At 39.0% G+C, this 72,089-nt stretch overlaps 1 protein-coding gene across 1 annotated transcript; it reads right to left on the bottom strand.

Annotated features, from left to right (window-relative positions):
* Positions 1 to 2,284: 2,284 nt before the first annotated feature.
* RAB11FIP2 (RAB11 family interacting protein 2) lies at positions 2,285 to 38,639 on the bottom strand. The gene is made up of 5 exons (XM_054581584.1): positions 38,040 to 38,639; positions 32,183 to 32,625; positions 31,022 to 31,490; positions 10,227 to 10,272; positions 2,285 to 4,177 (listed from the first exon to the last, which is right to left on the bottom strand). Exons 1-5 carry the CDS (start codon positions 38,390 to 38,392, stop codon positions 3,950 to 3,952), a joined length of 1,539 nt encoding a protein of 512 aa, XP_054437559.1. The 5' UTR covers positions 38,393 to 38,639; the 3' UTR covers positions 2,285 to 3,949.
* Positions 38,640 to 72,089: the final 33,450 nt, after the last annotated feature.

The following is a 72,089-nucleotide window of genomic DNA, read 5'->3' on the forward strand; positions in this document are numbered from 1 at the left end:
TGTACCTGTAAAAATGTATACAAGTTACTAGAGCATTTTACTTAATAAGTGTAATACTCTTCAGTTATAAATAATGCTTATATCTTTCAAATACCTGCTAAATATATACATTTCTAGATCTGCAGCATTTTTTTGGACCTCAAAATACAAACCATCTGGAAGCTTCGAAGATTAATAGACCCAATGTATCATTTGTTACAGACTTCGATTCCGTGGTAAGAGTGGATTTTTTGGCATAGAAATAAAATAAAACACCAACTCTAGCTTAATGCTTGAAGAGCTTCTACATTACTTGTTAAACACATCAGAAAACCCTTCAGATGCAGATTAATTAGTTAAGGTGCTACCTATTGCATATTAAATACTTCCAATAATTGCATCTGGATTATGAAAGTTATAAATCTGTGAAAATGGGGGCTTTCAAACGTGTGCTGACAGACCCTTACATCTACCATCAGGAACCGGCAGCGCTGCGATCCCTTACCCCTTCCTTCAAAGAGACCGAGTGCGCGAGCATGCTTCATACTTCACTTACACACGCCCAAGTGACACCTAGCACATCTACGAGACATATGAGTACATGGACATCAAAGTTTCAGCTTGACTTACAAATCCAAGGTAGGCAGCTTTTCCTAAAAAGCTACAGAGGCAAATACGAGCTCTAGTGTAACAAGTCCTAGATAAAGACAGTTCTTTTCTTTTTACATTCTCCTTGCTAAATAAGCACCCTGAGGGGGCGGTGGACCAGGGGAGAGGGTGAAGGCAGGGGCGCTGGTGGAGGCAGGAGTGAGGAAAGCGAGGCTGTCACTAATGAGCTGCGTTTTACGGAGGTTTCCAGTCACGAACCCCTTTTAAATACAAGGCAACATTTTCACAGCTGGAAAATTACAACTAAATCTTCATTTACTGCCAAAAGCAATAGACGTAGTTCTGTATAAGCTATGGATAATACGACATTCATGGGAGAATGGCAAAACTAGGCTCAATGCAGAACACAGCAGCCAAAAGCAATACTTCAACGCTTCTCATGAATGGCAACGCGTCATTTTATATACAATGCTAAGACAGGCCCCTGGTATTCAATGAATGAAATGGAAGCATAAGTGGAAGAACAGTATGTTCAGTATTTTCAAAACTGGGTTTTAAAGCTAGGAGGGGGACTGGTTGTAAAATAATACTATTTTTAAAATAGAAATATTTTAATTCTATAACGTAAGTCTATTAAGCTGGGTTTGAGATAAGTATCAATTCTGTGGGGTTTTTTTTTTTTTTAATCCTTATTGGTGGAAATATTTTTGAGCATGCATTTTTTTAAGCATAAATAAAATCCGCTTATAAGCATATAATGCTGTGCATTATTTAATGAGTACCTATATTTTATTTCCATTTCTAAGTTACTAACAAAACACACCATTAATACTTAGCTACTTCTGGAGAAACAAACTAAGGTAACCTCTCTGCCCTGTCTCCTATGGCCTGGGAAGTAAAACACTCTGTTTGCACTTCTGCCCAAATGCAGGAAACACTCATGGGTTTACTGGGGAGTGATTTTTACTTTTTGTTTTTTTCGTTTATTATATTGACAGGTTATGAAAATACATATAATAACGTTGTGTTCTAGACCATGAGTAAAACTTCATGAATATCCCAATAGAACATTTTTAGGCAGTGATAAATGCAGATTGAGTTTTCAATAGAATTCTTCTCTCAGATTTAAAGATAAAAATATTGAGTCACTTATAACCAAATCGCTCACATATGGATAAGTCTAATTCTTAACAGTTTTTATACAAGCAAAGAATGTCTCCTTAAAAATGAATTTCCTCATAAAAAGAATAGCAGTTACTTGAACCATACTTTTTAATGAGCTCTATTCACATAAAACATATCCCCAATACAAAACCAACATCTTGGTTCATTCTATAAAGAGCAAATTTGGCCAAAGCATATTAAAATATCTGCAAATAATCTGTCATACTACTAAAACCACATGGATTTTGGTATTTTAGAAAAAGTGTAAGAAAAGCTTCAATCATACTAACAACAGAAAAAACAAATGCTAAGAAGTTTTTAATATTTAATAGATGTTAATTAAAAATGGCACCATGTTAGAAAATAATTATTAAGACTTCAAATGGGAAAATAAAATTTCTATACCAAATTCTGAGGTTTATGAAAGAAGTAAAAAAGAAGGAAAAGTTGGTAAAGCTATTTTTCCTTCTCCATTTCAAAAAATTATTTTTGTATTTGGGGAAAATTTTCAAAATTTCAAAAGATATGGTCTTACAGGAAAACTAAAGAAACTAAGAAAATATAAATAACATGGGATTTTAGCTTATAAATTGAATATAAGCTTGGCCAAGTGTTATATGATTCAAAACAATGAGCAAAACTATTATATCTGCTTTGTACTTAACTTTCAATGAAGTCTTAGTAGAAATACATATTAGACAAAAATGCACTTCATTAAAAGATTGAGAAATACATGTCTCAACATACCAGTGTGTTTTTCATTTTAAATTCAGAGAGACAGATTCAATGTTTCACAGTGAGTATTTTAGGTTAAGATAAAAAATAAGCAATAGATAATTAGTAATATTTTTATAACCATTGTTTTTCCCTTTAAATTTCAGACTAATTTCATACAAATATATAAAGATAATTCATGGAAGTAATTAACATTTTGGTGGGGGTCAGACTTATTTAGAAAGGCCAACATATAATTTTGTGATAAATCAATTCTTAAAGGGTAAATGAAGAATAATGTGTACCGTCATGCTAGTAAAGATCTGTTCTAGAAACTCACTCCTCCTTTAGTAACTGTTATTTTGGTTCAAGACCCAAATGCAACCATCTGTTCTATTATTTACGTAACTTGAAACCAAGCCTAATGCTTTATTCCTAGAGTTTGCCCACTGCTTTGGATTATCAGGCATCAGATGATCACCTACTCCCCCCTCAAATTATCTTCAGCTTTAACTTCTTAATATTTTCTTTGCTAGTGATTTATAGGCATTCAGAATCTCAACAAAACATATTACATTAGCTTATCTTCTGCTTATAGCTTAAACAAAACTCAAATGTTAGGATAAAAAATGAATTCAAGGAATCCATGCTGTCGCGGAGTTAATAAAGTTAAAAAAGGACTTTGGAGCATTACGTTTGGATAAAGAGCAAAAGTCTGATGCAGGAGGAGTGGATAGTAGCAGCTCATTTTGAAACCAAGGTTCACATAGTCAAGAGTGATTTGAAGCAACTTCTCTGTAACAAACCGTAACACTGTAGTAGCGATGGCGATTGGTTGTGCGTCAATAGAGCACAGACGCGTTTTCAAATTAAGAATTGGCATCCTAATTTTAGAGGCAACCAGTTGTTTTTAAATGTCCCAAAAACACACGTATACGTGAGGTATATGCATGTATTTTATACACAAAGGTACGTGAACTTATATTCACGTGCATATATATGTATATAAAATATGAACTGTTTTTTTAAAGTAGTGTTTATAGTGAGCAGTATTCCTGCGGCTAAACTGTCTATAAATTGAATGCTGAGAACCCAACCACAGTATCAATTCTCACAATACCAGTGGATGAGAAATCTATTCCTGAGGAATAAGTCATGTACCTCTGAAGACATTCCTAGGCCCATGGGGGTTGGTCGGCTGGCTCCAGCACCTAATGAGTCCTAAGGAACTGCTTACTGATCGAGAAGCTGGCCATTTTCACTTTAAAAGTTTAAATTACTTAGCTCACTTCAAAGGTCACTCTTGACAGTCCCTGCTAGTATTTGCGGGTAAAACAACTTTTCACAATGGAGGAGGGCATGTAATAAAACCTGGAAGTGTAGTCTCTTTCGGTAACAGTCTTTTTTTTTTTTTTTTTTTTTGTCCTTTCTTTCTTCCTTCCTTTCTTTCCCCTCCAATTATAAGCATGGTACGACTGGCTTCTTAACTGTTGGAGAATTTGCCAGCCTTCCTGGACGGTTCATAGGGCACTCTGAGAATGCTGGGCGTTTCCTCCATCACCCTTACGAGGAGATTGTCGATGTAGTCTTCGAGTTCCCGGATGTGGGTGTCTTTCCTCCTCAGGAGCTCCTTGTGTTTCACGAGCTCCTGGAGTACCTCCTCATAGGTCAGGCTACGATACCCTGCAGTGGCATCGAAAGGGTTGCTGTCCTAGAACAGAATAAAGAGTGTCACTTGAGTAGATACAGTATCAGGAACAAATCAGAATTATTTTGAACTTCAACTTTTGGTTTTTCAAGCCCTGATCAAGTTTCTTGTCTACCCTTAGCTGGAGCCAGAGTGACAGGTCACAGAACGGCCAGTCAGTTCTGAGGCGGGCACTAGGTCAGGCGCGCCCCAGCCTGTAGCGTAATTCTGAATTCTTCTACAATCCTTTTCTACAATGTGGACAAGGTCCTAATACAAGAAACTGACATATAACTTAAGATTAAGATACAATGTTCTAAAATAAATATAACTAAAAAAAAAACTAACGATCTCAGAGAATTAACTTGGAGGAACTATAGAAAGCTATTGAAAACTACACATTTGAACATCAGTTCTCATGAAGTCACTTCCATTGAACTGTAGTCTAATGTTATGCCTTTGGCTTTTTATTGGAGACGGTTACAAGAAGCGGCAATATCAAATCTGCTTCTTGCTGTGAAATGTTGAAGGCATTCAGAATTAAATCAATTAGCTTCCTTATAAGAAGCTCTGATGGAAATAACTTGTTTTAATTTAGAGGCAAACAGCTTTTTCTCCCTTGAGTAACTAGTTCATTTCCTCCACACAGGAAATAAACTTTTTCTTATTTACTATAAACTTTATCTTATTTCCCTTTTTCCCGTGGATATCAGGAAACTCAGAATTCAACTATGATAATATTTAGGATTAGTATATCTACATTCTCTTCCACTTCACTATTGACTTATTTTGTAAAACTTACTCTGTTAATGAAAATTTTTAAAACTATTTCCATTTATATTATGTAAACATAAGCATAAATATAAATAAAAGAGCAAAAAAAGCATTGATTTATGTTCATTAAAAACACTTTAATATTAAAAGAAAAATGTCTCAGGAATGTAATAAAAAAATGTCATCTATTTATAGTGTATTGTAATTAGGTTTTTCATTATGTAAAATATAATGGCCAAATATAAAGTAGCATTTTTAATGCCTTTTTATATTATGAAACTCAACAACTTAAAATGGTTTTTCATCACTTTCTTTCAAAACGTTTCCATTTAGCTTTAAGGAAAATAAACTAAAATGCTGAGGAAATCGGTCTTACTCTTTCAGGCTAATAGTATCTACTCTATTCAGTGGGGGATGGAGAATGGGAACCAATGAATGCAGAAAGGCCATTTTTCTTTCTTTTTTTAAAAATAAGAATTAAATTTGTCTTTACTCATTTTCAGGATCTACTTTAATTTGCTCTGTGTCCAGGAGCTTTCGTGAGTAATGCCAACATGTAATTTTTTATCCTTTCCTCTCCAAGCACCAAGATTTGCCTACACCAAAGATCAAGCTAGAATACAGAAGATAATTTGTTGCTTGGGTTATCAAACCACACTTTCTTCTCCAAAACAATGAAAAAAATTCAGGATAGACAGACTCTTCCGACCCCATAGAATCTCTCATGTTTAGAGAAGACAGAGCTTGCACTACGCAGAAATGCTTCATGGGCATCTCACGCAATGTCCTCAGCTTGTTCAAAGGAAGAAACAAGGTTTGAGGCATAGTGGTCAAACAGGTAATCGGTGGAGTGTGACTGGAAAATAAGGCTCAGGTAAGGAGCAAGGCTGAAATGGTAGGTTCCAAGCAGACCATCAAGGATGTTCAATGCTATTATTAAGGACTTACAGGCCCTGGCTGGTGTAGCTCAGTGGATTGAGCACCAGCCTGTGAACCAAAGGGTTGCCAGTTCGACTCCCAGTCAGGGCACATGCACAGGGCACATATAGGGCACATGTACAGGTCCCCAGTGGGGGGTGCGTGAGATGCAACCACACACTAATATTTCTTTCTTTCTCTCTCTGCCCCTCTCTCTAAAAATAAATAAATAATATCTTAAAAAAAAAAAAAAAAGACTTGTAGACTTATCGCTGTGGGAAACAGGAAGCCATCGAAGGTTTCCAAAGACAAGAAGGATATGATTAAAGCTAAGTTCAAGGAAAATTAAAATGGCAGCAGTGGGTAAAATTATTTGGAGGGGCTGAGATTAGTTGTAAAACTACTGAAATATTACAGACAAGATTTAATAAAAGCCTTCACCAGATTAACAGAATGAATAGAAAGAACGCTAAAGGAAGTAAGTTTATATTCTATAATATGTTTTTAAAAACTTACTTTAGCATTAGAAACTGGGAACAGATACACCTTATGCGTTGTATTACCTTTGTCCCTAAAAACATTTCAGAATGTTGCTCTGCAACAATTGAAGGGCAATTCTGGAGACAAGTGTAAATTTACTTTTTATTCTCTTCTCTTTCAGATCAATTAATCTTTCTTTAAGATTAATTCTCAATACACATACTCTTGCATGTATTTAATAGTTTATTTAATTGGTCATGAGTAGTTTAGACATATAAACATTATTATAATTTCTTAACCACATTCTTATAAATAACTATTATATTTGGCAGGTTTCTATAGAAAAAAATAAGACATACAGGTAAGTATATTTTTAAAATTTCTTAAAAATAAGCTAAAGTTTCTCACTTCATACTGAATAATTCTGCACAAATTTGAGACAGAAACCAACCTAGGCCTCACTTTATTTGGTACCTGAGAAAATCTCCAAGGTCCCTTTTAACTCTAAAATTTCCTGGTCTACATACTGATCTTTCTGAACTGCATTTTAAAAGAGTGCACCATCCAACTAATGTGATTGCATTTTTCTAACATAACATTTAATGAAAAATAGGGATTCTTGTGAGAATTGCAGAGATTAACGAAATTAAGCTAAATGGGATTCATTACTGATTGGTTGACTTTCATGTTTTTCTCTTAATTTAACATAAGAATAGCATGTTCGAGTCTCTTTAATCTTAATCAAATTATACATATATGACTGACTTCTCCAAACTAATTAAGTGACAAACATAGGAAACAGCTTACACTGTTATATTTAGCACTATACCAGTACTACTAGATAATATAGCTAAAAAAATTTTAACATTTATCTAAAGACAATGAGGAAAAGATGTCAAAAAAAAAAACCTTATTTTGACATAAAGGCTAAACTTAATACCATGATCCAAATCAATTTAAAAATTTAATCTCAAAACAATAAATTATTATCCTGGAATATTGTTTGACAGTTAAGAGTCATAATCTAAAATGTACAGATCCATTATTTGGCTTATTTTCCCCCCTACAACCATCTAATACTTATGTATAGACAGATTTCCTGAAAATACATTTCTGACCTTTTCAATAAATTTTCCATTTGTCCTTTTATGTGAAAATTTTACCCCAAATTTCTGCATCAAGTTTCTAGGCAGAAAAACATCTTAAAAACATATGTACTATAAACTATATTCTGAAAAAGAATATAATATAATTAAAAACAGTTTTATGCTTAGTTCCAGATTTTATCCCATATTTGAAAATCATGTAAACCTTTTAATATTAGGCATAAGATTCTTAAGTTGATATCCAATAAACATCTATCCTTGTTTACTGATATAATTCTAAATAAAATAATAAAGATTAATATCAATTAATATATACAACAGAAAATTAAAATGTTTTCTGGTCCCAAAAAGTTATTTTGCTTAAAGAGAGAAATCCTCAGGCAAATATAAAAATTGATTATTTTTTTCAAAAGCTACTTTTAATGCTACTATTGGAAAAACTAAAATTGGGAAATCTCTAAAGTGGTAAAGACTCAAATAACCTACACAGGGATTCCTAAGAACTCAATATTTTTTCCTCCAGCACTTTAGATAGCACATATGTTTTTAAGATGTCTTCTTATATTGAAATGTAATGTAAATTTTTCTTTCCCCTTCCCCTTTCACAACCAATCCTTTTTCATTCGTACTGAACCTCTGTTAAAAATTTCCATACGCAGATATAAGAAATTAGGGATTCCTTGAGAGAATACCGGAATTATTACATGAAGTTTTCTAATCACAATTTTAAACAACATAGTTGTGCAAAAGACTTTTGAGTGTTACTAGTGATCTAATTTTACTTTACACATAGGCCTAGCCTTTTAAATTAGGAAATGTATACGTTTTTTACAATATTTAAATTTGAACAAAAGCAAATTATCGGGACTCAAAATAACTGAAGATTTAAAGAAAGGTTGTCCTGGTAACCAAATATTGGTGGGGTACTAACTGACATCCACGGGCAACTAGAGGGGGGAGAGAGAGAGATAAGATGAAGGCTTGGCATTCTCTGATCATCTCATTATTGTTCTAATGAGGAACTTTGCTCTGGGAATATCATCTCAGCTACTTTCACATCTTTTGTCCTCCTCCCTTCATCTCCCTTTCAGTTCTTAATTAGGCCTTAAAGAGCTCACACTGCCCTTTCAACTGGCTACTGCTCCTGTTTAAACACTGCGCTTTCACCGACAGGTGTTGGCACTAGCATGTAAGACATACAAACTTAATTACAAAATACTATGTCCAGAAGGGGGGAAAAAATAACTCGGTGGATGGCTATTATGGGAGAACTTAATGTAAATTACTTCAAACATCTTAGAATCTTCAACATGAAAATCGTTCAAATACTTTTCCTCAAACACGATCAGTATGAGGATGAGCTTTCTCCTCTTAATTGTATCTTGCAGTAAATTAACAACACCTAGTAATCCTTTAACTGTCATTTAGAATAGTTAGTATTCCGGAGAAAAATAATCACACATCAAGGATTCTTTTATCACCTTTAAATCCTTTAACTAAAACAATTTTCACATTTTATTTCTTTAAAGAATTCTAAGGATGCTTTTACAAAAATAAATTACGAGATTTGGAAAAGTACATTTACAAGCACATAGAAATTGTAATTAAGGTTACTTAATAAACAATCGCTGCACATTAAATCGATTTTTTGATGTTGCATTTTGTTTGAGATTAAGTAATCGCCTGATAGAATTCATTTTACTATCTGATCAAAGGCTGACTTCATATATTCTGACATTTCTCGCCAGACTGCCATATTATAAAGACTTGAGTATTTATGAAACATAAAAACTTACACATCATTTACATAAAACAGCAAAAACACAATACAAAGTCCTCCGCTTCTATGTTTTCTACAATTTTAAAGAAAGAACTACATTTAGAATGGTTTATACACTACCATGATTTCTTCTGGGCACAGCTCGTTATAGAAAATTGTGATATGTTATTGCTTCAAAAAATTCTTATTGTACATCTGGATCACACACATTAAGGACAGATGGTTCAAACAGCAACCACCAGCATCTTGGAATAAAGGCCCTATTTCTGTTATTCAGTGAGACTTTAGTTTTCTACCAAGAACATGTGCCCATGTTTTTGTAAAGTAACCTCTTCCTTAGGCTTAATAGATTTCGAATTGCCTGCGGATGCAATGGAACTCTAAACAGATATAAAACTGGATTTCAAGTAACAATAAAATAAAGTTGAGATATCTGAATAGCCCTTCCCAAAGAAGTGAGTTAGCTGAGCTGGTGGCTAGCAAGCCTGTTAATATATTTGGTTTTTTTCTGACTAGGAAGGTGAGTATGCTACAGGTTCAAATACTTTCCTGGGTGACTGGATCTCTTGTCAGGATGCTTTTCCTATTGTTGAATATTAACAGTTTTATCCTTTCTTCAATCTTTGTCCCAATAACAAAAAAAAAAAAAAAAAAAAAAAAAGTTTGTTTTCTCCACATGCTCTTATTTCGTAACTATAATTTTAAACTTGACATACAACTTTCATAATAATTTTAAAAGTCTGCAAACAAAATGTGTAAACTTTAAGTAGTCTTCAGTTATAATTATGTTTACCTGAACTTCCATAAATTGTACAGAAGTCATACCCTATCACACGTTAAAAGTAAAGATTCAATTTTGCTTTTCTCCTTTTTCCTCAAACTATCACACTAAGCTATACTCTGCAGGTAGCTGAAGGGTTCATGGAGATGGAAGACTCTGGAGAAATGGGCGCCAGGCAGAAGGCTGGCTGGTGGTTTGTTTTTTGGTTATTCTCTAAACCCCTCCGCAACTTACCGGAATTTTCCTGAGGTCTTCACTGCTTGTCGGGTTCGTATGAAAACTGAGCAGTAAAAGACAAACATAAATGTTAAAAATGTATCATAGTCCACGTGGGAGGAAACATAAAAACGGAACATTTTTAACCAACATTTCAGTAATAATTTCTAACATCCTAAATCACTCAGATGAGTGAAATTTCATCCAGGATGTGGAAGAAAACCAGTATTTACTCACCATTCTAAAGCTGCTACAGTTTTAAACTTTGAAGAAAAACCCCTCAGCTGTTATTGGAACTAAAGAATTGTACCTCAAAATATGCAGTTTCTAAATACCTTTAAACATAAGCATTTTACCCAATGAGCTATTTTATAAAACTAAACGTTTTAATGTTATTATTCATTTTACATGCACACACTCACCTTAGGTCTCCTAATATAAAATGATGGAGAATTAAATAAACTTAGGTTGGAAAGACTGTAGCATAAAAGAGTTAAAGCAAACTTTTCAAAAAAGTCTACAGGTATTAGAAAAACTATCTTTTAAACATCAGCCTATCAATGAGAATACATTCACAGTGGTAGGAACCATCTCTGCAATTAATATGATTTCTAAGTAGCTGGTCTTCAAAACTCAAACCCCCAAATGGACCGGGGGGAAAAAAGAAAGGATTTCCTCTACACAGAGTAAGAAAACATCACAGCTGAGTGCTATAATCGTTTTCTTCTCCGAAACATGTCCATTAGGAAGGGGACTGCAACCAAAAAGAAGCTAAACTTCAAAGCCATCTGATGAGTAAATATTTCATCGTTGCTATTCAGGTTTGATTTTTACCCTGCACTTAAGAGTATTAGCCATTATAACCTCTACAAAGCATTACTGTCCTGGGAACCTTTTTATACCCCCTCCAAAAACACTTAACAGTAAAATATATATATATGTTACATTACCTCTGCTTTATCGGCTAAACAATTGGAATCCTTTGAAGAAATTCACTTTTAAAACGTTTGACTGTGACACACAGAAGGTCTGGAAGTTAGATATAACGTCTGGAAAATAATCTATTATCGCAGGTATATGTCCCAAGCTGTAAATCTACAGAGCATATATGCCACGTACAACCACCTCAAAAGAACCGCCCTTACGTCCAAGGCCTCAACGTGTTATGACTAAGATTTGTAGTGCGAGCTTCCTGAACCAGTGGCTGACCCCGCCGAGCTCGGGCTCCTGTGCAGACAGTGCCTCAGGGCAGCTGGGTGATGCGGTAGAAGAGAATGAAGCATGTTTTAGGGACCTACAATGCATTTTACAGGCAGAGACAGCTGGCACCCTCTCTCCTTCCCCACGCCCCACTGCTTTTACTGTGTTCTGTATGGTCCCAGGCTAGATCACTGTACCGGCCAAGTCACAAGAGCCTGACAAAAAAGAGTGGCTTAAAAGAAAACAACAAAACAAAATCCAAAAAAAACGTCGTCACAGAGTACACCTCGGCCTGGGGCACTATGGGAGCAGCTGCTAACACATGTGGTTCGGTTCCCATCCTCTCGGGTTTTCAATCCAAGGCGCTCAGCATCAGGGTCCGGCGGGACCAACCTCTCCCTTCACCAGTCTCTCGCAGCTCGCTGCCTTCCAACGGTCCAGGAACACATTCTGCTGCACTCCCTCCATCTGACTGTGCTCACCTCTAGGCAAAATGACTGACATTCGGGTGCCACAGTACACACGATGGTTGTAAGCAGAGAAGCGGCTGCGGGCCCTGCTACCAGGAGGTGTGAATTCAAATCCTGATTCTGCCCTAGACTTGCTGCGTGACCTTGGGCAAGCTGTGTAACTTTGTCTGGGCCCCTTCATCTGTAACATGGGGATGGCAACAGTATCTACCATGTAATACGACTATGAAGACTGAATTAGTTAACAACATGTGGAACACGTAGCAGTGACTGGCAGATAGCACGTGTTCAGTAATGTATTTAATAAACACGTACATAGCACTTAGCCTGTGTCAGATACTGTTCTAAGCATTTTCCCCAAATTAAACCATTTGATCTTCATAACCCTTGAAGCAGGTATGATCTTCATTTTCAAAATGAGGAAACGAGAGCCACAAAGAGCTGCGGTAACTTGCGTGTGGCCACAGAGTTGGGGGTGGTGGAGACGTCCCGCTCTGGCATCTGCCCCCCGCCCTGGGACGGGGCCCTGGCCCTGGTCCCTGCACAGTGAGCACGGGCAGCCCCGCGAAGCCATGAGCATAAGGGACGGGGGGACGGATCAGAAAGTGCACCCCCCTCACGGGGGCAAGCACACGGTCCAGCCGCACTCGGGGGCGGTCGGGGACACCACTCTTCAGGGTGGAATGTTCCGGCCACTTGGAGGGACGAAGTGCTCCACCACAGCAACTGGTCAGGGACGAAGTAGGATTTTCAATGACATGAAGGATCAGGTGGCAGGCCAGAAAAAGAGGACCCTGAAGACACAGGGCATGGCCCGGGGCAGCCTGACAGAGGGGTCACCGCTGGACACCAGAGCCTGGAACACAAGGCAGCAGTAGGGAAGGGGACCTGGAAGGGTTTTGATGCCAGGATGAGGCTCGTAGGCCTCATCTGCAGAGCGACAGGCAACCTTGCCGCACCTCCTGCCTCCTTTCCTAAATGCTGTTTCAACGTTTCGTGTGCAGTAGCATAATCCATCCCATCACATCCTTGAAGAATATGACCGTATACATTTCATTATGTCTCAGGAAGAAATTTTGAACTGAGAAATAGAAATACTAGTATTATATTTATGTTGATAAGCATTTTTCAGAAACAGGCATTTAGGACAAAGGTTTTATCAAAGTCATAAAAGTAACGATATCCAATTGCTTTAGCCTCTGGAGCTGAAGTGGAACTCGGTGACAACCTGAAACACGCCTGAATTCCTGAGAAAGATGAACTGGAGAGGTGACCGCAGTAAGGGTTTAAAAGCCTGCAGCACAGGGTGCGGCAGAGCCCAGCTGGTTCCCGCCCTACCTGAGGGTAACCGGAGCCCTGACACTCTCAGCTGTCCCCAGCGCATATCTGAGGACAGGGCCATTGTATGGGGCATTGTCTAAAATCTAAAGGCAGAACCCTCCCTCGTGGGTCGTCTTTGTAGTCATACACTGACGTGTCAAACACATGACAGACTCACTCATTCATGGCTGCTTTTTTGATCTGTCCTTAAGTGGGAAGAAAGAGTTAACTGAACTGGATTGAATTAGCTTGGTGAAAAAGAAAATGTCTCTATTTATCGAAGTGTGGCACCAATTTGTGATATCTTTTCCTCTGGATGGTTCCTCACGTCACGCGAGATACTGAATAATACAGTCTGACTGCTCAGCTGAGTTGTTGACAGGTTAAGGAACGTGGTGTTTTTAATCAGGTAGAAAATGAACTCAGACATGTCCACGTTGAAAAAAGTAAATTTAAACTTCAGAATTTATAAACAATTTCTAAAAAAATTGTTTTAGAAATCAGAACTGAGTTTGGTGGAAGCAGGGGATTTTAAAGTAACTCTTAAGCTGATACAAATATTTTAAATTCATATTTTAAATTTTTTTAAACTAATAAAATGCATTATTTTAACATTCTACAGTTTTTAGGTAAAAGCTTATTTTCTACTGTGATATTCCAAATTTAAATAATTTTTCTAAGTAAACTCTAATTTTAAATTTTCAGATGACTAGTACTCAAATATTCCTTAAGAAATCATTAGTATTTTTCCTATAACATCACTTAATTTATTAGTATTTTTCCTATAACATCACTTAATTTTATTTCTTTTGAGTAAAGAAATAAGTAAACTGGTGAGAGCTTGAAAGTGCCGTTTAATTTCTTCTATGGACTAGCCTCCTATAGACATGTCCCCAAAGCAAACCAACCCTACAAAGCAGTGAAAGTGACCACTGCAGAAACCTCGAGCACGTCTAGCAATCATCAGGTTTTTTTCACTGTCGTTCTTTGTCTCTTCTGAAAACATACGTAGATTCTTTTGGAGCAAGAATACCTAAGGCTGGGAAGGGACTAATGAGAGTAAAAAAATGTATGAAGTGCTTGTCAAGATAAAAATAAAAACCCATAGAAGAACAAAGATCTATTAAAACTGCTGAACTGTCTTAGTATTAAAAGACAATGCAAACTGTGCAAGTTCTTGGCTCTAAGATTTTAAGTCTTTCAATGAGAAAGACATTGGAAACTCTTTTGAAGGCATTTAAAAAGTAGTATTCCATCTTCCATAAGCGCTCTCTCTAGGCCCCATGAGTGCTAAAATTATGAAGGCAAGTCCATTTGGGCCTACAACTTGATCCATTTTGTATTTAATAAGTGAATTCTAGGTCTTTGAAAACTCCCACCTGGCGGGGGGTGGGGCACAAGGGGAAGGAGCGGGTGGCAGAGGAGTAAGGCTCTTGAACGCCATTCATTCCTTATTGTGTATGGGGAATATGTACAACTTTAAACTATCACAGAAGAACTTCTGACATTAATTATGTTCAAAGGGGAGTAGCCCATTGATCTTCTTGTTTCACTGAGAGAGTGGGCTCTAGAGACCTGGGGCTTCACTTTGGTGACAAATGTAGCTGAGAGGAGGGGTATAAACAGAACTGTAACATAACATAACAAAACCTTTAATGAGTCTGAAAAGGGGGGGGGAATGCTCCATTTACAGTAAAGCAAGGGAAAAAAGAAAGAATGGAAGGAAGGAAGGAAGGAGGGAAGGAAAAGGCAGGCACGCACGCATGCACTAGGCCTAATAACAACTGATACTTATTGGACTTTAACTGAGGTCCCTACCAGGTGCCCTCCTGAGCACTTTAACTCACTGGATCCTTGTAACAATCCTAGGAGGTGAGAGTTGTTTTTATTTCCAAGAGGTATCAGGCACAGAGGAATTAAGAATCTTACTCTAGGTAACTCAGTTGTTAAGTGCGTCAGAGTCAAAGAAAGGCAACCCAACTCCATGCTCCAAGCTCCTAGCCACAAGCTGTCCTTCCTCCCCTTCGGTGTTCTAGACTGTGCAGGCCACCCCTGCTGCGAGCTGGTCTCAAGGAGTCTGATACAATTTCCTAGGAATTCTTCCCATCAGAAATGACTATGAAAAGCCCAAGACTTAGATCATCTTATAGAGATAGAATAAAGGCTGAAAAGCAATAGGTTTTGAAACAACAGTGCCCATTATTTTATTTGCCCCTCCTGCTCCCTCCCTGCACCCCAAGGATGGTGCATCACCTGGGACCCCTTCCCACTGGCTTCCGTTTATGCTCAGAAGGAAGGGGAGACAGAGCATTTATCCCCCGCCCCATGCCCATCCTCCTCTCCTCCGTCCCTCCCTGCTGGGGCGCAGACTGGGCAGTAGCTTCTCTACAAACAGCCAGAGCTGCAGCTATAACTGCCTTCACACCGAAGCATGGTGGTCCCATCCAGACACTGCTGGTTCCCAGACTATGCTCCCCCTCCTCGGCATCTGTCACCCTCGCCACCACTCTGGAAACTCTCTTCACTGCACTTTCTTCGGTTATCCATTCTGAGTGTATCACGTGTCTCCTGCTGGGACTCTGATACAAGCATATACAATAAATGCTGGAAACTATTCACTTAATAATTCAAAATAGTTTAGGACAAAGGTTTATACTTATCTAATAAAAACCAAAGAAAACCAATATATCACAATTATTCACATGAATTATCTACCCTTTCCTTTTCCCTTCAACGTCTGGCTTACGCCCCATAACTTGTCTTTTTAACACTATATCTTTGTTTCCAAAATATACATAGTCTCCTACTTTGCAAATGATAATTCACTGCTAGCCACAAAAAAGTTCCTAGCCTCCATTTAACACCACATTGCACATTCAGAGCTAAAACAGCTTACATTCAAAATTATTTTCAATTTAGAAGTGCATCATTAAAAGTTGCTACTGCAGCTTTAAAAGGGCGTAAATGCTTAAGGTGACAAGTATTTGAATGAATACCTCATATTTACATACTGTCTTACAATTTATAACACGGTTTCACAAACACAATTTCTCTAAACATGTTTTCAAAGGAACAGTAATCCATGAGGTTTTATAATATTATCAAGGTGGATTGGTCAAAACTCATGGAATATACAAGAACGCTAATGTAAACTATGGACTTTGTATAATTATGATGTGTCAATATAGGTCCATCTATTGTAACAAATGTGCCACTTTAGTGGAGGATGTTAGTAATGGGGGAGGCTATGCATGTGTGGGAATAAAAATACATGGGAAATCTCTGTACCTTCTGCTCAATTTTGCTGCGACCTAAAACTGCTCAAAAAATTTCTTTTTCTTGAAGTTTGCCTTTTGTGTATCTTCATCCTTCAATTCCCCGCCCCTTTCTTCTGTAAACTACTTGAAGGAAGTAGTTTAATCTTTTCAGTCTTTTTAGCCTGTGACAGTACTTGGGCATTACGGCAGAAGCGGAACAAATGTATGCTGATGGGATGAGTAGGCAGTGCTTAGGAAAACGCAGTAAAAACTGAGCTGACAGCTGACTAATAAATCAATGGTAGGCTGATACAAGTTTCAACATCAAGACATAAAGTCCTCCGAGAGGAGAGGAAATCATTTTTTTCTAAATAATAAAGATTACTTGTATATAGGCCTGATAGTACATTAATGGGATTTTTTTTCAGTTCTTTTTAAGACAGAAATATTCTGATACAAATGCCAACAGGAACTAAGTTTCAAATTGGTGACTTCAACTCAATTAGCCAGTTTATCCGTTTCACCAACCAGGTGTACCAGTTTAGATATCTGACCACAATACAGATAAACTTGAGATTTTTCTGGAAAATGTGAAAAACATGTACTCTGTAGAAGTTCAATAGAATTTAAAGTAAAGTGAAAGGAGTTTAAAGAAATGTTCTTTAATGATCTTCTTTACAAAAACCCAGATAAATGAAGTGTCCAAAGAGAATTTTCACTGGTAAATACAACCTTTAGCCTGTTTCAATTAGGTTTATTACACATGCAGATGGGGCTTACGAGGCAAGGTGCGACTCCATATTGTTTTTTTTGCCCTTTCACTTTTTTGGCGGGGTCAGGGCAAGGAGCCAGCACCAAATCAAATAAATGATATTATAGATCAAAGTACTACATTCTCTCTCTTGGGACTGGGCAAGCACACCAAGTGCATGAATAGCAAAACAGAACCTAGTACAATATGTCTACGGGGATTAACAGTGATTTCCTTATTAACATTCTCACAGGATAACTCTCGTGAGGTCTCGCAGGCAAGACAATTAAAAACTGTGGTCGGTGACACCGAAGAGCATGGGCAACAAATTCAGACCAAGCTGCTTCTCTATCATAAACAGTAATAAATATATTCTTGAAAAAGTTCTAAAATAGAACAATTCAAAGATATTTATGAAATTAAGGCATGTTTCACCAAGAATGTTATATTTAATCAAGTGTTACTATTCTCCTCTGGAGAATAAAAGAAATAATTATTTTCAATATAATTATTCAGGAATCATTAGGCATTCCGGTCAAGGTGGCAGCACAGGCAGATATGGCTCGCCTTTTCCCACAACCGCATCAAAATTACAACTAAAATACAGAACAATCATCACTCAGAACCATCAGAGATTGAGTTGAATGGAAGTCTGACAACTACGGAGTCAAAGAAACCCCATCCATCCAGACTGGTAGGAGGGGCGCACACGCAGAACGGGCTGGTCCCTCACCCACGTGTGATGGATAAAAATTCGGGAGGGCCATCTCAGGAGCGAGGAGTCCCAGCCCCACACCAGGCTCCCCTCACCACCCGTCCCAGCCCAGGGTGCCAGTGCCAGGAAGATAAGCCTGCGTAACTTCTGGCTGCAAAAGCCAGCAGGGATTGAGTTGTTGGAAGACACTTCTGGAGAAAAGCAGTTCCTCTTAAAGCACCCACACATGGACTCACCTACTCAAACTCACTCCTGAGCTCCTGTACCTTGAAAGGGGTGGCAGCCTGAAGGGCATCAGTGGCATATAGGGAGCGACTGAAGTGTCTGGCATCGGGGTGAGCAGAGACCATTGACCTTTTGCTGAGCCCTTCCTTCACAAAGCCTGTAGGCTGGTGCCACATCTGAGACTCCATCAACCTGGAAAACGCTGTTTGATCCACCTTAGAGATCCCCAGAGACTCTGCCCCACCCAACTTACCGGCCCACCCAAACTGCTCTTCCATTTGAATAGCTGGTCTTGGCTCAAGCTTCACAACTTCCTAAATCTTCTCAAACAAGCAGCAGCTGGCCTCAGTGAGACCCAGGCCTGGCACTGGCAGCAGCCAACCTAGATTCACAGCTTGGCTTCACCTAGGAATCTCTAAGCCCAGCACAAGTAGCAGCCATCTCATATTGTTTTATAGCTCAGGCAGGATAGCCATGGGCAAAACACAGGTGGGGACTGACCTTGGCCTGCACTACCTGCGAAACCCCAGGGCCAGTGCACCCAGTGGACGGCTACAGACCACGCTGGAGCACCATCCCCTTGCCCTGGCACAGGTGATCCTCCATGGAGGGCGGAGGTTGGTGGTTAAGTGGTCACAGCCAACCCTTGCTGCTGACTGGACAGGGTAAATCCCTCCCATTGATCTGCCAACAGCAACCAAGGCTCAACTACAAGAGGGTGTGCTCAGCACACATGAAGGATGCACCTCGAGTACCCAGCTTGGGTGACAGGGGAGGTTGTGCCACTGGACCCTTCAGGACACATCTACATTAGGCTACACTACCAAGACATGGAATCAGAGCGGCTCTACCTAATACATAGAAACACACAGGGAGGCTGCCAAAATGAGGAGTCAAAGGCACATGGCCCAAATGAAAGAACAGATCGAAACTCCAGAAAAAGAAATAAATGAAATGGAGATAAGCAATCTATCAGATGCAAAGTTGAAAACACTAGTTATAAGGATGCTCAGGGAACTCAGTGAAGACCTCAACAGCACAAAAAAAGATCCAATCAGAAACGAAGGGTACACTAATTGAAATAAAGAACAACTTACAGGGAAACAATAGTAGAATGGATAAAGCTTAGAATCAAATCAATGATTTCAAATATAAGGAACCAAAAAACAACCAATCTGAACAATACAAAGAAAAAAGAATCCGAAAAAAACGAGGATAGTATAAACAGCCTCTGGGACAACTTCAAGAGGTCTAACATTCACCTCATGGGGTATCAGGCAGAGAAGAGAAAGCAAGAAACTGGAAATCTGTCTGAAAAAATAATGAAAGAAAATTTCCCTAATTTGGTGAAGGAAATAGACATGCAAGTCCAGGAAGAACAGAGAGTCCCAAACAAGATGGATGCAGAGGCCCACTACAAGACACACCGTAACTAAAATGCCGAAGTTTTTTAAAGATAAAAAGAGAATCTTAAACGCAGCAAGAGAAGTTAGTTACCTACAGGGGAGGTCCCATAAGACTGTCAGATGATATCCCCAAAAGAAACTTTGCAGGCCAGAGGGGACCAGCAAGGAATATTCAAAGTCATGAGAAACAAGGACCTACATCCAAGATTGCTCTACACAGCAAAGCTACCATTTAGAACCAAAGGGCAGGTAAAGAGCTTCCCAGAGAAGAAAAACTAAAGGAGTTCATCACTAAACCATTATTATATGAGATGTTCAAGGGACTTATTTAAGAAAAAGAAGGTCAAAACTATGAATAATAAAATGGCAAAGCATACCAATCTATCAATGATTGAATCTAAAAAACAAACTAAGCAAAAAAGAACAGAGACAGAATCGTGGATACAGAGACCGTTTTGATGGTTGCCAGATGGGAGGGGTCGTGTGGGAGTGAATGAAGAGGTAGGGGATTAAGAAGTACAAATAGGCAGTTACAGAATAGCCCTGGGGATGTAAAGTACAGTATAGGAAAGGCCGTAGCCAAAGAACTTACATGCAGGACCCATGGACGTGTATAATGGTGGGGGGACTGCCTGAGGGAGTGGGGGGTGCTGGATGGAGGGGGGCAAAGAGGGAAAAATCAGGACAACTATAATAGCATAATCAATAAAAAATAATTAAAAATAAAATAGATAAAATAATTCTTTGTGTTCAATTAAAAAAACACGTAGTCAAACAATTCACAAATTGTCCAACATAAGCCCTATGAATCCCAACAGTTCTCCGTTTTTTAAAACTGAGCTTCTCACACACCTCAAGTAAACAAAGTACGGGATTAGCCCAAACACCCCCCTTCCCATGCCAGCTCCGCCACAGGGAGGTCCGGGCGGAGCGGCTGCAGGGCCCTGTCCTACTGGCCCCTCGGTAGCCTGGGCAGCAGGCCCCCTTCCTGGGGAGCGCAGACAGGAGAGGACTGCGCCACGCCGCCAGCTAGAAAAGGAAGGGTAAAATTAGTCAGGGTTAGTGAAGGGCTAAAGATGCAAGGTCACAGTCACTATTTAGAAAATTTCCCTACAAAATGCATCTCACAATGTTAATGTTCTGCTATTGACTAAAACAACTGTCTCTTGTGGTCACTCCCCAACTCATATAATGTTCAATGATCAAGAACAAGCTCAAATGCCTCTTCCTTAAAGAAGCATTTCCCAAATCCCAGCCAGCTGCTCCCCACCTTCCCACAGCAAGCATGGTGTTCAACACAGTCCGCTCTGCCTGGTGTTACGGGCCGCTGCTCACGCCTCCCTCTGCCCAGCTTGTGTGGCCACCACACTGTGCCCTTGTGAATCACTTCTTCAACCCACCCCCTCCCCCCAACCCTGGTAGAGCTTTCCATGCACGTTTGCTAAAACAACTTTAAAAACTGGCAATGTGAATTAAGTTTTATTCTAGGCCTAGCTGATTCGTGTGATTGCTATTTAAGCAGCATTAGCACTTTTGTCAGAAAGAGTTCTAGGCTTAAAAAAATATATAAAATACGTTAAAAACATTTTGATGTATAATATTTAATAGTAATACATGCTTATATATTTTAATATTTCTACAACTATATAATGTTGTAATTACTATATAATACTAAATGACATTTAACACATCATATCAGAGAGCAATAATATACCCTTAAATTTTAAGTTCAAGGAGACAAATGTCAAATGTCTGGATCCTAACATTCTTAGAAACTAGACAAATGCATAAAAGAAAAATCATTTCATAGTCAAATTAACTGCTTTGATTTCTATCACCAGCAGCTATCTAAAACACCCTGACCACAGGTAATTCTACCACCATATATTAAATATATAGAAACAGCACCTGGTTTTCAAAAGTTGAAGCTTCACTGTTATGAAAAAAAGTAATCAGAGGCAACGTGGCCGTCATGGCCCAAAAGGAAATGTTCTACACAGAGAAGCAGGAGGTCTGGGAACACTGTGTCCACAGGAGAAACTGAAGTCATTCTCTTAGTGAGAAACTACCAAAGGGGGTCCAATAGGGAATTTGGTAAAGCCAAAACTGGAGAGAAATATATGGAGTAATTACAATGCTGGGGTGAACAAACTCTACATGCATTAATTCCTTAAGCAATTAGTGAAATTTGCATTCTTGTGTTCAAAGAAGCCCACGTGTGTTTCAAGTATTTAAAAGCAAACTCTCAAGAGCTATTTTACCATGTTGATACTAACTTGCTTGTCTTGATCAACTCAAAACACATAATTCCTCTTCTCTGAAACAAAACTCTATAAACGAGATTGCATCTCATCAAAAACAAAAACAAAAAATTCATACACCTCCATCAAGACTAAAACACCAAGCTTGATTCAAAGACTAGAGACCTGACATCGCTATAATAGTCTTCACGATGCTGTGTTCCATCACATTTAGGGGAGAGGTTGAATACACATCACTGGAATAATCCTCATTGTTTCTCTATTGATTGCACCCTGCCCCGCCGCCGCCCCCTCACATACACACACAAAAGAACAGTTAAGTCCTGTCTATTTTAGCCCAGAAAAATATGTCAGAGATGTTCTCTTCCATCCTCGCTGCCAAGTAACCTCTGTCAGCTTTCAGCTCAACAATCACACCGACTTCCTAACTAGTTTTCCTGCCCCAAGTCCTTCCCCTCTCCCTTTCCACTCCTGTCCCCAGCAGATCCCCCACGCTACGGGGCTACCTGTGTAAGATAGTACTTTGATCATATTACAATCCAATTTAAAAACCTTTTACGGTTCCCCAATGCCTGTTGAATATCCAGTCCTTAGCACAGAATTCAGACCTAATATTTATATGCCTGCTTCTATACGCTCTAAGAGGAGGATTTATATCTTCATAACCTCTGATTTCCATGCATACAGTAAATTTTCAAAAGTAATGAAAATGAAAATATCATTTGATCACCAGATCTGAGGTTCAGAAAAAAATCATATTGCTGGACTGAAGGGGCCACACTGAGGAAGTAAGGGAATGAAGCAGGAGACCTGCAAGGGCCTTCTTTATATTCTTAATCCTTAATCCTTACAGAGTATAACATGTTTATAATAAACGTTTGCTGACTGTAGGAGTTTTCGGGACGAAAACTCAATTCGCACCCCAACAATTTCAAATTTACACAGGCGATAAACTAGACCAAATACTTGAAATTGGGACTATCAAGTCTCAGCCTTGGAGGCACCCTGGAAGCATGGCCGGAGGAGCGTGTGCAGACTGAGTGAGGACCAGAGTGGTGAAGGGCAGTCTCCTCTCTGGCCTGGATCCTGACAGTTTTCAAGTGGATACGAAAATAAGGTTGACGTGGGATAGGCAATGTTAGCCAACAGACAAGAGATGGAAAAATAAACAAGACAATAAGTGCCCAAGACAATTTATGAATCATACAATTTACGTCTTTCCAATGTACTGTTGAAAATACACATGTTCACCAATGACAATTAACGACTATAAATCTGTATCAAACAAGCTTTCCTGTTTGTTGAATTTCACAAAGAAACAATCCTCTCAAATTCTATATTAAAAGTTAAACCAAAAATATTACATATTGATTTACAAAAGTTAGTGCAGTGGGGTCCTTGGAATATAATTTTAATACTTTCCTATCAGAAACCTCAAGAGGACTTACATACCGTATCTTGTATTTGATCATATCATAACATCCTGTCCTCTTTAACGACTGGACTCACTATGTGTTATCCTGTGTCCAGTGCCTAAGAGCTCGTTAATTACCTAAACTATATCTCCATAGGTCTTGTTAATTACCCGTCTCCTGTCTCAGAGGACCTTGTTAATAACTTGTACAGTCTCTCTAAAGAGGTCCTAACAACACATTAAAATTAAAGATGCTTTTCTTTTAGCACCTGTCAAGTGCTGTAAATTGAGAAATTTTCACATCAGTTTATTAGCCTACAGTAGTTTTTGTGGATTTTTTTTTTTTTTGGCTTATTTTCTACTCTCACAGTCTTTCTGTATCTCAATCTCTCAGCTCAAAATAATAATAACTTAGCCAAGTTTGTCTTTTTGTTACAGAGCTTTTTTTTTGTTTTCAATTTTGAAGTCTATAAATATCAATTTGCATTAGTGAGTTAGCAAAAGGATGGCATGGTTGGTATCTGCAAATTAACCCATTGGGAAATGTACCAATTAATGAGAGCTATTATAATGAGTATTAGGATGACAAAGGGTAAAAAAGTTTCAAGCAGTCTCTGGGGAGTTAAGCATAAAGTTCTAGTTAGTGGGAACTAATCACATTGCATATTTCATGTTCCCAGTCACTGCATCATTGGATACATTCTGAAATCCCTGGGCACTAATGGATTAATGGAGCTAAAAATCATCTCAAAAGTTTTTGTTTTCTACCTCATAAATGAGGGTACAAATTTTCAGCTGTGTAAAAGATTTACGGCCTACCACAGATACCAGGCAAATTATCTTTAATATTAGACAAATATGAAAAAGTATTGCTATTAAAATAAACCTTATGAGTGTTAAGGTTTATTATGCCAAAGACAGACCTTTAAACTTATACAAGGAAAAAAAATCTCCATAAGGAGCACTATATAAATGGAGGTTTTAAAACTAAGAATAGGATCTTTTCTTCAGGGTCATTTACTGTAACTTTTAAAATTAAACAGTCTATCATTTTTTATGCACATGTTATAATAACTTCATAATAATGGTTACATGCTTTTAAGCCTATGGTGATTTTTTTGATTTGTGAAAACTAGAAACACATTTAAATATACAGTCCAGGTAACCACCTTTTGTCCCTTCAAAGAAAGGTACGATCCGACCATTGACAGGAACTGACTAGTGAAGGAAAGAAAGAAGGGAGGGAGGAAAGAAGGGAGAGAGGGAGGTACAGCAACCTGATCCCAAAGGTCAAAGGCATATTAGTCATGCAAAATTATAAAATACTAGTGATAAATAATATTTGATCTTAGACACCATTTCTGTACTGCTTTAAGAAATAAATGGCTTAAGTTCATCAGCTAAATAGAAGACATGTTCTTTCACAGCAAACACTGCAAATGGAAATGTATGCATATATGCTCTTAATAAAATCAGTAATACTAAGAATATTATTATAAAACATACAATTAAGTTATCATAGAGTGACTAAGAGTTTGCTACATGATACTCACAACTACAATGAGGCAAAAACGAATGAAGGGAAAGTACGTTCTTTGCGCAAGTCACAAATCGAAGGACAACCCACCCCACCTCCAAATTCTCTGGTAAAAATACTTCCCGTAAGTTCTAGCCTCCGATAAGCTGCCCCTCTGACATCAAACATTAGCTCACCACACAGAGTATGCTTAGATTATTGGCTACATTATTTAAATTTCAGAGTAAGATGTACACAACCAATTTTCTCCTTATGTTAATGAATTCCCTTAACTAGGTAGAGTTCTTCAGTCCTCCCTGAATCCTGAGAAATAATTCATCCGTAGATGCCATCAGTATTTAATAGTCGGACATTTCTGTCTAGTCTCCAATGCCTACTATTCAGCGGTGTCCAGCCTGCAGCCCACGGGCCTCATGCGGCCCAGGATGGCTATGAATGCTGCCCAACACAAAACTGTAAATTTACTTAAAACATTATGAGGTTTTTTTTGGCAATTACATGTTGCAATGTATTTCATGTGTGGCCCAAGACAATTCTTGCTCTTCCAGTGTGGCCCAAAGATGCCAAAAGGTTGGACACCCCTGATAGATTTAGCTATTTGGCCAAATCTCATACTCCTCTCCCCAGCTGTTCTTGTCAACCTGGTCTTTTTACCACGCCCTCTACCTGAGTTAGGACCCCATAAGCAAAGCTAATGTGACCAAGTTGTCTATTCAACCATGAGTACACAAACACAACTCCTGCTTCCTCCTCAGTGAACTCTTTGATAAGTATTCAGTGAACTCTTATGAAATAAATTATTTAATTTAGCTCAGCAATGTTCAAACTGTCTGAGAATCAGTGGGAAGTTTTAAAAATGTTGATTTTTATTTCAGGCCCATTCACTAAAAATTCTAACTCAGTCTGAGGGAGGTCCCAACAAATCATAACTTTTTAAAACCCCCTAAGAGTCCCCGATGCCTTGCGCTGAGGACAGCTCTGACCCAGGTTCCCTGGGGCCCCGGAGAAGACCCAGCCCCACCAAGGGGCTCATGAGCCCTCGCGAGGGAGACTAAGACCGAGATACAATCAACCTGGCACGGCAATTAGGTCCTCCTGTATCAGCAGAAAGCCAAAGAAGGGAAACAGCACATTATTAATCAAGAGAGAATTAAAGGGTCTTTAGCAGGGAGGGCAGACAGGCTTGGGGCACGCAGGCGGGTTGAGAGCACACTCTGCCACGGAGCCAAAGAGCGGAGACAGGAAGTCTCACCACGGCCCCGGGAGCAGAGACTATTAACAACGATGAGAACAGAGAGAGAGGGAATAGTAACAGGACAGCTGTACGGTTAAGAAAAGCCTAAAATATAATAAGCCTTGAAAAACTGAAAGAAGGGTTTGGATTTGGTATTGCAAATGGGTGTTTCTTAGCTTTTTTTTGAACTAGGCTTTCTTAAACAGAACCAAAGGGCCCTGACCTGTGTGGCTCAATGGGCTGGACAAAGCCCGCAAAGCAAAAGGTCACCGTCCTCATTCCCCAGGGTCAGGGCACATGCTTGGGTTGCAGGCTTGGTCCCCGGTCAGGGCACATGCAAGAGGCAACCAATCGATGAGTTTTCTCTCCCTTTCTTTCTCCCTCCCTTCCCCTCTTCCTAAAAATAAATAAATAAAATCTAAAACAACAACAACACAACAAAAGGTACTATGACCCTTGTACCCTAAGTGCTAAACAATAATCATGCTAAGTGCTAAGATAAATAAATAAAAATTTCAGTATTTTAATACTCTCAGAATTCATCATTCAGACAAGGCTCAAGGTTCAACTGGTACCCTTGGTTAGGTGGTCTTACATACGTTCAGCAACCCAGCTTTCGCCTATCTTATGAATCTGCCCTTCTCAAAGATCTCCACCCAGTTAGGACAGCATTCAGCAAACTATTTTTGTTAAAAAACAAACAAACAATAACAATAAATATTTTGGCTTTGCAGGCCACACAGTCTGCACCACTCCGCTAGCACAAAAACAGCCACAAACAGATAGGTGGGCCGTGCTCAAACAAAACAGTATTTACAGAAAGAGGCAGCAAGCCAGGCTGGGACCCCGAGTCTTGCCTGCCAGCCCAGCCCTGCCCCCCTCTTCAGGGTATGGAGAGAGACAGAGGTATTGAAGATGGCATAACATGCGGGTGTACTTGTTTGAGAACTATATACTGCTGATGCAAAAAAGCATGACTTTACAAATTGTGAGTTAACCAACCAACCAATTAGTTGATTCTGGTGGTGCTACACTGTGATTTATAATTAAAAACCAAGAGTAGAAGCAATTTTAAACCACAAACAACTCAAACCAGTAAGGAAATGATCATGTCGACCACACTTCCACGCACCTGTGTGCAGCAGCAGTTCTGCAGCGCACCAAGGGCTGGCATCCAGGCTCCGGAGAGCTAGCATCTGCAGCGGACACCGAACTGTGTACTCACCACGCCCAATTCCGCGTCCTCAGAATCGCAGCTGAACTTCAGTTTAGCGGGCTGCACTGAAGCGGGATGTGACTGAGCCCTGGCCAATGGGACATGCGGGAAGCGACACACCGCTGCCAGGCCTGGCTTACACAGCGATGTCCCACGTGTGACCTGCCACTCTCTAGCCCCACTGCATGGCCCTGGAGGCCCTATATTGAATGGGGGCATCACAAGAAGGAAGGAACCTGGCTCCTGAATTACCATGTGGTGCAAAGTGCCTACTTCCCTCAGCCCCATCTCAGCAAATGAGGTCATGACAACAATGAACAATAACCGTCCCCTGTAATAAGCCACTGACATCTGGGGCTGTTTATTACAGTTGATAACCTGTTCTAACTAATACAGAGTTCTTAATAAACTCCAGCAATGTGCGATTTAGGGTATGAATATTAAATTTTAACAGTCCTTTAAAGCTCACTTGGATTTTTAATACTGTTTCGCTGTACATAAAAATGCACGCATTTGCCTTTATGGATCCGTTCTTAGTCTATCAGAAAGATGTCCACAGCCCACACTGAGCTGGAAGCAGGCTATGGAAGTGGAAGTAGCCTTCTAGGAAATCAGTCTTCTGTGGGCATTGGTTAACACGTTTTCCTAACACCTACTACCTACCAAGCAGCATGCTGGGGATTAAGGGCAGAAAGATGAGTGAAAAGCAGGCGCCACCCCGAGTTGAAGGCAGTGGGAGGGAAGAGAGTGGTGGGGCTCGTGGTGAACAATGGGATGCCCTGGAAAGCGAGCCGGGTAAGGAAATGCGGCAGCACAGGACCAGCCACCACGGCGGAGCGAAGTGCGGGGGCTTCAGAGAGGGGCCTGGAAGAGGACAGAGACTGGGAATCAGCAGCCACGGGGAAGAGCCCTTCAGAGAGCCCTGCTCTCTGCTGCAGTCACCCGACAAAAAGCCTCACTCACTTCCGTCATCAGTTCTGCGCAGGACGTGGGCTCCATTCCAGGAACAGAAGCAAAAGGCACTGTTTTTGTGATTTACAAGGTCATTTCTCCAGGTGGATTTTACTGACGCTAAGACATAAAAACTCTTAACGTCTAAGCGAGTGCTCCTCAGCACTTCACGTTTGTTTGGCACAGAGAAACTTCTCCGGTTGTAATCGCACACACCCACCCACACTCAGAGGGCAGGCACGGTTCTCGCGCACCGGCAACCACAGGTCCCCCGCTTCACAGCCCACCCGTAACTCCGCTCCGCATTCTCGCCGACTTCAGTCCCGGGAGGCCGGGGACTCTGTGAACAGGTCTATTTAGCACTACCAGAAAAAACATTTCACAGCGTGTGTCCCAGGGATGGGAGTCTACAGCTTCAAAAGAGAGGCCGATTTAGACGTTCCTGGGAATGAGCTAAAATGTCCCATTCTAACTGAGGGATGATACTGGGAGGGTAAACTGGGATTTGCTGTTCCCTAAGGATGAAGCTACCTGCCCTACACCTTCCCAAATTCCACTCGAGATAAAGCTGCTTTCCAAAAATTTCAAAGGCACTCTCTTCCTAGATCTATTGATAGTCGATCTTATCAATTAGAGCTACTTTATTGCAAATGCTTTAAATTTACCACAAAGATGGTTTAGGACACAAAAAGTGTAACCTCCAAGAATCTACATGTGTTTCTGCCCATGTCATTTCTGGCATCTCACAGAACAGGAAGGTGGAAGAATACTAAAAAAGAGAGTATTAAGATTTTAAAATCTATTGTTTTTTACATGCTTGCTACCATTTTATACATATAACATGAAACGGCTCTATTTTTGACAGAACATGCATTAATGTTGAAGTAACCCAAAACAAAGCCTGAATATGACAAAATGTCATACTCACTCTTAAAATCGGTGGCAGTCCATGTAAATAGCCCAAGTATAGGACAATGAAAGATTTGAGGATACCTATTTTTCCATACGCTGTCATAACTTAAAACCATTATTTCCCTACCATTTCCCATTTTCTTTGAATCTAAAATAATATAAATTATCCAACCTCTAAGTTATCTTAGTTGTTTTCAACAATCTTCTTCAAAAAAAGTTCAATAAAGGAGGGAAAAAAGCAAATGGATTTCTACTTGCTACGCCTATAATCTAGGAATTAATGCAATATGTAAAGTACACTATGTAAAATTCCAAAATGAAATATTTCACAGTAGCATATCAAAACTATGGACTCCTTAATAAAATATTAATGCCATAAGATAAAAATGTATCTCTTTGGAGTACAGTCTATAAAGAAAAAGGATCGATACTTTCTAAAGCCACAAGAAATACCCATTTATTGCTAAAAGAAAACTAGAGAAACACATCCTCCGAAAGGTTTAGGCACAAGTTTTCATGTGCCCTGAGGGTACAGCAGAGGTGGGAGGGCGCAGCCTACAGGGTGGCTGTTAATACTGTATTCTACGTTCACAGTGGGACAAACAACGTGCTGTTTTTAAGTAAAATATGACAAGACAGCATGTCAAACATAACTGCAGCCACCGTTTTGGGGGGCTCCCTCCTGGGGGCCTGGCTTTGTACCTTGTACTTAATTTATCATTTATCGTCACCCAACCCTACCTGTTAGGAATCATTTTCCTTGTTTCAAAGGTGGAGATGCTGACTGACAGAGGTCACAGAGCGACTACGCCAGGGCTCCCACCCAGGTCTGCATCCATTGTTGCCTGGAGAGAAACTCCTGTGTTACCCGGCAAACATTCTACCGTGCACTTCTATGACAGCTGCTTTAGACTGCAATGAACTCCTCTTACCCTGTTTGAGGTTTCCTTCAGTGGCTACTCCATCGTTCACTTCTGCAAAATCCGTAACTTTAAAGGCATATAGTTCCAACCTGTACTAACAATTATTACAAGTACTATTATACACACAACTGAAAACTAAGATTTTGAAAACCATTATCATAATAGTGATTATATCCACGACTATAAATCATTACAAAGATATGCTTTGATGTATATATAGTACTAAATATATCAGTCCCTGATATAGTACTAAATATATTCAGTCCCTGAATACTAATAAACATTCACAAATAAAATTACTTTTACGTAGCCATTTGATAAGGAGAGTTAACATCTATTATGAAAACCATTAATATTTAAGCCAGTATTTCTTAAAGAAATGCTCACAGGCCGCTGCTGGTCCATCAGTCCTGTCCAGATAGCCCACACACTAATTCCTGGAAAATAACACTTAGAAACATGACACATTGCCCCACTTCCGGCCTGACTGAACACCCACTGGCGATCCTCTCACCGCGTCTCATCAACAGCCACGCCCTTCTCTCCACTAGTTTCAGTGAGTTCCTGGTTCACCTAAGTACAAACACAGGGTCCGGCACAGACAGCATACAATTTTTATTACATGAAAATCTTTTATCACAAAATCATAAGCACGTAATTCTGCAACACAGCAATGTCACACTCAAGCACACCGTATGACATTTTAGGTGAAGTGGTCAAATGAAAACTATAAATTATTACACCCACATTATTATTCTATCAACCACACTGAAGCAGGCGTCACTTCTGCCGGACCCTGTAGACTAGGGTAAGGATTAAAAATCTTTCATCCTTCTAAGGTAAAAAGTTCAGATCCAAAGATGTATGCAACACTGTCTGACTCCATGATTAATTATAGAAATAAGAATTTTATTCAAGTAAAATAATGAATTAGAATATTCAAGTATTTTAAAAAGGGGTATTTGGTAGTGTCAAGTACAATAGTTTGCAAAATAGCACAACTTCCCCCCGTTAAACTTACCTTGAAGATGGCATTATATTCGAGGCCCTGAATTTCGCTGTAAACGGATTAGTTGACTCATAATCAAAATAGTCCTGACGATTTTCACTAAATGCATTAGGTGATTTCAAGTCGCAGGGGCTACTGGCTGCCCCATTGTTGAGTTTATCAGATCTTCTGCTCTCTTTTTTTCCAGTCACTCTTTCAAACAGGCTGACTTTCTCCCTTTTCTCTCTTTTATTTTCTTTTCTTACTTCAATGGATTTTGAAAATAAAGTCACGCTGTTGTCCCAGGACTCACTGCTTTCTTCAAATGGATTCTTCTTCCTTGGCAGTGTTGCAAATTTTTGGGGTAATGAAGCAGTCACATTTGTAAATGGGTCATTCTGTCTTCCGAAAGGCGATTCGCCTTCATCTACGCCGCTGTCAGGTTGGTTCATTTTAGAAGTATCAAAGCTTAATGTTCTTCTGTGAGGAGACTTGAGACTTCCTACAAACAATTTTGTAGCCAGTACATAATCAGTGGCACATTACATCACACTATTTGACACATTTTGTGTGCATACTGCTGCTTGCAGAATGAGAGCAATTAGCTATTTAAAGATTTAACCTTTAAAATAATCCAAGAAAACAATCCTAAAATGCTATGGGATAGCACTCTGAAGTATGTAGGCTAATAATAATTAGAAAACTGTTAGAAAAAACCACATAAACAAAGTATAATATCAAAACCAGAGGTCCTGCTTGGCATGACAGCGCTCTAAATTCTGAAAGACTTTTTTCCACATTAGCATTACATTTACTTTCTTACCATACTTCTGAACATGGGTTTTTTCCCAGGAACTGTCTGATTAAATAGAATATTCATCTATGCTTCAGGCTTTCCAGGCGGGAGTGACAGCAGTAAAAAAATGAAGCCAGGCTGTGAGGAGGGACTGGGATTCATTTGTATTATCATCTAATAATATAAATACTATACTGAATACAGAGAGACTCTGCCTTTAAATACTCTTAACAATTTTGAGGATAGCAGGTACTCAGTAAATATTGGATCACTACATTTAGAAAATACTATTAAGAAACTGTAATTTTTATTTTCTAATTTTAGAAGTTGAACTTTAAAACTTATAAAGGGTATTTCGGGCCACTGAGGAGACAAGTAGAAAACAATGTGTCACTCACCACTTTCTGGAACCACTCCAAAGGACTCTATGTGGCGTCCGAGGAGATGGGTCTGACCAACAGGGCCAGACTTCAGTTTCTCAGAAGACACGTGGGTCCCAGTTAAATCAGACATTGAATGTGCTGAAGAGAGTCGCTGAGGACCCAAAAGGAAAGGCTTTTTTGGTTTGGATTTCATCTGTATTTCACCGCTTGAAAATTCAGAATTGGCATCAGTCATGTGAGAACTTGGAATGATTGCAGAAGATGTATCAGAAAATGTCCCATCGTTTTTTCTACCTTTCATCTTATCTTTTAATTTTGCAAAAGGAGATCTTGTCTTGTCCTTCATTGATAAGTCAAACATACTTGCTGTCATATTGTTCCTCATGAATTGAATATTGACCTTTATCTCACCCCTGTTTTTGGCTCTTTTTCCTTGTTTGGATTCTAATCTAAACCACCTTAAAGAGAAGGAAAAACTGGGCTGTAACATGGAAAGAAGAAAGGATATCAAGCTTTGCTATACACAAGTGGCTTCCTAGGGCAAGCTCTTGTACCCGGAGGCAATCTGTGCAAGGGATGAGCTTGTGTCGGGGAGCACTTCTGGTTTCGCCCATTGCTCGGTTTTTAAAAACTTACCGCTGTCTCTGGGATGCGACATACACTAAAGAGATAGGCCTAGAGTAAGTTTGAAAAGGTTTGCAGACCACCTTTTCTTTCATGATTTGGAAATCATTCACATCACAAATCCTTACCAACAGAGATCTACATATTATGTTTCCATCTGGGATAAGTGTTGTTAATTGCCTAAAAACATTTTTTTTAAAGGTAAAAGACACTGAGGTACAGATGCTGAAAGAATTCGACAATACAAACTTATGGGGCACTACAAAATTATAAGTAGCCATATTTTTAATAAAGTAATAAATATTTAGCTCCATCCAAAAATTTCTTCCATAAAAACTATTACAAGAGTTTTGTTAATACTGGAGACCACTACATATAGTTTACAAATTATAAAATCGAGAAAATTGCATATGATGTAATTTAGGTTAATATAAGATGGGTCAAAGCCTTTTCCTGAACAAAAAATGCAAAATGAATAAAGTGCAGGAAGTGACAAATAGTAATAAATCTTATAAAGAGTTTTCAAAGAAAAAAAGTATAAATGCTTCCTGTTACAATCTTTGTTTCATCTACTATTGCTACTGTGACAACACTGAATAAAAATTATTTTAACAGGAGCCAAATCTCATGATTTTAGTCATTTTGCTGTATGACATTGCCCATTGTTAAATGATGTATAAGAAACAAAGTTTATTTTGCTTTTGTTCACAGTATTTTTATCCATGAGAAAGTCTCCGGTTGTCAGTGTCACAAGTGGTCAGTCTATAGGGCCAACAGCCAAAAAAAAAACCCCCAAAGAACAAAAAACAAAAACCACCCTGCAAAAATCAAGCCTAGAAGACAGTTTCTACAATGTTTTCACATTTAACAATGAAGTATAATATCCATTCTGCAGACAGGTTATTATTTAAATAGAGCTCTAATCAAGTGTCACAAATTTTCTTAGCTACAAAGGAACTCAGATCTAATTTTGTATTAGTTCTTCCCCTCATTATTACCGACACGATGTGCCAGTACATTTACTACACATCACAAGGAAGACTGGTTCACAGGTCCTTCCAAACAGGAGGAAAAAACAGGCACATAACATATAAATCATCTACATCTCAGCAAGTAACACTCAAGAGAAGTATTTTCTTGGTTAATTTGGAGCAATTCAATCAAGTAAGATCTAGCTGCATCAAAACAAGCAACTTTTTAAAAAAACATATTTTAAAATAGAAAGCATTAATCTGACTTATTCTAAACTGAGAAAATCCTTCATCTGAGGCAAATGGTAAAATCTGAAGACACAGAGACTAGACAGGACAGCAACAGACTCTGTGGACTGGAGAACCTTGAAGACAAACTTGAGCATTTGAAAAGTCTGGAAACAAAACAAGGTTATATGCCCAGTTACTAACTTAGTTTCGGAAAATAGACCCATTTTCAATGGGCAAGGAATACTTCTGATGAATGGTACTAGGCAGACATTCTATGACATCTCAGGCTTTACAGAAAATAGGTGAATACACTTTGTATCAAAAGCAAAACAAAACAAACAAAATCCAAGCCTGTAGGATTTCCATGTGTAAAACAATTCAAAGCAAATGAGGAAAAGAAAGAAACCAATAACCCAATAAATGGAAGGCGGTCAAAGTAATCAAAATTCATAGAATTTTACAGATAAGACCAAGTAAGTCATCCATTTAACATTCTTGTTTCAGAGATGAGGAAAATGAGGCACAGATAACAGATGTAACGTCCAATGTCCGGTTAAAGTCAGTAAGGAAAGTATCCAAAGTCGATGGGTAACATCTGCGTGGAAACAGTAGTTCTTTCTCATGTGATGAACTAAATATGTTAATAAAATTAAACATGTAGCCGGTCATCTATTACAGGACACGATTTAATCAGGACACGTGACAGCCAAAGGAGGAGGCAATGCAGGTTTTCTGCTGTTAGAGTGTAAGGTCCATGAAGGTAGTTCACCTTGTGCTACATAAAGGTGGCTTGAATTATTTCTAGAATGGTATCCTTAAAACAACCAAGCTATGCTACACTGTGTGTGTATGTGTATGTGTTTTGTGTTGTTTTGCTTTTGGTAGGGAACACGAAAGACTTAGATGAACTTTAAAGAATAAAGCGAGTCAGTGCTTGAATACAAACTGTAAATACAGTATTTCCCATCTTCCTCCCATCGCCCCCTAAAAAAAAATCTGCAAAGAACTTTGAATATACTAACTTAAAATATAGGCATGACAAATAACTTGGCTGCCTTGTTTTGAAAGTGATATGACAGGGAAGCCTTAATGAGACCTTCAAAAACCACCCTGGAGATAAAACTTGTTTTCCCAGGCTTCGAAAAGATCAAATGAAGACACAGCATTCGGGGCTTAGTGGGTTAATGCTGATTTTTTTTTTCACCTCTTGAGTGCTGGATTTAAACTATATATGGCCTCTGTTCAATTTTTAGTGGGCACAGGTCCATGTTCAAAAACCACCACACATGTGGGAACTATTCCCAAGCAATTGGTGCTGTGTGGTCAGAAATGGGACAAGATTGGCAGCAAGGGTGCCAGAGGCCAGGACGCAGGTGCAGGGCAGAGAGGCACACAAAAGTCCTAAAACCGGCATGTGTTTGAGTCATACCTAACTCCAGGGACTTTGATTGTTATTACTTTTCATGAGCATTAAAAAAAAAAAAAAAAAAAAAAAAAAAAAAATCAACATCACCCACTTCTGCTGTAAAAAAAAAAAAAAATCAATAGACATTACATAACAGCATGAACGCTTTTACCATTCTATTATTAAACATTGTACTATTTCCTTAAATCTCGTGCCAGAACCAACCCAGACACCTATTAAAGTGGAAGATACAGAAGTTCTCTTTCTAAGCTCCACTCAGGGGGTGCAGGTTCAGGCCCCCTTCCCCACTTCTCCTTGAAAGAAAAAAAAAAAAGGTATTTAATTTAAACGTATAAAAATAAGTTAAATAATAGCTTTAGCTGTCACATTTCTTGGCCTATCATGACACAAGTGGAAGACAAGCTGTAAATACCTGTCTTCAGTGTCAAGAGTAAAAAGTGTCACACCGGCAGTTTCATGGGACTTCTAACTCAGCTGGTAACCTTCAGCATTCATACGGGTTTTCTCAAAAGCACTTGGGAATATGCTGACAAGGTTCAGCAATGTGCAGAATATTAAATATCTTTCTTGCAATACACCAGTGGCTCAAGTCTGTCTCTCACTGTGCCACATGCACAGCTGTGCTGCAAAAGGAAACTATTAAATATATTAAAAAACTAGAAATATTACCAATAAAGATACCTCATCAAATACGTGGTCCCCATTTATCCACAAAGAAAGAAAATGTTAGGTATTTAATAACATGAAAATCGTTTTGAAAGCAATAACATCGCAAGGGCTGTTGATAACATTGTAAAGCATTTCCCCCAAAAAAGTTCTAACCAATTTTATATAGTAGCCAACAGAGAATTTCTAGAAGGAGTCCACAGTATTACTGTTTACAGCCAAATGTATAATTGTGATGTTGACAACAATAAGGAATAAAACAAGAAACTTGAAAAGCTTACTTCGTCCTCAGAACCTCTGGGATCACAACTGGGCCTACTTTCACATGGAGAATTTACATTTCAGAGAAGGCCTGCGATACATCATTCATTGCCATTAAAAGTACTGTCAGTGCAGTATGAAGGCTCAAGTGACAACAGACTTGAAAGTTTACATTCAAAACACTTTGAATATTATATATTAAGTGGCATGCGACACTGGTAATGTGAAACAAATTATTTGCTAATTATCCATTTTCGATTTAAATCTGATGAACTCCTCAGAGGAAACTGAATACCACTTTGCAGGTATCAAGCAGTTTCATTAAAATCATTGATATACGTTCAACCTTCCACTTCTTAAAACCCTTTTCGCTCCTTCTTCCCACAGTATTTTCATCTTCTTAACTAGTCTAAATATCACTGTTTGTCTTGCATTCCTAATGTTCCTAATCTGTCTACCCTTTTACCCTACACATTAAATCTTAGGTAAAGACCTGATGGAAAACTCTTTTTCTTTAAATAAAAATTAAAACTCCAGCCAGGAGAAGCTCGCAGAAAGATATACATAAGAAAAAACAAGAGGTGGTTGTCTTAAAATAGAAGAAATTAACAGAGATGTCAAAAAGTTATCATTATAAAAAAGTTTCCAAAAAGGGTTAAAAAAACTTCAGTTATGACTCAAATAAACAACAAAGCTATTTCAGAAATTTCAATTCTTCTTATAAAGTCAACATATATTTTTTCTCATTAGTTCCATCAATTATAATGTACTCTCAAACCAGAAAAATTATGTTTAAGGAAGAGGTGAGTACACCTATTTCTGAAAACATACTATTTTTCAATATAACATCCTAGTGTTATATCATGGTTTTCAAAATTAGAACATATCGATCCTAAGCTGTAAAGTCATTTAAAAAGCTATGTTTTCACTGAAGATGTCATTGCATCATATCATCGCAAGAATTTAATCACTGTCTCCAATCTGACAACGTTTAATATGGTCTAAACACACTGGCTTTGCAAAGCTAATTTCCAAGCAACGCATCAGCTTCAATATACGGTAAATGCAAAGGAGAACGTTAGTGTGTTCAAGGTTGATGCTGTCTGTACACACTTACAAAACTTTTTTTTCTTTACACAGCTTTAGACTCCATCAAGATGCCCTTACCCTGAGAAATGGCTGCACTCTAAGAAAGGCCACTGTGTTTGGAATGTTGAAATGACATTAATGAGTTATAAATCTGGTCATTTATCTTTTAACAGCTTCAGAGTTCAGCATACATAGAACACTATATTGGCAGATTTAGTTTTCTGCTATTCTATTTCCTCGAAAATTGTTATGTTTAAAGACAACCATTTACATGCACGTTGTTTCAGTTGGTCAACACTATGATCCAGTCTTGTTAGAAGTAACAGAACAATGTTAATGTACTTAAAACCCAGTTCAAAATATTCTTTAGGATGAACAGCTCAAAGCAATGAGAGTAAGGGACCAGTAGAGACTCCATTTTAAAAATGTTTCTTCACAAGGGCTATTTTTACTTCAAAGTCATGCAAATGTGGTACTTAAAACTGGGTCAAATTTCATCCCAAACACCAATGCCCCTGGTATACAAATAATTTCCAAGAACAGAAAATCCATAAATAAGATATAGTTAAGCTCCCCCAAATTAAAAATAAATTACATAACTTACTCTGTTTTCCTTCTTTGTTTGTCCTCAAAGATGTCATTGAGATTGATTGCCACCTGCCCTAAAAACTTATCCAGGCCCACCAGGGACCTGTGCATAACTATGAGGAAAAGAATGTACTTCTCCGGATTGCCCTGCATTAGCAAGCCAGGGAGCTCAAAGGAGGCCTCTTCCTTCCAGACTGGCTCAAGGGTTTTCTCAGCTACAGAAGTGGAGTACTTTTCCTTGCCCAGCTGAATTATAGTGTACGTGTCATTGGTGCCACTTTTGCCTTTTGGCTTAAGACCTTTGGCTTGGAGCACTGTGACCTGCACGTGGGTTGGAAACCACTTTTGGGCTTGCTCGGACAGCATCATCCTGTCCTTTTTCTCAGCGCCGAGTTCCCCAGCTCAGGCAGTGCCCCTCCCAGGGGGAGAGCCTGGTCCTTAATCACTGCATCCTAAGGGCACTTAACGGAGACGGGCAAACTCACAGCTGCCCAACTTCCCCAGGGCTGATGTCCAAGGGCCTCACGGGGGCAGCCCGGGGGCACGGCTGCTCCGGGGGTCCCCTTTCTTCAAAAGCACGGGCGCCCACCATCACCTGGCCGCGCCGTCCCGGTCCCACGCCCGCACATTCACGCTCCGCCGGCCCCAGGGACAAGCCCTCGGCGGCGGCGGGTGGCGCCGGGCCTGCGGGCAGGTGAGGCCCGGCCGCCCCGGCCCGGGAAGAGGGCTGCGGCGGTGGGAGGGCGCCCCCCGCCCTGCGGACTAGTGCTCGTCCGCCTAATTCGCAGCCTCCTGCCCCCCGCCCGCCTCCGGGTATCCGGGCCGCCCTCGCCTGCTCCGCACCTCCCGCCCGCCCTGCGCTAGCCGCCGGCCCGGCCCGGCTCCTCCTCCCGACCCCGGTAATACGAACCGCCGGCGGCTCGCGCGGCCTCGCTCCCACTCGCAAACCTCTCCCTCCTCCTCCCCCTCGCCTCGGCTCCTCCTCCCGGGCGTGGGCGGGGACGGGTCGCCTGGGGGTGGAGTAGGACCTGAGACTGAGGATGCGGCCGCCCCGGCGCCGACAGGCCGCGGGCTGCAGGGCAACGGGCGCGCGGCTCGGCCTGGCTGGGCCCTCGGCTCCTAGCACCGGGCGGGCTGTGGCGGCGGCGGCACTTCCGGGTTGTCTATCTCCATGTTGATTTCGGGAACGCGAAGGGGCGGGGATGGGCGGGGCCGCAGGGTCAGGGGTCAGCACCTCCCTGGTTGCCTTGGCGACCGAGGGCGCGCGACGGGAGCTCCCTTCTGAGGCTAGGTGCTCCTCGGGTGGGTGCGCGCCAGCTGCTCCGGCCTGGCACGGCACTGGGCTCTGGGAACATGGAGGCCTAGAACGGCTGGCGGGGGACCGCTCCTGAGGGGGGACAGTCAAGCCCCGGGACTGCCCGTTGTAGAGAGAGACCCGATTTCAGTCTTTGAAAGCTGTCTTTGCTACGTGCTAGATGCCCTGTGCCTGGCACAGAGCGGACATTCGATAGTGATGGAATGGATCCCTCCCCTCATTCTCCGAAAACATAGCTTTCTCATCCCCTTATCCCCTGTTCCCCTTTTGAAAAAAGGGAAGGCTGTTAATTGACTGAAATGGTACCCTTCCCCCCTACCCCAAGAAATGGAAGAAAGGGAAACAGGTAAGATTCCAAAACACAGGTATTAAAAAGGTCGCCAAAGGCACTGGACTGGAGTCATAAGACCTGTTTCCGACCCCTGAGCCTCAGTTTCTTCATGGGTAGGAAACCTATATCTAAGACTCCATCGTGACTCTATGGACTCAACGTCAAAAGGACCCCTTGGGGCACTTGCAGTCCAGTAAACTATCCGACTTCAGAAGCCAAGCCCGGAGACCTTTCTGGTCATATACCATCAGCTAAGAAAAGCAAACAGCCTCCTTCACCAAAGGCACAGACAATTACCTTAGCTGGTCCTGAGGGCAAGACGTGATGGACCCTGGTGCTGTTGGAACGAAAGGGGCTTTGCGAAGAGAAGAAAATGGGGATATGTTAACACTGCGCTTTTTCCGCAATGGCCTGATCTAGTGGGAAAAATACGGTAATGGCTGATAAGTCAGGAGCCTTGCTTGATATTGAATATCTTGGCTCTGCCAGAAACTCAGTAGGTGACTCGTGATGGGCACTTAGTTTCCTGAGGCAAGGAATTTAGAATCTGGGAGATTCCATTCCCTGGTCCATAAATTGTAGATAAAATAGCTATTTCAAAGTTGGGAGTAGTATCTGAGATAATGTACATTTCTTAGCATAGTATGGCACATAATTCAAAATCTCCCTTTGCCCCATCTATTTCTCAATTACAAGAGACTTTTTAATGCTCCCTTTGTTTTTATTTGCATCCATGTCCTATTTTCCCAAGGAAAGTCTATGTTCTTTGAACTGCCTTATCATGCATCGTCGCTTCACAGTGCCCAGCATGCAGCAGAAACCCAATTTATTGAGTCACTTAATGCTTTTTCTTCCTTTTTACGATGAATTTTGAGAGTAAAACAATACGATAGATGTGCATACACTTTTCAGCTATTTAAAATAGCCATAGAAGTGTAAGGTGTTGTGTTTATTATTTTCAGGCACGATTGAAAACCTTTCCATTTGAGGAAGACATGTTTTCCGTGGTTTTTTAGGGTCCTCATGTTTACAGGTTACTAGCCACAGCACGTAAAACTCTAAAACCCAAGGGTCTTTTCACAAAATGTACTCATATATTTCATGGAGGTATGTGAGGGCCCTGCATACATAGGACAGGGCAAAACTAGGTTTATAGTTGTTCACAAGGAAAATAATACAATAATTCATAAATAATAATAATAATACAAGAATAAAATGTGTGTTTCATGTACTCACAACTGTAAACCTCCTTATGCCCCACCCTATATTTATGACAGAAGAGCAACCATAGAGTTTAGAAACCTTGGGGAGGGGGATAACATTACACATTATTTAAATCTTATGGAAGGAAGAGATTTTTCTTGACTTTAAAGACAACACCATAGACTTCAAAGACCACCCAGATCCCAGCACATTCTCTCAAGGACCCACTGATACTTGCTAGTACCTATAGATTTCCTTTCATTTATTGGAAGCTCTAATTTTTTCAGCACTGCTTACACACAGTGGGTGGTGTGAGTTCTACATGAAATAGGCACTCCAAAAATAGACAATGGATTAATTTACCACCAAGATCTTCAGGAAATCAAACTGCAGATGAAATCTTGAGTAACAGCTAGACACAATCCAGAACGAAAAGACCTGGTTTTAGGCCATTCTAATGAAAGTTTACTAAAATATATGAAAGAGAGCAGAATTTTTCATCTCCAAGAGAAAGTGTATATAAAGGCTATGTATGGAAAACAAAATCACTGTGCTGTGAATATAGCATCTGGATCCGAGAGTGGGCAGTTGTCAACTTTAATGAAAAAATATTCTGTAGGAATTTTTAATTTTTAGAGAGTGCATTGGAATAGTCAACGGTGGAATTTCAACCAAAATCCCCAGAGGGAAATGATTTGATACCTGAAAGTCACAGAAACAAAATTCAGCTGAGAATTTTTATAAATTGCATTTTACAACTGTTCATGTCTCAATTAAAGATTGTAATTAAATAAACAGGAGACAATTAGTTATAATAGTGGATGTGAGTTTCTAAAGACCTCAAATTGTTTGGGAAGCTTTATTAATGATTATAAACTTGTTTACAAGTACCATTTCACTCATCTCTGAAATACAGCCATCTCTAGGGTGTAAGTTGGCAGGGGAAGCAAACAGCAATACAACAATGTACTCCAGCACAATTTAGGGAATACTCTAAAGGCAAGAGCTGAACAACTGGAATTACCAACATCTCTCTCTGTAACACCTAAATTTCTTTTGAGGTTCCTTAAGACTTGGGTAGAGCCAAAATTCTTTAGTTTTACTGTCTGGCAACATCAGGAGTTATAACTTAATGTTTGTAAGCCAGAAAAAGAAAATAGTATATTTTTGCCTTGAAGAAGCAAAAATACAAAGAAAAATGAACTAAATAGAAATCAGGATTGTATTGTAAAAGTGAAGTGATATCTTGTAAGAAAGTATTTTTTCTTTTTTGATTATTTGTATTAAGAGAGTTAAGAACAAGTCAGTTGAGTCAAATATATGATTATCTAATAATGAAAAATAATGGCAATTACGTAAGATCTGGGATCAAAGTGGATCTGCAAAAATGTTTATTGTCAAACAGTTTTAAAACATCTTCTTACTAATTTTAAGATATATATGGATGGTCCTTTTAAAAAAGAAGAAGGACTGCATACATAAGGACAACATAACCAGAATTGAAGACAGTGACTTTTTATTATTATGCTATGACTAATGAGGTGCCACAATGTTTGGTATATTTCTAAATTCAAGGGCTTGAGGAAATAATACATCTCAAAGGAGGAAAAAGGTAAAATTTCTAATTTTAAACAGTTACAGTGCATGATGCAGTGAATAGGAACAATTTGAACAGAAGGTAAAAATAATCAATATTCTCCAATAGTGAAGAGTTTTACAGATGAAAATATTTACATAGTGCTTGCACCTTCCAGTAAAGTCTCATAAAGAGACTTACTTATTCTAAGAGCTGTGTAAGAATTTTTCCCTCTAGACTTCAGCATCTCTGAATTTGTTACTTGGAAACCTATTGTAGGACAATTATGAAGCTCTAAGTGTTTAAATAATCTACTGGGTCAAAAGCGCTAACACTCCCATGTACAGTATTGATTATCTTCCAGTTTGAGGTTCAAAGACATAAAGGCAAAAAGAAGTTGTCCCAAAGTATCTTTGCAATCTTCAAACTTCAGATACACACACACGCACTTCAAATATATATACAGCTCAAATATATATAAAATTTGTGTACACATAAACATATGGAAAAACTCTCGAGTTATGCTGGAGATACGTATATAGACAGATTAATGTCCACATAACCATTAAAAAGTTCAAAGAAAGTATTTGGCAAATTGATTTGAAATTAGAATTGCAATAAACTAGAATTTATAAACTAGATGCTCATTAATAAACTAGAAATTAGAATCGGGGGTGGGGGGGTTGGTGATCATCTTGTTTCCATCACAGGCCTGATTAATTTGTCTTGTGGGTAGTGTATGGACACAGTTTGTAATGCATGAGCAGTGTGGTGTACGGAACTATAAAGAGCTCTAATGAGCAGCCTGGGACTTCATCCCAATCCTGCCTGTTACTAGCTACGTATGTTTAGGGTAGTAACTTTCCTTCTTTGGATCCCTTTTTCTTCACCTGTAAAATAAGAACCTATAATAGGGACCACTAAAGCATTCACTAACATTTGATAATTCTAAGTAGTATATCCACAACACAAAGAAGCAAATCCTGTTCTAATTGCCTAATTGAATGATCAATATGCTAAAACAGATTCCTTTTTTATGTAATTTATTAATGAAGTATCCTCTAATTCAGAAGAAAAAAAATCCTTAAGATGTCCTGAGAGCACTTTCTCCCAAAGATCATCATAGTCAGGAAGTAAATATATCTCTTATTAATAGGCCCTGCATGAGGAAATCGACACTAACAGCTCAATTAGGAAGAAATTACATGTAAGTGCAATTGGTTTTGAAAAGCCTTGAACTCCCCACTTGTAGTAATAAATATAACTTCTAGTCATATAATCTGTAGTTTTTTCAGACTATGAAAACATGTTGAGGAGGGTAAGGATTTATGGAGCAGAGTATGTTTTTGCACAGAATAATGTTTTCTGTAGATGTCTTCTAAATTCCTCTTTATGGTGTCACACTATGACATGCAATTTTTGTTTTTCTCAACAAAATCAATGTGTGTTAATGCAGAGAAAGTGAATTGATTTACTTTAATTGTTAGATAAGGTCTGTCTGGAAAAAGTCAAGCCATTGTTAATATAATGGGATCAGTTTACTTAACATCAATATAACCTGGCAGCCAAGGAGAGCGCACTGGAATGAGCATGGATGAACAAGGATGACTTCATTGTATTAGTCAGTGGGGGCGGTAGACACCATTGAGTGACCATACGTGCTGTGTGCCCATCACATTCAAAATGACTGAGCATGTAGAGCAATGAATCTGCATCAAATTTTGTGTTAAGCTTGAAAATTCCTCCTCAGAAACTATATGGATGATTCGGAAGGCTGCAGCTACAGGCACCTGGTGACTGGCAGCTTCATCATAACTACACACCTGCTTGTGCATCCCATCTCGTGTGGGTTTTTTTGGCTGAAACATCAAAAACTCAGGTGGCTCAGCCCCGCTACAGCTCAGATTTGGTGCCCTGTGACTTCTGGCTTTTCCCAAAACTCAATTCACCTTTAAAATGGAAAAGATTTCAGACCATCAATGAGATTCAGGAAAATACGATGGGGCAGCTCATGGCAACTGGGAGAACCGTGTGAGGTCCCAAGATGCCTACTTTGAAGGGGACTGAGGCGTCACTGTCCTATGTACAATGTTTCTTGTATCTTCTTCAATAAATGTCTCTATTTTTCATATTGCATGGCTGGATACGTTCTGAACAGACCTTTTATGGTATTGGGTCAGATGAATGAGCCCCACTTGGTCTTCTCTCCTTCAAAAGGATGTTTAAGTTGTTTCCAATTTTTACTTTCAGAAACAATGCTGCGGATATATCCATGTATGTCTCCTATGCACATGTGCAGATAATTTTTTTTGTAATCACACTTCTTTTTGACAACTGACCGTGAACTTACTGGGAGTTTGTGAATGATGGTGTGGAAACCCATGGGCCTGAGCATCAGGAGGCCTGATTGCTTGTTCCAGCTGCATAACTAAGCAGTTGTAGGCCTGGCAAGTCATCATCATTCTGTGCTTCTGAGGCCCCTTCCACCTCCGGAATTCTCAAAGTTCTTCATACACATATATAATGTTGGATATAATATATAACATAAATGATAGAATATTATAAATTTTATATATGTACAGTATAATATGTAATGTATTTTATTTATGTTATACATAATACATAATACATTAATGTATATACATATGATTTGGTTCTATATAGTGGGTTGGCCAAAAAGCCTGTTTAGTTTCTTCCATAAAATAAAAGACATATTTTTCATTTTCACCAATAACTTTATTGATTTGGGTATTTTGAGTCTGCTGGCTATCTCCCACCATTGGCTTCTAGTGGTAGAAGCCAGGGGTGCTGCTAAACATCTTCCAATGCATAAGAGAGAAAAGAATTATTTGGCCAAAATGTCAATAGTACCAAGAAAACTTCACAAACCACTTTTGACACATTCGATCAGTCACAGCATCTTCTTCATACACCGCACAAGTCTTATTTTGCATTTCATTGGCATTTTATGTTTCTCGAAATAAGAAAATATTATCACCAAAAATGTTGCATATTTTCTTTCATCTTCAATATTAAAATGGTTACCAAAAATTCACCAATCTTGGTAAGTTTTTTTAATGCACGCTGAAATGACAGCTGTCAAAATACAATCTAACAGAATTGTTTCAAATGAAGTTCAAGACAACTAAGTGCTGCTAGAGCCGTCGTGGAAAAAAACTAAATGAATTTTCGGCCAATCCAATATAATACAATAAATTTATATAGAATCACTGAAAAGCAGTGATTATTGTTATTGGGGAAAGGTTTGGTGAATACTTATGTATTTATCTTCAAATTTCAATTGCTTCATCATCCTGAGTCTTTCCGAAATTTTCTAGAACATCGCTACTTGTATGGACCTATGCGGAGGCTAACAAGGGCTGGATAATTTTGATTACTGCTGAAGGAAATATTTATCAGAGTGCATAGATGTATCCTTGCACTTTGTAAACATCTGCTAATATTTTTGATATTCAGTTAAAGCCCAAGATGGAGAATTCTTTAAACAAATAATAAAGGACTAGAATTATAGTATTTCTGAAACTAATGCATATGATCATTTGGAGGGCATGAAACTGGTGAGCAGCTGGCAAAAACATTTGGTGGTGGCATTTTTCCCCTACATGAGATCTAGTGTTCTGTCTTTCTACTTGTTTAATCTCTGTTAAACCAAGAAAAGGACTTTAAGAGTGTTATATTTGTGTTTGATACAAAGCTCAGGGGTGGGGAGAATGGCATTTCAAGGGGGTAGGTCCAACTCTTTTTGTTCCAAGGTCAGATTTGAAACTGTTTCTTCTACGCAGTTTCACCTAGCCTGAACAATGTCTTGGTACATCTGAATATCTGATAATAAAAATATTTTTGGCTTGGCACTGGGTGCTTATCTTTTACACGGTCTGGATTCGATCACCTTCAGAGCATGTACAGGTTATGATATAGGTAATGACTGTCAGGAATCTGTACCATAATCCTTTTCTAGTGTTTGGAATAATCACTGATCATCTACACAGCCAAAATTAAGCATAGGACACGTCTTGGCAATGCAGACCTAAACGAAATACCCGCTTCCAGGAAGTTAAGTAGTATAGTGGAAGGAGCGTTGAGCATTTATGACCTTGAGCAACTGAAATTCTTCCTCAGTAAAAACAATGATATATAACTTTCTTCTGTCTCTGAAGTTGGATCTCAGATTATCCAGGATGACTTCCCAATAGATTCCCACCAATGAGCAACTGTGCTTTACTGTGGTTGTTTATCAGGCTTATTCCGCAGGAGGACAAGGTATAAATTGTGTAATTTGTGTCTGTAATGGGGCTCTTGTAACCTGAGGTCTTAAGAGAATGAAGTTTTTCAAAAACTTCTGTCCTGAGTATGATGTGCGTTGCATGAATTCTAAGTTAAAGTTTTGCCCAAATCCCCCGTGTAGTTTCAGGGGATTTTGTTTTCCTTTCCTGTCCTTACACACGGGAAAGGCATGGAGCAAACTGGCTTTGTAAAAGTCAAGCCTGGTGCACGGGCAGCCCTGGAATGAAGGGCTTGCGCTTTCTCGCACAAGATATCCTCTGAAGTTCCCCAGAAAGAGACACTCGCTGGACTGTCACCGGGGGCCCACCCCTACATGGGTTTTATCCCCGGGCGCTAACTACCTGAGTGACCTTGGGCAAGTTATCCAGGGGTCTTTTGGCGTCTCTCGGCCACACTGGAAGAAAAAGAGTTGCTGTAGACCACACACTTCACACACGAACACTAATGAAAACTGACGAGCAAAAAAATGGTTTCAGGTAAATTTACAATTTTGTGTTGGGCCTCATTCATAGTCATTCTGGGCCACATGCGGCCTCCGGGCCACAAGCTGGACACCCCTGAAACTCTCTAAATTTAGGGTTATTCATCTGCAAAATGAGTTGTTGGGGGATTAAATGTAGGGTCAGGTAAAGCGCAGGGGGCCCAGCACATAGGAAGTTGTTGCTGTTGGGTCAATGGTGTGGTTCCACTTCTCTTCGCAGCTGCTTTCCTCAGATCTGAAGGTCCTTCCGGGCTGTTCTTCGCCAAGTAATTAAGGATCAGGGGTGGCAGTAGATGCCTCACTAGGTCAGCCAGGGAGAGTCAGCAAATTGAGACCCCAAGTTATTTTTCTTTCAGACCAAACCCAATATGATTAGACACTTTTTCTGAAAAATTAAAATTAAAATCACTCAATAATATTCCAAACTTTAACTTAAAATAGAATAATGACTTTTTAAAGCATCAGTTTAAGAACTTTATAAGAATGAATCCACTTCTTAAGTTGCAGAATAATAATGAGGAACTCCCTGAATTATAAACTTTCTATCTCTACAAGTAGCTGAATTAGAAACCTAAGTCATAAATACAAAATAAAATTTTAAAAAGAGAAACTTAAGATATAGATAATATAGCAAATAATATTTTAATGTACTAGATTTCATTCTAGAAGGGAATTGTGGTGATTTTTTTTTTAAGTATGACATCCTTTGGTATACCTAGTAACATAAACATTGAGCGACTAATCAGTGTTTTCTAACTGCCACGTACCACTCTAACATTAAGCATGTTATCTCTTAAATATTATTAAATAATAGCTAACATTTGCCGATTGCTCACCTCATGCTAATTTTTTAACATCACAATTTCATTTAATTTGGAAGAGATTAAGCTACAGCCAACACAAACATTCCCATCGTATTTTTCCTGTCCCGTCACAAAGAATGAAGGAAGGTCATGTGGTGGACTCTCCTCTTCAGGCATTGCTCACAGAGGGATGAGGCAGGAAACCCGAAAACCAAATCCTCTCTCTCCTTTGAACAACTCTTATACTTCAATTGCCTTTAAGCATGATCGCAGCATCCTTGACTCAATCCCCAAGCCTCATGCTGCTTTAGTGAAAGCACAGAGACAAGCCAAGGATGATTGATCTGTTTTGCAGCTCACGGCATGCTCACAGAAGCAGGAGCCTGAACTGTGGTGCTTGGCATCCACAAGCTACAGGACTGAGATGGAGCTGTGCGCTTTTGACATGACTGGATTCTCTGCCGTCTGTGTCTTGTGGAAAATGTTCTGCTCCCGTTCAGGACACCAGGGCTCCCTCATCACCTCAACCTACCGATCGCGTTTATTAGACATTTGCTGGAGAGCATAACACAATATATGGAAAAGCATTATGTAAACTGTAAAGGGTTTAATATATGAAATTTTGTCATGGTTTTTAGGCTTTATCTAGTAAATGTATATCTCTTAGCATTCATACTCTTTCCTCTAGCATCAGTGATTGCTTAAAATGGTGAGCTGAACAGACTTAAGAGCAAGAAAATTCTAGTTGACTGTCATTCAAACTATGTCAAATCCAATGAAACTATAACATAGTGAACATGTAAAGGATGAATAAGAACTTGATAGCTAAGTAGAGAAAAATATATGATGGGTCAAAACTGATTGACTATTTCAGGACAGAATATACAGTATTAAGAGATGATTTTTCAGAGGGGGAGGGAGGCAGAAGGAGGTTGAAAAGGATGAAGGGTGTCAAATATATGTTGATGGAAAGAGACTAGACTTTGGGTGGTGAGCACACAATATAATATACAGATGATGTATTATAGAATTGTAAACTTGAAACTTATGTAATGATATTAACCAATGTCACTCCCCCCCAACTTAATTTTAAAAGGCAAAAAAAGAGAGATGATTTTTAAGTTTATTGTGGAATGAAAACCCTAGTGCATTCTTGGAAAAAAAACACACCCACCATCAGAAGCTCATGAGATCGTAAGGCGGACAATCTGGCAATACTGGCTTCGGTGTTTCTTATTGCTGGGATGCCCTTCCTCCTGGTTTCGGCAGCGGCTGGGAGAGCTTACTTCCCAGGGGCCAGTCTCAGTTTTGCCTTTCAAGGTAGATAGTGGGGAGAAGGTCACAAAAGCCAAAGTTTACGCAATGCATAAAGAATTTTGAAGGAATGCAATTGATGAAAGATCTGCACTTGACAAAGATTCCACTGGTCAGGGGGAAGGAAAAAATGGGGGACCGGTGAAGATCAAGCTTGTCGAGTATTTCTGAGTGTCTTCAAGACCAGTCTTCTCCCTTCCCTCCCTGTTGAGCATGGAAATTGGGCAAGGTGTTCCTAGAGGCTCTGGCTTGGCTTGGGCGTCCCAAAGCAGTTATCACTTGGATATTATTTCTCGGGAGGGACCTTCAAAGTAAGCAAGTGCCGCGCACCACGCTGGGTCGGAGTAGCAACAGGAGCAGTGAAACAGCCAGTCGGGGACTCCTGGCAAAGAAGGTCTCAGGCAACCCCCGAGACCTCCTGCCATCAGCGAGGCACCAGAAAAACCTCTGAGAATTTCTTCTTCCCCTGAAAGGTGTGCAAATGGCTAAGAAGCCGCTGGTCGGCTTCAGGGATCCATCATGTGAGGATTGGGAGGATTTATGGTGCATGGATCAAGGACCAGGGACCAAACATGGTGTGGTTCAAGTTTCAGGGTCGAGATTCCTTTAGGAACAAAAATGCACTACTTCTCAGCTTAAATGAAATAAAGTGTTCAAAATCACTAAATGTAAGCTCTGTTGCATGATAGGAGCACATATTACTCCAAGCATTTCTTTCTATAGTCTATTTATGTTTGTCCATGTTTTTCTTTCAGTTGTCAGATTAATAATGACTGCAAATTATAATTGCTAATATTCTCTAGAGGAGAAGGCTTTTAAATCACCTTCCAGCATTAATACCTATTAAAAAAAAACTGAGTTGCATTTGGAATTTCCTGGATTCCTCTGTTTGTCATGCAAATATTCAGCTCTGCTCTTTTTATGATAATATGAAATAAAGTAGTTTCTCATAGTAACATTGTAAATCATTTGCTTTCTATTACATGCAGCTGGTTTTGTTACTGTAATGATTTTCTGTGAGTGCATATTGTAGAACACATAAGATGCAATGTGATATTCCTTTATTCAGAATTTATATGCAATTATTGTTTGCCCAGAAATAATGAGACAATTTGGAAATATACTTATTTATTGTGTAATGCATTTCTTTTTATTATGTGTCTACATTCAGAGGAAAAAAGTCTAAATTTCTAAAAATGACATGCTATCTCTTGGTTATATAGACTAGAGCTTTCATTGCACTAAAATTCAGAATCAAAATCAGAAACAGCTGAGGTAGTTCTTCGGGTGCCTTCCTTCAGCTCATTCAAAAGAGTATAGGATGAACGGTAAGAATTAAGTAAACCACAAATTATTTTGGAGTGTCTGGTTTATATTAGAAATAAATTTTTCACTGCTGGTTATTTTTTCAAAAATATTGCCTGTATTTTTGATATTCGTTCCTGTGATCTAATGTAAAGTATGTCCTACCATTTTAATGTATTGTTTATTCATAATTACATTTTTTATTACACTCATATGCTATAAATATTTCTCATTATGCTCTTTTGGATCTCCCCCAAATAGCAATAGTCTCTAAGACATGTCTGGAAAATGTTATTAAAAACACACCCCCCCCCTTCTACATTGGCACATAAGTAATTTCACACCTTGAACAGAGCCTGGCCACATCAGCAATGAAGCGTCTATTTTTAAGACACTGAATTAAAGATTATTTATTAAGAAGCAACAACAACAAAAATGTCAAGACAGGGTGTCCCTCTGGTATCAAAATTTTCTTTCTTATTAGTCTGGACAAGAATTTTAAAATTCCTGATGGCAAATTTATATTAGTTTGTAGTTTGATGAAATCAAAGTCGGTTAGTTTTTGGTTTTGAAGTCTAAATGTCTGTGAACCTTTTCTTATATACTTAAAAACAGTAAATGTATTATAATATTATCATAGTTCATTTTTATTTCCAAAGGTAGCATCACCACCATGATGTATTTCACAAGAAGGGAAGAAAGATTACTAGTTACTGTCTACAGACCACATATTTTAGAAGGGTGTTTAATTCTCACTACTATGTTCTGTTTTATTCTCAGTTTCCTCAGTGGATCCTGTGGCTCCGTGGGAAGAATTACGTTTACAGGATGGGGCAGCACTGCACCAAGAAAGGTTTTTGGAGGCAGGAACCGCTGGAGAGGAACATCCTCTGAGTGGGGCATCAGTGGAGGGGCCAGCCTGATCCCCACATGCCAAGAGAAAGCCATGAGCACCATTCACAGGGGGGACGCCATCCTGGTGACGTAGGGACCGAGGAAACCTGCCAGAGCCACGCAGTGAGAAAGACCCACTCCACACCCTGGCTAGGAACAAGCGTGTCAGGTCTGCCCAAGGAGGGGGGTCATCTCCGACCACACGGGTCCCCCCGCCACTGCCTTACCTCCATTTACAAAGAGGAGGCCAATGTAAGCAGAACCTAATGAACAACAAACCAACCAGCAAAATAGAACTAGAGGCAGCAAAACAAGGAACAGACTGACAGTGACCGGAGCGGGGCAGGGCGGGGGGGGGGGGGAGGAGGGAGGGAGATGGGAGGGAAAGAAGGGGAAGAGTCTAGTCAAGGAACAGTACAAATGATCCATGGACATGGACAACAGGGTGGGATTGACTGAGGGAGTAGGGAGAGGGGTAGAGGGATAGTAAAGAGCAATGGAAGAAAAATTGTGACAACTGTAATAGAACAACAATAAACAAAAGTAATAAGAAAAAAGAAAGGAGGAGGCCAACCTACCTCTCAATCCCATGTTCCTTGAGCCCATGTCTGGGGTATATAAACTGAACTTTGTAAGCCAGCCCAGGCAGGTTCTTGTTTTAATTCCAGAGTGGCCAAGATATTACGAAATGTGCAAAAAGGTTCTTATGGGATGTATATACTGTTAGTGTCTTAAAAGACCACCAGAAAAGCCTTCCAACCTTCCAGTCCAGCTGAAAGAAGTTTTTTAGACCTACTGTGATAAGGGAGAACTCCACCCTGACAGCCTCAGTTGGGAACGGGCGTTAGGGCCTGGGCTGGTGAAGCTGAGGGGGTAACAGTACAAGGCAGGAGAAGGGGTTGGCTGGGTGAGGCTGAGCAGTTTGTGGCAGAATAGCTTTAAAAAAGTGCAAAGCAAGGATAGAGTCTTGGAGTGAATCTCCTTGAGCAAATTGTTGGTCTTGATCAGTAAGTGATTCTTAGTCTTTTCTTTCAGGACGATTGTTTTCTAGATCAAACAGCCAAGTTGTTTTTTTTTTTTTTGTTTTGTTTTTTGCATGATCTCAATATTGTCTAATGCAGGGACAGGAAATTGTTTCTGGTCCCGGGCATCAGAAATGATAAGGGTTCAGTTCTCAAGTAAGAAAAGTAGACTTTTCCAAAACAATGTTAAAAGCAGCAATTGGACAAAACTAAAATTATTTCATGTTTACACCCCATCATTGAGATTTTTTAAATAAATAAATTATACATTATTATCCTCATTTGAAATTGGAAGCTCAAAGAGGTTAAAAACTTGTGCAAGATTACAAAACTGATAATTGGAGGAGTCAAAATTCAAATCTATCTCTGTGCAAGGACCACCTGGCTAAGATATTTACCGCCCCAACGATTACCTGGGTTGGTACTGTATGACTTTAAAGTATTCTTTTTTCCCACTGTCCCAAGTTGTCTCCAAGGAAGATAGAGCTTAATCATTTTTCTTAGCTGTAATTCGGTATTTTTCCTCTAGTGATTAAAACACCACCACATCCTTGGCATGACACATGTTGGTACTTAATTAATGCTTCTTGCACAGTTCTTTATTTCTGTGTTTTCTCTTTAATAACATTGAAATAAGCCAAACCTGCTTCTTGCATTTCTTTTGTATCTGCCAGCACTTAGTGGGTGCTAAGCACAGAGTAGGAACTCAACACCACATGGATTCGAAATGAAACTTTTACCATTCCTCGGATAATAATATCACTATGACAGAGTTTTAGCTACTATTTAAGACACAACTATGTCTTACAAAGACACAACTCTGCCAATTATTTGTTGGGAAAATATGCAAATATTTCCCAAAATGTTCCCGCAAGCGCATCACCTCTGCAAACATATTTGTCACTGGGAAGATTTTCTCTTACGTTCAAAATCTTAAAAGAGAAAAGTCATTACGTCCTAACTGTATCAGAAATAAAGATAAAAGTACAGAAACATGTCTAAAACAAAGACCAACTGGCATTGCAGCTGCAAAGTAGAGGGTGAATTCTGTCCTATGTATGCTAATCAGAGATGGGTGTTCCAGCCCTCCGCCCTGTGGAACTGAGCAACTCAAAAAAATAAAGAAAGAAACCGAAACCCACCTCTTTTATCACAGGGAGTGGAGTGGGGGTGAGGTCGGGGGGGGGGGGGCGGGGGGGGCATTTGTTTTTCTGAGGATATTCTTTGGAAGCTATGGCCTTTCCATCCTTCCTTACTGGTCCCTCCCCACCCCGACAGACCACCCCCAAGCTGGCTTTTATTTTTTAGGGTTGCCACAAAACCATATTATGCAACTTGATTTTCTACCTGGATTAAAATGTGGGCAATTGAGGACCTTATGCTATGTTATTTCCTGAGGGGCCCACCTTCATCGAGGTCAGCCAGAGCGACAATTATTTTGATGAAAATTACTTGCTTTCCGTAAGATTTTGAATTGTAGAGCAACGGAGGAAACAAGTGGGAGGTGGCCAGCGGTCCCTGAGAGCTGTTAGTGGCTTGTTTGAAGATTAGGGAGACAGACAGATGCTACTGTCTGCATTTGGATGGTGACCATGGACTGCTTTTCCTTGGAGGAGGCAGCAAGGTGGTTCAAGGTGGCCCTTACTCAGGAGTAACGGCTGGGCGCATCTGCCCAGTTCCACACTTCAATACAAACGGGGGTGTGCATTGAGGCTTTAAGAAACCATTTGTTCTTTTTTTCCAGTGAAAATCAACTAGCAGAATAAAATGGAAAACGAGGTGATTATTTCAGCTCCAATGCCTTGATTCACAATTACCTAGGTAATGCATGCATTCCCATTGTGTGTGTTGTTGAAATTGAAGCACTTCTTTGAATTGCTTTGCAAACAGCTTTAGTTACCCATTTTACTAAGTGAATGGACTCCACGTCAGGTATCCAGTGAATTCCGAAAACATCCAGTCTTACGTGAGGATCGTTTTCAAATCTCTGACATAGTAGTAGGGAGGGCACTTTTCTGGAGGGTGACGCAGGCTGCCCACTGAGATGCAATGCGTAGGCCTTCCCTCTCCCTCCCTCTCTCCTCCACTTACCCTCCTCGTCCGATACAAACTCATTGTTTTACTGTTCCAGTTCAGAATGCTTTGAGTTGTGTAGACAAAACATTTCATTGTTTGATAAAGAAATCTTCATTTTTATGCAAGGACATACTCAAGTTACTGCTTACAGGTGTTATTATAGTTTCTTCCTCTTTCATTTCCTTCTTTGGAGCTTCTCTTTCTAAACCATATCCTTCAGAAATAAACCAAAGTGACTTGTTCTAGGTGGGCTTTTCATAAAGGCTTTTTATGGCAACACCTTCTCGAAGGCCGCCTGATGTCACAGCCTCTTTTCAGATGAGATGGCTGAGACTGTCTTAAGGCAGAAGCTCTGCAGAGAAAGTTTTCTCTATTTTTTTCTAAACACTTGATGACTAAGAAGGAGCAAATGCCTACCTGGATTCTGAAGAATGTCTCCTAGTCCTCAGCTGTTATCTCTGTTTGGTTTTCAGGGAGTTGGCCGCCAGCTGGATAACAATTCTTGCCCTTGTCTCATGACCTAACCTTCTGGTACCAGGCCCTTGGTTTTGCCTTCTAAGTGCCCATGTCCCTTTTGTCTCCTTGTTTTGACCTTTGTTTGTTAACCTCATTAACTCGGGCCACCCAGACCCCTAGCACTGGCCAGCTGCACCCCTCAGGCACGAGGCTGCCTCCTCCCGATGCCACCTCCGCTAGCCCAGGCCAACGAAGGAAGAACAGACACTTTCACCTGGTTAGCATCTTCCTTCGGGGAGCCAGAGTTAAGTTCAAGTAGGTTAAAGCATTACATTTGTCAATTTGTAAAGGATCAAGTTGTGAAAAGAAGGGCAATCTTGTTCTTTGAGGCTTTATTAGCCAGTAAATGCAATATGATACATTTATAGAAGCGAAGACCCAGATTTTCTGAACTTCACTGAGCCAGAAAGATGTGTTTATTTCATAGAGTTTATGGAATGGCTGTAGGATTGGTAGATTTTTACAAGGCACTACTGACTTGAGGTAATAATAAAGTAAAAATGGGCAATGAGTACCTACAGGTCTAGGTATAATTTATATACATATTTACCCAATTAAATGGAAAGAACCAAAGCCATATGTTTTCAATTTTTTTTGTTTAATTTTTCAGCTCTTTAGTTGTTCTTTTTTTATGTAAAAGAAGTAGAATTAACTTTCTAAAAAAAAATATGTCTCTCGCAAGCTGGTGCCATAGTAGAATGCACCAACAATGGCAACAAACACTGGTATCAGCAAAAGTGACATGAGGTCACATTCAAAAGTTCTTGGCTGTGACAAAACAAATGAGAATTGTAAGTCAAACCCCTTACAGCTTGTTTTCGTTTTGTTAAGAAAACAGAGCTACTGAACGTTTTACAAGCAGGAACTGAACATAGGCAAGACACGTTTTTCAGATGATGTCAAAATTCGAAAGCTGTATTTTAACACAGGTCTTCTCTGAATCTTGTTATTCTTGTTATTGTATTCTTATCCTTTGTCCATCCCATCCCTGCTATTTTATAGCTTTTTGTAAAATAAACCTTCTCAGGGGGGAAAGTAGACATTTTAAGACTGGTGTAAAGGGCAGCACAAACTACATAGGAAAGGCAGGCGGACTCTAAACAGCAGGTACAGAAAATCGTTAGGTAGGCAGAGAGCTATTAGAACTTTCCTCTTAATTTTGGATCTCTTGTTTACATTTACCATGTGCCAGGAAATTAGATGCCTCAGCAAGAAGTTTTCAAGGAAGGACATACATTTAGGTGGTTGGTTTTAAAAATATTTAGTGTTTTTGAATTATTGAAAAAAATTTCTATTTAGAATGGCAAAGAAAAAGGTGGTGCACCTCATTTATTTCTATTCGTATTGTGCACACTCAATGCACGCGAGCCAAATGTGAAGTTACACAAAACGAAGAAAGGCAGCCTCCCTGACCACCTTCCCACCCCTGCGCACCCCTCACGGCGGGAGAGCAGGCACTGGTGCACATCCTTGCGTTCCCCTCTCTACGGGTTTCCCACGTTTATACATGTCTATCTGTGTGTGCGTGTGTGCGCGTCTGTTGTTTACGTACATGAGATTATAATTCAAACGCTGTTCTTCAGTGTTTTCCACCCCATACGTCATGCGGCTCTTTTCAGGCAAGTACACAGAAATCAACTTCTCTCTTTTTATTGGCTACATAGAATTTGATAGCACGAATCTGTGATAATTCAGTTCTCTGGTTTACTACATCTTCTTATTTCCAGTGTTTTACAATGATAAAATTCTACAATAAATATTTTTGTGTATTCCTTTTTAAAAAGTTGGAGTATTCCTTTAGGATAGTTTCCCAGAAATGGAATTGCTGGATCAAGTGTTAATCCTTTTAACGTTTTTATTGGTTTTGCTAAATTGTCTTTCAGAAGCTTATCTTTGCACTAAATGTATGAGTGACCATTTTCTCACTCACATCCCTGAAAGCCCTTGAGATTACAAACCATTTTTTTGTTTCATCTTTCCAATTGTGTGAGTGAACATTTATATTTTATTATTGTTTTAATCATGCATTTACTTAATCATAAGGCTAATTGAGCATTTATCTCTTTGTGAATTGCCTATTCATATTTTGCCCATTTTTCTTTCGCATTTTTAATGATTTGTTGAAGGTTTTTATGTGTTCTGGATATCAATTCTCTTTAAATGTGCTACAAATATTTTCTCCCAGTCTGTTACATGTTTTAGCTTTATTTGTTTCTGAATCCTGTTTGAACATGTAAAATTATTGGTAAAATTTAAACATTTCAAGAAATCAGGCAGCTAACATATTTCTTCAGTTATACTTTAATTATTACATAAGTAACTTTTAAATGTAAACTTGAATTTTATTTATTATATTCTGAAAGCTTACTTAAAGTGCCTTTAAAATTTTTTTCCCTTTAACTGTTTTCTCTCTATTAAAACACCATTACACATTATCATTGTCATCTTTGAAGTTGTATATTTTGATATCTAAAAAGATACCTAAAATATGAAAAGCTCATTTTAGCACCTGTGCAGACAGACCCTAAGGTGACCCCCAGTGAACTCTGCTTTCTGATACTCATATTGTCAACATAAGAAGCATCCAAACCTGTAAGAATTTTTATAAGTTTATTTGAGCCAAATTGATGACAATTTCTGGGAAGCAAAACCTCAACAGATTGAGAAAATGTTCCCCAAAATGGCAGTCTGCACCTTATTTTTTATACAAAAGAGAAGACGTAAGTGGGTTACATGAAATCTATTGGTTAGAGATTAGGGAGGCAGAGGAAAGCAAAGCGGCGGTGGGGAGGAAACTCTGGGATTGGATTAAAAGTAAAATGATAGACACATATTTCTTTTACATAGATAGATACAGCATAGTTAACAGTCAACAATTAACATGAGGGGATTTGTGGTCTCCCTCTTGTGGGGTACCTGTTCTGTGAGGAGTTTGGGAAAAGAAAATGACTTTGACATTCCAAAGGTATATTATGTAGATGCAAAAAGACAATAGAGAGGTGCCCTGGAAAGTGTGGCTCAGTGGACTGAGCTCCAGCCTGTGCACTGAAAGGTCGCTGGTTGGATTCCCAGTCAGGACACATGCCTGCGTTGCGGGCCAGGTCCCCAGATGGGGGCATGTGAGAGGCGACCAATCACTGTATCTCTCATACATTGATGTTTCTTTCCCTCTCCTTCTCTCTCCCTTCCCCTCTCTCTAAAAGAAAAAAAAAAGAAAAAGACAAAATACAGGCTTAATTAAGGTGAAGACTGACTTTTGTCAGGGAAGCTTCTAGGACATGACCACCTGGCATAAACTGCCTTCAGTTAATAATTTTAATTTCAGACCATCCTTTGTGGTTACTTTAGGTCCCTGAATTAATAAGGTCGCCACACAGGCCCCTCCTGAGTTTGTCAAGTTTAGTATGTGGCCCCTTTTCATCCACAATATCCTTGTATAACTCCCTCCCTTAGAGTGTGGGCAGGACATGTGATTTGCTTCTAACCATTAGAATATGGCAAAGGTGATGGGGAATCACTCCCATGATTACATCACAGTAGGTAAGACTGTCTTTCTAGCTCTTCTGCTACGCAGGAAGGAATAAACTGCCATGCTGTAAACTGCCTATGGCGAACTCCAGGTGGCAGGAACTATGGGTAGCCTCTAGAAAATGAGTAGCTCAGCCACATGGCACAAGGAAATGAATTCTCCAACAACCTGAAGGAACATGGAATCAGACTCTTCCTCGATCAAGTCTCAAGATAAAAATGCAGCCCAGCTGATACTTTGTCACCTTATTAGACTCTTAGCAGAAGACCCAAATAGACTATGGCCAGACTCTTGAACCACAGAAACTTTCAAATAATAAATATGTATTGTTTTAAGCTGCTGTGTTAGAGCAGTTTGTTACATAGCAATAGATAACTAATACAGCCCTCATATTTGAAGTATACAATCACATGCCACATAACAACATGTTGGCCAAGATTGGACCACATATATGGTGGTGGTCCCGTAAGATTATAATGGAGCTGAAAAATTCCTACAGTTTAGCAACATCATAGCTTTTTTAATATCATAGCTCAAATGTTGTGAAAATCAACAAGACTGTGGTTGAGATGATAAACAACTTTAATCTGGGCGTGAATAAAGATGACATTGAGGAGCTCCTGGAGGTGGTTCCTCAGGAATTGACTGACTAGTTGGAACTGGAAGAGGAACACATAGCTGTAGAAGAGGCAAGAAAAAAGGAAACTGCAGGAGGAAAAAAAAAAAAAAAAGAAGAATCCCCAAGAAAATTTACAGTGAAGGGTTTAGCAGAAGCTTTTGTAGACCTTGACAAGCTCTAAAAAGTTTGAAGACGTGGACCCCAATACCAAGAAGTTCTCATTAATAGAGAGGAACGTTCATGGTGCATTATTTGTCTGCAAGCAAATCTATGATGAAACAAACAAAACAAACCACCGTGGATATATTTCTGAAAAGAGTGACATCTTTCTCCTCAAGAGAAATCTCAGGTAGGTCCTTCAGGAGGTGTTCCAACAGAAGGTATTGTTATCATAGGAGATATCAGGTCTGTGCATTGTCCCCAAAGTGTTCCAGGGTCACAAGATGTGGGGGTAGAAGACAGCCATATTGCTGACCCTCTCCCTACATAGGCCTAGGTTAATGTGTGTGTCTATGTCTTCGTTTTTAACAAAAATTTAAAAAGTAAAAAAAAAAAATTAATAGAAAAGAACTTATAGAATAAGAACCTAAAGAAAATATTTTTGTACAGCTGTACAATGTGTGTTTGAAGCTGTGTTTTTTATAGAAGAGTTGAAAAGTTTTAAAAAGTTAAAAAGTTTATACAGTAAAGTAAAAAACTGAACTGTAGGCTAAGGTTAATTTATTACTGAAGAAAGAAAAGTAACTTTTATAAATGTAGTGTGGCCTAAGCTCACAGTGCTTACAGAACCTACAGTGGTGGACAGTGCTGTCCCAGACCTTCACAGTGACTCACCACTCAGTCGCCCACTGGCTCACCTGGATCAGCTGCCAGTCCTGCAGGCTCCTTTCACTGTAAGTGCCTTATAGAGTTGTACCATTTTTTTTGTCCTTAATATCATATATTTACTGTACCTTTTCTAAGGTAAGATATGTTTAGATACACAAATGCTCATCATTGTGTAATAGTTGCTCCTAGTATTCAGCACAGGAACATGCTGTGCAGGCTTGTAGCCTAGGAGAAATAGGCTGTACCGTACAGCCTAAGTGTGCAGAAGGCTGTACCACCTAGGTATGTAATACCATGGAGGCACATGGCACTACCTACACATGTAAGTGCACTCTATGTTGTTTGCACAATGATGAAATCTAGCAATGCATTTCTCAGAACATATCCCCATTGTGAAGTGATGCACGGCTACTCCTAAACATCTTTGGGGAAAAGTAGCAAGGACTAGAGAACTGAATGATCATTTCTTTGGCACTATAAATACTCATATTAGGAAGACATGCTGTACAGTATAATGTTTAATGACATAGGGAATGGTTATGCTTTTCTAGCCTTTACAGCGTAGTTTCAAGATTACACTATCATATTGTTAATGTGATAGAGCAAGCCTTAGAAACTGGGGAAAACCGGTAGACTAAGCTTTACATATATTTAAGCTCCTGGAAATATATTGAATAAAATGCCTACCATAAATAATGATGAGTCTGATTATTGGCATTTCACCTGTGCAGACATTAAAATAAATACAGCCACCAAACTGGAGCTTCCAAACTCCCAGGTATTTGTATGTTTCATGAACAAAACCTTAAGTGACAGTAAAAAGTGAGAAAACAAAACCTGTTGCCCAACAGAGGAATTTCTGAGTTTGTTCCATCACCAGCCTCTCTCTGCATTTTCCCTCTATGTCTTACAGTGGTAACCTCTGTAATTTTTCTTTCCTCTCACATTCTCCTTCCCTTTCTTGTTTTTCTTTTTTCTTTTGCTCATCATTTATATAAATCCATGTATATTGATATACTGCTTTAAAAATTACTGGCTTTACGGAGTCAGCTTAAAATATCTAATATCAAATAATTCTGTAGTAAACTCAATATTTTTTCAGATTCAGCATGTGAAAAAAAGATGTCATTGCAAAACTGCTTACAGGTACAGAGATAAATTACTTCATTTCCTTTGTCCCATGAATAGTCCCTTGAGACATGTGTTCTGGTTCTTGTCTGAGCTCCTTTAAACTTGCCTGCGTATCATGCATGTTTATTCGAAGCTTAACCGTCTTTGCCCTTCTCCAGCCTTTACTCTTTAAACCACCTTGAGCTAGATCTGCTTGTGGTACATCCAGGCTTCAGAAAGCTTCCTGACTTTTACCTGTGATTACTGATGGGTAGGAAAGAGGACGGTGGCAGCAGCCTCCCCCTAAATCTGGCATTTACCTTCTGGCATTTAGAGAAAGGCAATGTGTAAAAGAGAGCAGGACTTTTTATTCTGCACTGGAAAAAAAAAATATATATATATATGTATATGTATATGTGTGTATATATGTATCTATACATATACATATATTTTATAGCAAGGTGCTTGAGAACAGACTTTTCTACATTTCTTTCTTGTTTCATTCTTCCATTTTTTTGGAAGAAGGCAGCAGCTTTAGTAGAGTGAACCAGTGACTTAAAGGTGGTTTCTATCAGCATTGCCGACTAAACCCTAAACTTGAAAAGATTAGCCAGAGAAGTTTAGAAATAAATGATTATGTATTTTCAACTTTCAATCCGAAAATAATTTAAGTCACAAGAACTTGCAAAAATAGTATAGAGTTCCCATATATCCTTCACCTAACTTTCTCCAATGGTAACATCTTTTATAACCATAGTACTTTATGGAACTGACATTGGTACAATGTTATTCACTAAATTATAGGCCCTATGCAGATTTTATCAGTTTTTACATGCACTCTTTTAAAATTTTGTGTGTGTGTTGACAAAAAGAATTACTTTTTATTTTATTATTATTTTTTAATCTTTATTGTATTTTTTCCTAACATTTTTAAATTAAAAATTTTTTTCTGGTGTATGGAGTTGTGAAATGTTCTCACATGCACAGATTCATGTATCCGCCATCACCACAGACACAGTGCTGGTTACCACCGAGAAACTCCCCCAGCCTAACTCTTTATATTACACATTTTAAAATAATTTTTTTACTAGCAAATAATGATCAGAAGTATATTCATTTAAATTCAAGAAGTAAAGGATGACATTCTTCTGAGATTTGGAGAGGAACCAAACGCTGTGAGCCACAGAGAGCTGGTACAACGTTTTGAGTTTCTGCTGATAGCCTTTGTGGCCCTGGGCACCCTTAGAATTCCCCAAACCAAGTACAGAGAACCCGAGATCATGGGAATTTGCTGGGAAGCATGTGAGTCAATTTCAGAGGCAAAGCCACAAGCAGTGAAATGCTGTGCTGGAACCCTTGAAACAGGACTTGTTTAGGGCTTGTTCAAAATTTGACAGGGCTCGAAACATAAATGATTTGGGTAAATATTTATTTCAAAGGGAGATCAAGCAAATGAAGGACACCAGATGTTGTTACATTTATTCACAGTAAATCTGTCTCTAGATTCATCTTAAACTAAGAATTCTTGACTACATAGACTCATTCATTTGTATCATTCTTTAAAATGGTAAGTTCCCACCCGGAAAGACTCAAGCAGACACCCACAGTTTGGGATCCTGGGACACAAACACTGCAGTCTTTTCAATGGAGGTGAGAGAAATGACAGATCTTTGTCTCCTTCACAGTTTTAATGATAGTGACCTTATTTTTAAGAAAGCACATGGTTAAAATGCTAAACAGTTGCCATTTGCACAAACTAGAAGGATTGGTGGGAGGTTGCAGGGTGTCCAAACTTTTGGCATCCCTGGGCCACACTGGAAGAAGAATTGTCTTGGGCTACACATTAAATACATTGTGCCATATAATCACAAAAAAATCTCATAATGCTTTAGGTAAATTTACGATTATGTGTTGGGCCACATCTATAGCCATCTTGAGCCACATACAGCCCACGGGCCACATGCTGGACACCCCTGGATGGTAAAGCCGTCCAACGTGCGCATCTCGTGCCTGAGAATGCGATATTACAAAGCCCGAAGAAGTCAAACCACTCGTGACTGTTTGCAAAAGAGAACCAATGTCTCCATGATAAACAGGATGATTACAGAGGCATTGTGCACTTTTAGAAATGGAATTCTAAACAATGTATATAAAACACAAAGTCTATTGTATAAGGTCATCAATAAATGGTGAGTATTACTGTCATCATTTCATTTATTTTACCTCCTTTAATCCACGTGAAAACATTGGAAAGTCTCCATTGTTATCCTCACTTTTGTAGAGGTGGTAACAAGGCGAGAAGAAACAAACACTTTCCATTAAATCACAGAGCACAGTCAGCTTCCACGTTAGCCTTCAGATTCTAGTAGTACGTTCTTTTCCCTGTCACATAGCATTCTCCAAGATTTAGAGAACTTACCTCCTTATTTCGTTATTATTATAGGTGTAATTTCCTTCTAGTTTTCCCCACACATAACTATCTTTCAGTCTCAGACCATGTACACTTTTTTCTATGCCATTATTTAGTAGCCTCTTAAGAAAATGGAGAAACATATGAAAAGACTAACTTGGTTTCTATCTAAGACTTCTCTTTAACTCTGGACCTACAAGGAAGAAAGGTTTACTGACCCTTTTCTCAGACTCGTAATCCATCTCGCATCACCTCCCCGCCTTTCAATTCCCTTTCCCCAGCTCTTACCCCTATAGACACAGATGTTAGGAATGAAAAGATGCAACATGAGATCCCTGCCTGCCACGATTTCCAATTTAGTAACAAGACAGACAGCACACAATTAACCATAATGCACAGAAAGGGATTCAATGACATGGAAGCATTGAGAAACAAGTGGATGCTGACAGGACAATTGTCCCATTTGTGTTGGGACACTTGCAGTGGCATTGGAGCTGGTCCTTGAAAAAAAAGGAAGAATAAGGAGAAAGGGTGTTCGGGCAGCAGAATCAAAGGAGGCCTCCACCGTGAGTCATGAACAATCCACAGGAGCATGGCCCGCTGTCGACACAGCAGAGCAGAGGGTTCCAGGACAGCGCGAGCCTGGGGAGGTGGCTGGGACCGTGTTACAAAGGGCGTCTGCCTTGCTCAGGAGTTGGGCTAAGCAGCTGGAGCCTGTCAAAGGATTTTAAGTAGAGATGTGATATAATCACTTTTTTCCTCATAAAAATAAAGACCATTCTGGTGCTAGTGTGGAGAATGGATTAAAAGGGTATGAGATTTGAAAGTAGAAGATCAGTTTAGGGGCCAACTTTTACAATAGCCTCTTCCCTCTAGGAAATAAACTCATCTACCTCCCGGCGAGGTTCAAATTAGGAATAAAAGGGTGAGTCCTCTTTTCTTATGAAAAACTAAAGATGAAAGTGGAGATGCCTCACCACTTGAGTGCTTTAATTGAAATTTCTTATGGAAGGGACCTGCAAATAGCTTAAACTTGATTTTTTTTTTTTTTCCTTAGGATAACTTTACTGGGACCTCATTTTTCAATGGGCACTTGGTTGGGGGAGTGGGTAATAATTACTATGCGAGAACGTAATGAAATTAGTCTTTTATTTTTCAGTATAAATAGCACTACACTAAAGCGCCAAAAGAAAGATTATTTTTAAGCAGAAGAAAAAATGTAGAATTCTTTACTTTCAGCTAGAAAGCCTGGCAGTTGCTTTTCTACTACTTGATGGCATTGGGTTTTCTCGTATTTATATGCATCTGCCTCTGGTTGAGCTACCAGAAAAGCACCTACCTCAAATAGCTAGCGCTAACGGCTTAATTTGACAATTTGTAGATGGTATTCTTATATTACCCTTTAGGACCTTAATAATTAGTTTTTCTTTAGTGCTGTATTAAAGCATTAAAGGTCATAAATTCCACAGTCACCTGTATCCATTTATTGCTAATTTATTATGGAACATATCATAAAACTTTCCTTGACATATAGGCCTCTTCATAACAATAAATCTTTTTTCAACTGTTTAGATAACTTATGCTTAAGTTCAAGATGAGACCTCTAGGAGCAAATATTTAAAACATCTATTTATTACACATTAAGGGTGCAGGGTGGATAACCATGTGAAGTCGTTGTGAAGGATTCATTTACATTCAGTATATTTATCACTTCAAACCTTTATAAAGATAAATTTGATTTCAAGAGGGAAAAATGTGAACTGTCAAGCAACTGTTTTACTAAGTGCTGTAAAATGTCCAGCTGAATAAAGCTCTCCCAGTAGTTAGTATATAATGTGTGCGCGCACGCGCGCTCGTACACTCACACACACAATGCGCCAGCGAGATTAAATTCGTCACCAGTAACTCAGCTAAGTCTCAAAACTTGTGCAGCTTGAAGGTCTTCTCTTCAGATGGCAAATGCATCATGTTAGGCGATGGAGAGATTCTTTCCTTCTGTTTCGAATGTGAAGATGATACACAGTAAAAAACCAGCAGTTACTGGATGCATTTACCTTCCTGTGTAAACTTACAAGGATGTGAGATGTGAAAATAGATCACTTTATCTGTGGGACACACATTCAGATAGGGAAAGGAGAAAATCAACTCGCTGGAAAACCAATCTGTCGAATGACCAAGTTGCTAAAAATCAGTTTCTATTAACTTTGTCTAATGCAATCAGTAACCATGCTGCTTGAGATGGTTGCAACAGTCTTAGGGAATTTTATTGTCTCTCAAAGCTTTTATTTTTCTTTCGCTTTTCTGCAGCTGCATCGGTTAGCCCAAACAGAATATCCTAGGTTTTACCATCCTCTGACTTGAAGAAATAAAAATATGCTGTATATTTCAAATTACAAACATAAGTATATTGACTGTCTGATGATTTATAAACAATGGCATGAGTTTTTCTTTTATCATATTTTCTGCCCAGCCTTGTTTACTTTTCTTAATTTGCCATTTAATCAGCCCAATACAATACAAACATTTTGCATGTGTTTTTAGCTTTTGAGAAGTGTGCAGTGTCTTAACTCTTAAACCCGTGGTTCCCATTAGAAGGACTATTTTAGCAAATCATGTGGCTGAGTGTTCGTTTGCTGAAGTCTTTGGTTTTTGCTCAGTTTTAGTTCTACTCTACTCCTTCCACCCCAGCCATTTGCGACGAATCTGTCCGTGCAGTTCAGCTATGTCGAGTCACATATGTTTACGTCTCCTGGACAGCGTGTCTACACACAGACAGGAAGCTACTGAGAGGGGATGACGACACTTACTGGGAGGAGAACCTCAAATTAGAAAAGGATCAGCCATAAACAATGAATTATGCAAGAAAGGGTAAACTGGTAACAAATCCTTAAAGATTGCTAAAAGAGGAAAAAGTAAGACAAAAGCAAGCATAAAAATAACTAGGGAGAAATGGGGGCCATCATAGTGCATATTAAGTTTTGGCCTCTGGTTGATAATCATAGCAAGTTGAAGTAGCTATGTGACTTGAGAAATTGGTAAAATAATCCTTAAAAAAGGCTAATAGTTTTGTCAAAACAGAAAAAGGCATAAAAAATATATTTCTTCAAATTGGCATTTTATTAGTCTGCTTGGGCCACCATAACAGAAATCCACAGACTGTGTGGCTTATATACGACCAGAAATTTATTTTTCCTAAGTTCTAGGGGCTGGAGGCCTAAGATAAAGATACTGGCAGGGAGGGTTTCTGGTGAGGGCTCTCTTCCTGGCTTGCAGACAACTGCCTTCTCTCTGGGTCCCCATGTGGCCTTTCCTCTGAGGGCAAATATCCCTGGTGTCTCTTCTTCTTCTTATAAGGACACTGGTCCTATTAGACTAGGGTTGCTTCCTTATACAGTTTAAGTTCAATTACCTCCTTTGAGGCCCTGCCTCCAAATACAGTCCCACTGGGGATTAGGGCTTAACCCTACAACTTTGGTAGGGATACAATTCAGACCATAATAGTAAAAATTTCTATATGAATTAAAAGCCATAAATCCCACAATCATTTATATTCATTTTTTGCTTTATTATTATTACTGAAAGTTTGGGTTCCTTTTCTGAATATTAAATATATTCAAAAGAGTAAATTACCCTATGATCTCTGGCCTTTGACAAATTTATCATTCCTGTTAAAGCTATAGAAATCATTCCCTCTATTATTAATTTATGTAAACTTCTTGATGAAAAAATAATCAAACTTTAAGTAATTTTGGTAAATTTTATCAGTTTGGCAAATTGGTGATTCAGAGACTTATTATTATTTGTAAATTATCCCTTGGCTGCAGGAAAGCCCATTAGGAATAGCTGCAGTCTCATCAGCACCGGCCGGCAGGAATGGCTTTGTGTGTGTGGTAGAAAGCCAGCTGGAGGTCTCCAGAATTCTCTGGAGCCCTTATACATCATTGGGAGGAAGGTAAAATGGTGCAGTCACTTTGGAAAACAGCCTGAGAGTTCCTCAAATGGTTAAATGTGGAACTGCTATATAAGGATATGTCCATAGAAACTCCCCAAACTAAAAGCAAAGACTAAAAACATTTGTGAGCTGAACTTAACGTCTATTACCATAGAAGGGCCTCATCGGTGACCTGAAAGACTAACACCCCATTTTATTCTGTGTTGCTCTAGAATACAAAAATCGCATTTGATTTTATATTGCCAAACTCAATTTTAAGTGTTAAATACTTTCTAGGAAAAATGCTAACATTTTAAAAGCTGGCTTGTTTTGTTATAAGGGAAGTGCTATTATATTAAAGACAACTGCAGCCTTCAAATTCATCGTAGATAATTTAAACATATCGTGGCTCAGGGCAAAAGGCCAAGTTAATAATACGAAGACATTTTTATGAACACGAGTCTGAAATGTCTTTGAAAACCCTGCAATATACTTTATTATGAAGGACAGATTTTTCCAGAAGGTTAATATTTGTTTTTACAAATAAAGATTTCTTAAATTATAGTTTTTAAAACATTAATAATTTATTTTTACAAATAAAGATTTCTTAAATTATAGTTTTTAAAATATTAATAATTGTCAGTGGTTTCAAGCAGACTTCTACTAAGGAGCTGATTCTTCCGGTTCACTAGACCTTAGTCTGCAGAAGTTGTTTCGTTCTGTTTGGTGCCACAGGGACTCCAACAAACTTATCAGAAGCCTCAGTTTCACAAAGAAAAAGAGAGGCTCAGGCCGTGTCAATATAGTACTGTTAATGTTTTCCATGTTTGTGATTCCAAGGTCAAAGTCAAACCTCTTATTGTATTAATAATAGCAAAGCAAAAATAGGCTTTGTAGTTGTGAATTCATGGTTTTACAGAATAATTTCCCTATGTTTTTATTAATTCAATCCATCCATGGAACCATTCAAGGATTCTGTTGTGTATTCCAATGATATATCTCATATTGTACCTTCAGCTTTGGAAGACTATGAGCATGGATATGCATACAATTCTTTACGGTCATCAGCATATTTTCTTTGTTCCAAAGTTATATGGGCTTAAAACATTACAAGTGAGATGTAGTAAAATAAATGTTAGAGCTTAGCAGCAAAATGATTAAAAGCCAGTTTACCTCTACTCATTATATAAAGTATGGTTTGCAGTGGAGTTCCAATGCTGTGCATCACAAAGCATGGACATACAGTCTGGATTCCGACACAGTCTGATTTGTAGACAAGCCATAATCAATACTGTAATAATAACGCTCCAAGGAGAACTCAGCCTAGGCTCAGCAAGCCCTTTCCTTTTGAGAGCATCTTGAACTCCTGTCTCATTCAGCAGTAGGTAGTGGGGAAACCAGTTAAAACTATTGGTGTGTTGCAAGAGGCCTTTGCTCGACCGAAACTTTCATTATGGACTCAGCTGACATGGATGCCCATCTCAGGTGACTGGGAGTGAAGATGGAGTGACTTAGCACCTTCTATTGCACAGCTGATGAAGATACTCAGAGCTCCCTATTCTGAGTGGCAGACTTGGACTGTTTGCCTCTCAGAAGGGCAAGTTCATTTTTCTTACCTGCTCCTAAGAAACCTATCCTCACTGAGCTAACCCCTCTTTCTCTACTTAAGGCTATATGCAGGCACGTGAACCAAGCAGTGCTCTACACCAGACTTGGCACTGAGTCCATTTAAGTCCTGCTGGTGGCAGCAAGAAGGACTCTGGCAGTTGGCATGCAAAGCCCAAGTTTCAGGTCTTTTGGAGAACTGAACATTTCTCAGCAGTTTTTCCTTGTGAACACCATATCATCTGTCATGTTGCTTTGCTAGCAAGGCACATTTTGAAGGATGCTATTTGGTTTGTATCTTGTACATATCAAAAGAAGTGAAGTTGCATTTTTAAGAAGTGACAAAGAATATCTTGCCTCCCTCCATTAGGTGAGTTACAAGACATGAGGAGAATAAGAATACAAACTCACTCCATGTCCACTTCCTCCAGAAATTGAAATCATTAGTGGTCATAACTCATTTTACTATTGACTTGAGACCCTTTGGTTCACTGGCCGGCACTCAGTCCTCTGAGCCACACCAGCTAGGGCCATTTTCCTACTGACTTGCAAGGAACAAAAAAAATACTTTGCTTCTGTTTGCCAAATTATATTCTACACATATTAATTAGTCCATGTGGTCTAATCAGTTTGGAAACACTGGGGTCAAAAGAGCTAAAGATGTTTCTTTGCTGAATCTCAGAGGTGGGAAGCAGAGTGGTCAGGAGTGTGGGCTCTGGAGCTTCTGCTTGGTTTGACCCCTGACTCCACCACTGACTGAGTGTTACGCCATTTAATCTCTCTGTACCTCAGTGTCCTCATCTGCAAAATAAAACCAGAAATGGGGCATATTCCTTAAAGTAGTTGTGAGAATTACTTGAGTTGATATATGAAGCCCTCAGAATAGAGACTGACACAAAATAAGCACCTTGCACATGTTGACCTATAGTAGTAATTACTAATAATTTTTACTCTAACCATTAAGTTTCCAAAAGGAATATAAAATAGTCAGCCTTTCCCGACTTCATTCATTCATTCATTTTCTTCTGTCCAGTATAAACAGCTTTGATTGAGGGGGAATTTGAGAGTAACTGGTTAAATCAAGAAAAAAAAAATTGCATCCTCATTTATTTGGGCCTTTTTTTTTCACTGCTATCTAACTTTACTGCATATTTGTTAATCACATTGTGGTGTTTTTAAAGTTCAGATCAGAACTTTTTGATCAGTACAATTTGAAGGATAGCCCATACAAAGACAAAAAAGATCGCATTATCAGTTTTTCTAACATTTTAACTTGTGTTTGCTCCTTTAGTTATCTGGTCAACACTAAGATATAATATTTGATGTCATTGGGAAGTATAGGATCTCAGAATTATAAACTTTTAAAGCTGAAGAGTTTTTGGAGACCTTCTCATTGAGCCCACTCTTTTTACAAATGGGAAAACTGAGGACCGAAGTGAGTGGAGTCAGTTGTCTTTGGATTGGACATTTTTAATGAGCAGAACATTTTTTTTAAGGTTTATTTAAAACAGGATCTTTGTATCCTACTAAAATATCAAATGCTCAGTGTGTCAATGAATTTACTAAACAAAAATATAAATGTTAAAAACACTTTTAAAACTGCTTGTTTTTGACATACTTTTAGGTCTAGTCCTCATTTTAAAAGCGAATCAAATCAAAACAAAAAAATTGCTAGTTTTATTGCGCAGCTCCTAGATGAAGTAGGAAAATTAAAGGTATACTCAATTTTTATTTTTCTATGCTAGTATGTGAGAAGCGCCACATTTCTAAATGCAGCCATAGCTCTCTGTGCACTCAAATGAGGTGAAATGGAGGGCTGAGCCATGGCCCAGAGATAAAATATAGCCTTGAATTTTTTGTTAACAAGGTGTATCCTATCATTGAAAAAAGTTTGCTGTCATTTGTGATTTCAGTTAGTATATTTAAAAGAGTCAAGTGCACTTTAAAAATATAATTTCACGTCCTCAATATTTTATGACCATGTGTACTTATCGCACAATATTATGGAGGACGGGAAGTTGGGTAGGATCTGGGGCTCCTTTTCTCAGCAGTGGAACAAGGTGGTTGTGTAACCGACAGCTTATTCTCCTTTGAGAGTGAGTGAGGCAGGCCTATCTATTGGCGAATGCGGATTATGTGTAATCTCTGTAAGGTAAAGAATAGAAGGAGGGGAAAATGTGGCCATTGAAAGGGATACTGGAAAAGGTCACGGTAGAAAAAACAGGAAAAAAAAGGGAGTCACCAAGCGAAGAAAGGACAACATCTAGTAGAGGGTCCCCAGCACAAGGCACTGTGCAGGCTCCCTGTCTAACCCTCTTGCCTGTCTTTTTAAAATCTATTTTTAGATATATTAGAATAACATTTCTCAAACGGAGGTGCTTTTGGGTGGCAAACTTATTTCTGAATATTTATATATGTAATATGTAATATTTCAGAAAAATATATTGCATGAAATATATAAATATTTTATATATTTATATATTATAGTACATAAAATATATAAATATAAAAGTATACATGTAAGTAACATATCTACGTATGGTAGTGAAGGAGAATCCCCTGGTCCCTCCCCTAGTTCCTCTGTGAATGGTGTGGAGACAAAGGAATGAATGAATGAATCCTGTTTCATGCAGGTCCAGAGAAGGGTGAAAATACTAACCACAACGAAGCATGCCTCCCCCCCCCGTACACACACACACACAAACCCATCTATTATATTGATGGTCATTCAATATAAAGTAGAAAAAATGTTTTGAAAGACAAACTGTCTACTTGGAAACACATTTTTAATCAGTTGATGTTCGATAGTTTTACATTTTTCAACAGGGGACTCCAAGGTATAGTTCATAATATATTTTAGCCTAGGAATATTTCACCAACGTAACAGTCTTTT

Source organism: Pteronotus mesoamericanus, unplaced genomic scaffold (assembly GCF_021234165.1).
Source record: "Pteronotus mesoamericanus isolate MK-2021 breed Mesoamerican mustached bat unplaced genomic scaffold, CSHL_Meso_final contig_657, whole genome shotgun sequence".
Lineage (NCBI taxonomy): Eukaryota > Metazoa > Chordata > Mammalia > Chiroptera > Mormoopidae > Pteronotus > Pteronotus mesoamericanus.

Coding starts and splice junctions, on each gene's coding strand:
- RAB11FIP2 (XM_054581584.1), bottom strand. CDS start 38,392: ATGATGCTGTCCGAGCAAGCCCAAAAGTGGTTTCCAACCCACGTGCAG. Junction 31,491..32,182: donor TGGAGTGGTTCCAGAAAGTG/GTGAGTGACACA, acceptor AATTGTTTGTAG/GAAGTCTCAAGTCTCCTCAC. Junction 10,273..31,021: donor AATATAATGCCATCTTCAAG/GTAAGTTTAACG, acceptor TTTACTGCTCAG/TTTTCATACGAACCCGACAA.